A 72,089-nucleotide genomic window follows, 5' to 3' on the forward strand; every position below is an offset into this window, starting at 1 on the left:
GGTCCTTTGTTTCTTGTTTTTGAAAACTATTTTTTTTAACAGAAAAATTTTAAAATTTGTTTAGATAAATATTTTTTATTTAATTGCTTTCATTTTTTGTTTGTAAAAACAAAAAAGAAATAACTTCAAGTTGTTCTGTTTTATTTTTATTGTTTTTAAAATATATTATATTTGATTATTAAAAAGTATAGTTACTTTTTTATTATTAATTATCATTATTAACTACCTATAACCATCACTATCTATCTATTTTTAATTCTAAAATTATTTCTAATTAACATAACCAAATGAATTTTTATTTTATTTTGTTTTGAAAAACAATTTTAAAAATGATATTACAAAATAGTTTTTTAAAATAAAAAATGATAATAGAAACTAAACAGGCCCTAGGCATCCCTCAGCTAATATTTCAAGGACAAAATTATCTTTATTTTGACTACAAGTAGTTTGGGAATTTTATAGAAATTTTTGGAGAAATCAAGATTTATTACTAATTTTAACCAACTTCCTTAATCCATGTAATTTGGTTAAAAATGTGGTATAAATAGAATTGGAGGGGAGTAATTTATAGTAGAAGTTGAACCACACAAGTAAACACTCTAATCTTATTTATAAATTATTTTTAATATGTTTAATCAAAATCATAATAAACAACTTTTTAAAAATTTAATAAGGTTCCACTTACATGCTTTACAAATATAACAAAAAAAGTTATTTTCTTTTTATCTTATAAATAAGAGCAAAAAGAGAGAATACATATGGGCGGCATTACATTGTAGGCAAGGGGGCAAATGCGCCCCTTGAGCTTGGAAAAAATTACAAAAAAAAATTTATATATTTTAATATTTTATATCACTTGATTCAAATATTTTACACCTCTTAATCTAATTTTAAAGATTTTAAATTCAAAAAATTTTTAATTATTTTTTAATTATTAATTTTAAAAATGTTGCAACTTAGCCAAAGTTTCTGACACTATCACTGAGCATATATATATATATATATATATATTCATAATAGGAGGATTTTCCCGAGAATGCCTCCATTTCTATTGGTTTCGAGAAGGATTGGCTATTTCTATACCAACCAGAATCCTCATTAATTCTTACCATGGAATTAAATAAAAGTTGAAGCAGCCAAACAAACACGCTTATTGATAACATCTTTTTTTCTTTTTTTTTCAGATACTATGAGTAATGGCAGTTGAAAAGAGAGACCTTTTACAACAACTGGGTCTCTTAATCTCTTTGCAATCACTCACTCCGTCTCTATATATAAAATATTTTAAATTAAATTATATAAATTAATAAAAATTAGTTATTTAATTAAAAACATAACAACATTTTAATTTTCTCCCTAATTATTATATATAAAAAATGAATCTTTTTAATAAGAGTATTTATATTTTTTCTTTTCAACTTAATAAAAATATAATAGTCTATTTATTAAAAAATATGTTAACAATCTCTTATATTTAAGGATGAAAAAAATTTTAAAAAATTTTTTATATATAAAGACGGAGAGAATACTTTACTATGTACATTGCACTTGGAGAGCCAAAGAAAAAAAATCTAGATGGAAAAGATTTAGAAGGCGCAAGGAATGCAATTAATACGAGTCAGACTTTAAAATTTAAGGTATTGAAAAATTATTCATACGAGCTGATTATTCAATCCAGCGCACCACATTTTTAATATTCGCATTTACACGTTTTTGACAGGAATGCAATTAGAAATTAATCAACGGCAATGAAAAGTTATTAAATAAGCAAAATAACAGATAGGTCCCAAGGAATTAATTAATTCAAATTAAGTCTTAAGTACCAAACTCTAAAAATTTACAAGTTCGGCTTTTAATTTTACAACTTTATTGTGACGAATTTACAATTTATTTTTTTTTTAATTTTAATATGGTAGAAGAATAAACAAGTTTTTTCCCTGTTAATATTTAGAACACAAGTTGCAAATTCATCACCATAAAATTGTAAAATTGAGAGACAAACTTGCAATTTCATGGAGTTTAACACTTAAGATTTAACTTGAATTAATTAGTTTCCTAAGACCTATCTGTCATTCTTCCTATTAAATACTTTGAAAATTGAGAATGTCTGCCATTTATATATAATCTGACAAAATAAATTAATCATCAACATTAATATTAATATCATCTGGTTGACAATAAAAAAAATAATATTAATATCATCACTATATGATAAAAGGTTGTAGGAAGCTAAATATTTTACCATAGGTCATGAATATTTGTTATTTGTGCAGGTTCGCTTTAGATTTACTCCATAATCTAATTTTTCTTATAATTTAAAAGTATTTCTTGAGGAAGAAAAACTTCTCTCCGTGTAATGGACGGGATCGGGGAAAATCAAGTTTAGAAAAGATTACGAGGTGGCTATAATACAATTCATGTGGCTTTGAATACTTTTTTTTTTTTTGGAATTAAGTATGGATTTTACTTTCGGTGATCTAATTTTTCTTATAATTCAAATATATTTATTGTGGGAGAAAAACTTCTCACCGTTCAGTGGACGGGAGGAACAAAATTATCAAGCTGTTGATTACAAGGTGCCCAGGCCCCAGAATGCAATTAATATGTGGGTTTTGATTTGACTTTGATATTTATGGAGATGAATTATGATAAAAAAATTATCAAACAATTTGAGAGCGTCCTGTCACTGAGGTTCAACTAAAAGAATGAAAATGTCTAACTCAAATGAATTAAATTCGTTATCTTTCCATTCAATGCATACTTCATTTCTAATTATAAGATTTAATTTTGAAATTCATAATTACTAAGAAAGTAGTTAAAATTTAGGATTTTAGACTATTTTTCCTCCAAATTTTTTTTATAAAATGCTGGGCATCATGTATAAATAGAGCAATTTTTCCTTAAAACCATTTTTTAATTTGGAGGAGCAAAAAACTCCTTCTACCAAGAAGTTGTCTTTTTTTTTGTTGTTGGCCAAAGTCTACCAAGAAGTTGTCTATTTCACCATTTTCTGCCTATATGTATTTCGTGTGGGCCTCATTACTATCCAACATGACTTAATATTATAGTGTTAAATTATTAATTTACCCCTAAAATTTTTTTTAAGAGTGTTAGACATCCTGAAATCTTCTTAAAATAAATTTTAATAAATATATATTTTAATAAAATCTTGTTAAAATATTAATGATATTTAACTAGGACAATATTGCTCCATTTTTAATTAATATATTTTTAGCCTAATTGAAAAGTTCAAATCTTCTATAGATGTCTTGAAGTTTTATCATTCTCTCTCTTTGTTTTGTTCCATCCATTCTTTTTCTTACTCTTCATACCTGTGGCATGTTTTTTCTGCTATTTCTTATGTATCTATACGGATTCAATAATTTGCTTTATTTTTAGCATAGTCAGAAAGCATTGGCGTTGTTGGGTTTTGGGTATGGAGTATTGCGCCCCTTCTAAAATTTCTAAACATGCCAGAAGAGTAATTTAAGTCCTCAAAAGAGTAGCGTGTCAAACTATTGTGAATTCTCTATATCCTTTACTACAATTTCTTTGAAGTGCCAAAGCGATTTTAGAGATTAGAGTATGGGGAAGTGTGTGAAACACAAAGTTTGCATTACTATGTAATAATTACAATGGGGTGTTCCAATGATAGGAGGAACAAGCAAAGTAACTAGTCTAGGAGATCTAGACTAAGAAATCAGGGTCCCACTAGGCAAGATTGAAGTTGAAGCTGGGCAAGTTGAGTTTGCACAAAGCAAGTTTTGTCTTGAATGTTGAAGAAGAGCCTCAGTTATGCACTCGTTATTCTTTTATAGAAAAGGCAACAAGTGTGCTCCTTTTAATTTGAATTTTACTTTTCAGGAGAAACAATAACTATTTACATTAATCTAAACATCGTGGGTCTGCCTTATTGGGAGACTGGTAGGGTAAGTGCTCCAAGTTCCTCACTAAGTGGGGGTGTTGCCTTATGACTTGGTCACTATTCTAATAAAATGCAACGTTTCACTAAACTCCTTCAAAGTCCAACCTTAAATGGATCGTGGCATGGCTTCTTATGAATTGGGCCTTAATTGATTGATTCCCAAGCCTATTGCTCCATTTTGGCCTAAACACAAAGTTTTGATCTTTTCTTCCTTCACGTAATTTTGAAGGAAGACTTGTAATTTACATATTATCTTAATTTACAAATCACCAACAAATTTTTAAAATTTAAAAGATAATTTATGAATTTTATATGAATATTTATAAATAACAATATTTAAATTATTAAATAATAAAATATTTAATATTTTAATAAGATTTTATTGAAATAAATATTTATTAAATTTTATTTTAATAAGATTTTAAGATATCTAGCGTTTCTAAAAAAAATTTATGGGCAAATCAGCTCTTTAATTCTATAATAATAAGCCATGCATGTCAAACAGTAATGAGGCCCGCTTGTAATAAACATAGGTAGATAATGGTGAAATAAATGGCTTCTTGATGGAATGGTGTTTTGCTCATCAAAAAATTATTTTAAGAAAAAATTATCACATTTATTAGTATAGGTGTTTAGTGCTTTTCCGAGAAAAATTTAGAGGAAAAAATGGTCTTTAATCTTAATTTTTTTTATATTTGCTTTTTTTTTCTAACATTGCCCTTAATTAAATATAAGGAATTTTTTTCAAAAGCTCTTTTTATTATGGTTTAATCATTTACTAAGAACATATTTAGAAACATCTTCTAATTCTTCCTAGAATTGTGAAAATGATATCTTATTTTAAAAAAGACATTTTACCCTTTAAAATAATATTAATTAATATTAATATATTAACTATATTATTCTAAGTCACTTTTCATCGTTTTACTCTCTAAAATTTTTCATTTCTATTTCTTGAAAAAAAAAGATGGATAAAGTATATTTTTAGTGCTCTAACATTATCTACGATTTTAATTTGATCCTTAAATTTTATGAAGTACCTTTTGAGTCCTTTAACTTTGATATAATTAGTTTTAAATGATTATTTTTGTGAATATTTAAAATTTTAATGTAAAAATTTTTTATGATGAACTAATGATATTAGGGTTAAATGAGTGAAAAGGCATTTATAAATTAAAATTAAAGGATCAAAATGAAACCCTATATAAAATTAATAGTCTTTGTTTTTAGCTTAGCTTGTCACAACGTATGTGCCGTTCAAATTAATCTCCTCAAGGGAACAAAACAAAAATATAAAAAAAATTATAAAATTTTTTATCCAAAATAAAATAAGAAAAATGAAAATAAGGTCTAAATAAAATAAGTATACAATATTGTCTAAAAATAAAAAAAAATATCAGGGGGATTGTTAAAAGAAAAAGGAAACAGAAACATCTAAAAAATATTTTTCTTATCATTTCTAAAAGGACTCTTTGACTAATTTTTTCTTCCCTCCAATGAATTTTTTTTTTCTGTTTTGGATTTCGATTGTTTGTTTTGTTCATTCAATTAGAACATCAAATAGTAGATTATTTAGATTATAAAATAAATAAAAAATAAATTAATTAATAATTAATAAATATTTAGATTATTTAGATTATATTTCACCAAAAAAGTACTTTTATTTTATTAACAAGAGAAAAGAAAAACAAACGACTAACTACTAGTAGAGACAAACTCAAGCAGCAGGTCAGAATGGTCTTCCACTACCCACAAGCAAGTTCGGTGGCGAATTCAGAATCACCAACTCCGACGAAAAGGTACGTGCTTCATTGGCCAGAGCATCCGCTGCCATGTTGGTTTCACGGTCGCACAAGATCGTTGCAGCATCCCAATCACGTTCAAACAAGCATCTAATCTTATGAAGCACTGATGCTTCAAAAAAGTAAATGTATCCATATTTTATATTTCTGGATAAAATACTTATAAGATACTTCTGTATATGCATCGTTGTATGATGCCATATGGTGTTGAATACTCGTATCACTTCTAATCTCATTTAGGACAGCAACGTCGTCCCAGTTCACGACCACCAGGTCCTGATCTTGGATAGCATCCACCACCTCCTGGCAATCACTTTCCACCATGATGTTCCTCATACCCCATTCCCAAGCCAGTTTCAAAGCCTAGAGAATCCCCAAAGCTTCAGCAGTAAACGCAGATCCACGTAGGAATTTCCACTGATGATTTCGAGCAAGACCCCCACATGCACCTATGCCAGACCTTGTACAAAAAGATCCATCGATGTTAAACTTCACTGTCTCCCCATTCGGTGGCAGCCATCTCAGCTTCCTCGACTCTCTGATATTAGGCTCAATCAGATTCGGTATACTCCAGCTTAGATATGCTCGTCACTCTTTATCTGGCTACTCTTAAAGATCCTCTCGTTTCTTCCCAACCAAATGTTTCTGCAAAGTACAGTAAACCAGATCCTCCATTCATACTCAACTACAGACTTAGAACACCCCATGTTCCACCTAACCATGCCATAACGTCGTCCGTAGTAAAAAATCTCCGTTTCCATTCAAGTACGACCAAATTAAGCCATACCTGTTAAGGTTGCAAAAACAGTCACGTAACACATGCAGGGTGGTTTCTTGCCCTTCACGACACACTTCGCATTCGCCAGACTCATGCATACCACGTTTCATTAGTGCTACGTTAGTTAATATTTTATCATTTGCATAGAGCCATAGAAGAACTCTACATCGCTGAGGTACCTTCAGTTTTCCAGAGATGATGCCAGCCAGAAGCTCCCATTCCCAGAAGCCTCCCCTCCACTCTGGTGTAAATAAGCTGATTTAAGTGAGAACCGACCATCAGAGGACCATCGCCATATCGGAGTGTCCGTGCGAACACCATGGGTCTTAACAGTAATGCAAGCGATGACATCTCGAATTCCGGGTGGCAAGAAACAACCAAACTTATGCCAATCCCAACTCCCGTCTTGTGTAACACAATCCGCTACCTTCTAGTCCACCACCTCACATGGAAGCTCAGCAATTACAACATTTGTTAGTTTACCAACTTGGGGAATCCACGTGTCCCTCCAAGAGGCAGCATATAGAACTCGTAATCCGAAGGACCTATACGTGCAATCTCTCTGTTCAAGCTCCTTTGCCACTCTGTATGGTCAACCATGGCCCCGCAGTCAAGGCAAACTCGAAATCTTCCTTATTCTGAAACTGCGAAAATAAAATATCCAGACCCAAACTCTAGCGTCTCCACCTCTCCACGACTGCCACACATCTTTTGGAGTTTGGTTCCCAAGTAGTCTTCCCTGACTATGTGATCTAAGAGCCGCACCGTGAGGATTTTCCACCATTTCTTCGCCAGTCTCTATGTGAACTCTGGTAGTACGATAATATTCTGTCCCTGTTCCGTTGTTTCAATCTTAATACGGCTCTTCCATCCTTCCCCACTCTACCAATCATCCTCTTCCTCACCCTCATCACTCTCCGAGTCACCTCTGTTGATGAAGGCTGCTCATACGACTTTTTTTGGCATAAAGGTTCACACGCAGAAGACTTGTCCTTCATCCACTCCTCCTCGTGGGAAAAGAGCATGGCTATCAGTAAGCTTGCCCTCTCCTGTACGTACCTTTTTACGACTACGTTCCAATGGGTCCGCTTCCTCCGTCGAGGGCACCACCATGCTCTCACCCCTTCCCCCTCACTCGTTATTTCCTGTTCTCTTTTTTTCACCAAAAAATAGCTAATAATATACTTTACCCAATGAAAAGATAGTTTCCAGCGTTATATTTCTTTTTTCGGCAAAAAAAAAAAACAAAAGTTATATATTTCTTTTAGAAAAAAATTAAGCATATAAATTATATTTAATTAATTTTATTAACAGTACTAATTTTAAATAAAAAATCATCTTTTAGAATTAGACTAGAATAAATTCTTTGAACTTGAAGAACTAAAAATTTCATGAAGTTTATCTTAAAAAAAAAGAGAGATATATAAGACTTTACAGTTTATAAAGATAATAAAATAAAAAATGTTTACACAAAAGTTATGAATCTCAACCCTAGAGAATCTAAAAGAATTTCATCAGACTTGTTTCTAAATTTTAAATTTTAAATTTGTGAGTGGTCTCAGCAGAATAAATTACAAGTTCCTCTTCATCATTTGCTTTGTCATCCAACTTTCTAAATTGTTTGATTTATCAATGTTAGAATAACGAAATATAAGACTAGAGGCAGGGGCAGAACCATTCTTAATAATTAGGGGGCCTAATTTTTTTTAAAAAAATAGATTATTAATTTTAAAGTTTTAACATTTATCATACTGACTGGTAAAAAAAGCATTTATCATACTAAGTTTATATAATATACTTATGCTCTCCCCAGTCCCTTATATTATAAGGTGCCTTCCAAAAATAAAATTGATCTAAATTATAAGATACCCAGTCTAAATATCAAATGATGCTCCATTATTTTATCCCTAACTATAACTTTAATAGCTTTTTGTAACTTGAACAAAGTATGGGTTTCTCTTTAATTAATAAATGAATAATTAAAATATTAAAGTATTCTTTAGAAATAAAATAATCTAATAATTTTTTTTCTTCGTCTGCTTGAAAAATATTGAGAAGTATACATAAAGAACCAAAGTGTGTGCGCGCGCGCGCCTGTGATACATGGTAGATTATTTTGATTAGGTGGGGCCGAGTTGATTTTGGAGGAGGAAATCAAATCAATGAATTACTCTCTAAAGTATTTTTTTTTTAAACTTTTTTTAACCTTAAATATAAAGGATATAACAATTTTTTAAATAATTAAATAATTTTATTTTTGTTTTGAAAAAAATTAAATTATTAATTATATATTTTTTCTATCATTATCATGATATTATTAGGAATAAAATTGAAAAAATTATTATATTTTTATATTAGTTTAACTGAATAATTAATATTTATTAATATGTAAGATTTAATTAAAAATATTTTATATATAAAGATAAAAAAAGTACTTTGGAGTGAGAGTCTGAGCCATGAGGGTATATACTATTACGGTGTCGTATTGGGTGGAGACATTCGATGACCACATAAGCCAACTGGCTCAACTTCTTTTATATTTAAGCTGCCGTAACATGATTCAAAGGCTTATTTTCATGATAATATCTGTATGTAGAGTTTGTATCTACTCGCATTGCTTTAACCAGAAATTTTTTCATGAATTATTACCAGAATATTTGCCCAATCCTTAATGCAAGACTTCTTCCTCGTGATTCGTTGGTCAACATCGCACTCGCCAATCACCCATTACGACGGCGGAGTCAAGCCGGAGGTCCGGCCGGGTTCCATCCGAGAACTTACTATTGTTACACTCTGTCATAGTGCACAGGGATACCCACTCGGGGCTCCGATTATCCTTGCGGGTCATTTGAACCTATCAGATTTTTCTAGTAACACAGACCACTGTGCGATGTCTCTGGAATTCCTCACTGTTCATCCGCACTGTTATAGATATCTCTGGAGCTTCCCATTGTTCACAATCATTTCAGCTGCATCTAATTTCTCTGAATAAATATCGCGTCAATTTAGCAGCGTCTAATTTCAAGCAAGCGTATTAATCGGCGCGATCCTCGGCGACGGTGAGCTAAAGCGGAGCTTCTTCCATGGCGGAGACATCGGAAAAGCAAGTGATGGTGGTGGCGATCGACGAGAGCGAGCACAGCTCCTACGCTCTCAAATGGACTCTGGATCATTTCTTCAAGCCTGTACCCAATCCTCTGTTTAAGCTTGTTCTTGTTCATGCCAAACCTTATGCGACCTCCAAACTCGGCATCACTGGGCCCGGTAGTGATTCTTTTGCCGTCGATTCTAATTTTCTTTTCGTTGCTTCTGTCTGATTTTCTGAGAAAACTGTAAATGCAATATTGTTGCCAGGAATGGCTGAAGTTTTGCCCATTGTTGATTCGGATTTGAAAAGGACGGCCGCCAGAGTTGTTGAAAAAGCTAAAGAGATTTGCCGCAAGAAATCGGTAATTAATAATAACAGCTTCAAAAATTCCTTCCTTTAAATGTCTCTAACCAGCCATGAAAGCTCTGTGCTGATCTTATTACACACACACACTCTCTCTCTCTCTCTCTTTTAAAAGCTCTGTGTTGATCTCATTTCGACGTTGCTGATCAGTCATGTGTGATCACAATCGGTTCTTCATTTTTTTTTTCTAGTCACTGGACAATTTCATTGTGATTTTAAAGATTTAATTCATTCTATATATGAATGATTTATAGATGTGTTTGTGAATGTATCAGCAGGTAACTGATGTAGAAGTGGCAGTAATAGAAGGTGACCCAAGAAATGTGATTTGCGAAGCCGTGGACAAACATCATGCTTCCATATTGGTTGTTGGAAGTCATGGTTATGGAGCTATAAAAAGGTTCACTTCCATTTCCTTTAATTTTAATTTGACACTAGCTAGAACTCAAGAATTAAGACTGATTATTGCTTCTTCTTCTTCTTCTTCTTTTTTTGTTTCAAAATATTTGTTATTTATGATTACGCTATGCATACAAAAATTTTTTTCTAAAAAATTATATTTCTTCTGCCATTTGGGTTTTAATGGAACCATGACCACATTTTTCCTGCCATGTTTTTCCTTTAAAAAACTGCTACAATAATGGCTGTACTTAAAAAGGCTGAACTATAATCGCATCAAAACTATAAAAATTAAATTATAATAAATTAAAATTTAAAAATTAAATTACAAGTAATAAAACTATAAGATTAAATAATTAATTTTTTTTAAGTTTTCACCATTATTTTGAATTTTTGGTAAAGTCTAGCGAAAGCTGCTTCTTGTGTTGGTGGTATTCTACTGGCATTTTATGTATTTTTATTTTATATTTTTGTTTAAAGATATTTTGGCTATAATTGTTATGCAAACATCATGAAGGTTGAAAGACAGTTAACATGAAAATCATTTTGAGGCTGTGATTTTGCAGGGCGGTGTTAGGAAGTGTAAGTGACTATTGTGCTCATCACGCTCACTGTACTGTGATGATCGTGAAGAAGCCTAAAAACAAACACTGATAATCTTTCTTTGCCTGCCTTTAAATGCTTCTCATTTGTACATATAAAGTGACAATACTTTTCGCAAAAAACGAATCCAATGTAACGCATGTTAGTATGTTACATTCTAGTGTTAGAGTATACTGTTGTGTTGTTAACTAAATAATTATTGTCTAAGCATATTCTTCTTTTTATTCAATAATAATAATAATAATAATAATAATAATAATAATACGTTATCTTGAAATTTAACTGAATTAAGCTTGACGTTCTTCTACAATAATTATATTTGCATCTGTTAAAATTTATATATGGTAATTATCCATGTCAAGTTAAATTATCTAGAAGTCTCATTTCCTCGCATGGTACATATAGGATTGATTGGCATGATATTATATAGTATGATACTATATACACAAAACCAAAAAGAAATTAAAAACTTTTTCTTATATATTTATTTGATTGAGTCAAATTCAAACATCTTCAAATTTAATTGAAGACAATTCTTTTAAAGGTATTTCCTATATTTATGCAAACTCAAACTTCAAATTTTATATTTAAGTTATTATAGCCCATTTCATTAGGATAAATGCCTGTTGGTGAATCCAGATATTTTCAGCCATTGACTTATATAAGAAAATGCTGAAAGAAAGTATAATATTGTCATCAGAAAATATGCCATCCGAAACCAGAAAGGCAAATGTTGGCTTACCTTGCGTGTGATGGGCTAGAGAGAAAGTGGGTTGGGTTGGGCTAACTATTTTTTTGTTGGGTCAAGACATTATCTTGAACTCAGTCAATCAAGGGTGGGCTGCTAAGTGCTGACCTACTTAGCCCTTCATAATTTTATTTTTTTAAAAATTAATAAAAGTTCATCAAAATAAACTCTTACATTAAATCCAATTGTTCAAGATGTAGCATGATTAAATTTAAGGGAAAAAACTTTCAAGAAACAAATCCACATAAAATAATATACATACATATATATATATCGCAAAAATTTAAAGTGCAATCCGTATATCCCATACGTTCATATATAATATAATAAGAAAGTATAACATTCATATGGTTTCATGTATGGTATAGTATCACTCGCTTCACATTTTGTGGGAAGCTAAGAGTGAAATTGATAGCAAATACTTTAATATCATTAGTCTATATTCTCATAGAGTTTGAGATAAATTTCATAGGGTATATTTATTTCATAAATTATGTACTATTGAATATATAACAAAAAAAAGAAAGGATTATAGGGGAAAAAATATCTGTATTAGGATTTGTACCGATATTTTTAGTTTTTTGTGAGAATTATTTTGTATATATTTTTCTGTTAATTAATCTGAACTCGAGTATATTAAATCTCTAATATTATTTAGGGTAAGACTTAATACCTACTATTATATATTTGATATATTTTTATTTGAATTTAATCAAAACAGATATATTTTAAAGTGTTAAAAATATATTAATAACTAAAATTTATTATAAAATAAATAATATATGAAAAAAAATTAAACGTCATAATTTAATTTTCTATTATATTGATTCCATTTTTCAAGAATTTGTGTTGTTGACCTTGGCAAAAAGGACAAGAAAATAAAAACAATTTGTGTAATTTATTTTAACAAATTTAAAATTCAGGGTTTGTGGGTCCTAACGATGAATTAGCCTGATGTGATGCTTGCATTGCAATCATCGTCCAAATAAATAAACGGCGATGAGCAACGGAGCGTAGACCCGGAAAGAAGGCCCGGATCCAAACCCATAAAAAATGAGCAATCATTCCCGTACGATGCTGAATCAGCGAATCCATCTTCCTACCAAGTTTTCAATTCGTCAAAACTACTTGGGGCTTCAAATTTGTAAGTAAACGTATGCCGAAACCAGTTTATTGACTTGAAACTCCACTCAATTTCGAAATTGGAGGAGGAGGAGGAGGAGGAAGAAGAAGAAGGAAACCACTATGGCGGGACATACTCACAAGGGATCCTTACTGCAATTCGCACCTATGCAGAGCTTGGTCGATGAAGGCTTTTGGCACAGATTGTCTTCTTTAAAGCTCAACAAGCTTGGCATTGATGATTCTCCAATTCCAATTAACGGTTCTTCGCTTTCCTTGCCCTCTTTACTTCTTAACCTTTTATTGAACTCAGACTACGTAGTTTCGGGTTTTTTTAATTACTTACCGAAAAAGGACAAATTAAGGACACTGGACCTGTCTGATAACTGTGTTTTCGTTTTATATTTTCAATTCTAATTTCAAAGTCTAACCTTTTGTATTTTTTTTTTTTAAATTTTATCTCTTCATGAGATTTCCAAACTAGCGTTGGATAAGGATTTATGCAATTTTTTCTTTTTCTTTTTTTAAGGAAATACAGATTCTTTTTGTCAAGTTTAACGCTGCAATTTTCACTGTGGGAACAAAGTTTGCCAGCACAATGTAATTTTGATCTTATAGTGTTGTTGTCTTATTGCAGGATTCTACGCGCCTTGCTCACATTCTCAGGTATCAAATCACTTAACTCTTCTAGCTGAGTCCTTACCTTCCGAATCAAGTGAGTCATTATTGGCCCCAGATACTACCAGTGGCAACAGGAATAGGTGCTCTGTTCCAGGTATACTTTACAATACTAATACTTGGGAAAGTTTCCATGCACTTGACAAACAAGGCCTCTTGAAGCAAGAAGCAAGAAAGGTAATTATTTATAAAGATATCTTTGAATGAGATGACTGAGAAATGAATAATTTCCTATGGGTTAGAGGTATTGATAAAACGAATACCAAGCCTTTACATAACAATTTAAGCTTTTGAGATGAAATAGTTCTTGGCATGGCATCAAACACTTTTTAAACCAATTGGTCTATGTGTTTCAGCCTAAACGGCTTTTGCTTGAGTGGCTCCTGGATATTAATTAATTTGCATGGAGAACGTGTTAAAGACATCAAAATCTTCTATCGAAAAAAAAAAAATCAAAAATCTTGAGCCCTTACATAACAACTCAAGTTTATAGGATTTAGTGGTTCTTGACCTGATAAAATTAAATACTCACGTAAGCTTATTCTTTTTGGGGCAAAAAAAAAAGATCTGGGAGGACATTCAAACTGGAAAAGCTGTGGAGGACTCTGCAGTACTGTCACGATTCCTTCTTATTTCTTTTGCTGACTTGAAAAAATGGACCTTCCACTACTGGTTTGCATTTCCTGCTCTTATGCTTGATCCTCCTGCAACTGTCAACTTTCTAAATCCAGCTTCTCAGTGGTTGAGCAAAGAAGAGGTGCTTTTGCTTTTTATATTGTTAATCGCATGTATGATTAGATGACCGCTCTTAAGTTACTGTTGGACTTGTTTCATTATAAAATGACAGGTAGAATCCCTCTCTGCAGCTTGTAATGAGTGGCGTAACTCAAGGTCAACAGCAGGTACATAAGCTACCATCTGGCTGATTTGTTGTAAATATTTATAATTTGTTGCTTCCCTTAAGCTTTTGAAGATTTACCTAATTATAATAGTATGTGGCAGATGTTCCATTCTTTTTTATCACCATAGATCCAAACTCTTGTGCTACTGTCAAGCACCTAAAGGATTGGGAGACTTCCCAGAGTGATGCTTACAAGGTCTTAATTCTTAAATTACAATAATTTATTATTGTCTTTATGGAATTGCTTTGTTCTGGTGAAGCAATTTCTCTGGATGTGAAATTATAGATGCATTTTGACTGAAAGTTACTTCGTTCTTTCCACAGACCCTCTTTGGTTTTTATGACCCATGTCATCTTCCAAATAACCCTGGCTGGCCTCTACGCAACTTCTTAGCACTTCTTTCTGCAAAGTGGAATCTTAAGAGAGTTAAGTTTTTCTGCTACAGAGAGAACCGTGGTTTTGCAGATATGGACTTGTCCCTTGTTGGTGAAGCATTGATTAAAGATTCCCAAGGTAGAGCTACTGAAATTATTTGACGGACTTGATCTCTAGCTGTTTATTTGTTTATTTATTTTAATTTAGTATGCTATCTTTCTAACTTAAAAGGAATATATGTATAGGGGGGAGTGATATTCTGCCTAATGCAGTTGGATGGGAACTTAACAAAGGGAAAAAAATACCAAGACGTATTAGCCTCTCTCAATCTTTGGATCCAACCAGGTACCTCATTTGTATTGTTTTCTCTGTTCTTTGTTGTGTTCTTGTTTTACTTGTGTCATTTCTTCTACTTTTTTATTTTCATACTTGTATCTTTACAGGTTGGCAATATCTGCTGCAGATTTGAATTTAAAGCTTATGAGATGGCGTGCTTTGCCTTCATTAAACTTGAGTTCCTTATCTTCTCTCAAGTGTCTTCTTCTTGGAGCAGGTACACTTGGATGCCAGGTTGCTCGCATGCTTATGGTGAGTATAGTAACATTTTTGGTTTTATTGTTTTCTCTTCTTCTCGAGGTGTTAAGCTTGTGAATGTTGCAGGCATGGGGTGTCAGAAAAATTACACTACTAGACAATGGGAGGGTGGCTATGTCTAACCCATTGAGGCAATCCCTGTATAATTTGGATGATTGTCTTAATGGTGGTGAATTCAAAGCTACAGCGGCTGTTAGAAGTCTTCAACGGATCTTTCCAGCAGTGGTAATTGGTTGGGCCCTGAAGCTTCCTTGATGCTTGACCCAAGCATTTTTTTTTTTTCTTCTCATATTGGCATGCTTTTTGGTTTTTCCAGGAAGCTGAAGGTGTTGTAATGGCAATACCAATGCCTGGGCATCCAGTACCTTCCCAGGAAGAGGATAGTGTAGTTGAAGATTGTAGACGCCTGTCTGATTTGATCGGTGCACATGATGCAGTTTTCTTATTGACGGATACTAGGGAAAGTCGATGGCTTCCATCACTTCTCTGTGCTAATACTAACAAGGTTAGTCAATTTAATCTTTTAGATGATATGCGTGTCATTGTCTTGCTCCGCATCTCTGTGTCACATTTAATTAACATTTTGAGCTGAAGCATATATCTTTTCCTCCTTAGCTTGATATATTTAATTAGCATGCCTTACGTGGATACTGTTTATCTATTTGCAGATTGCAATTACTGCAGCTCTAGGGTTTGATAGTTTCTTGGTCATGCGCCATGGAGCTGGCCCTCTCAGCCAAGACCCTGACCTAAGTACCGAAACTGCAAATTCTTTATGTGATGATGTGCATAAGCTTAATGTAAACAATGCAACAGGGAAGGGAAGATTGGGCTGTTATTTCTGCAACGATGTTGTTGCACCAACTGATGTAATTTTCCTGCATCATTATTATATATTTGAATACACACGCACATTTTATGAAGTTCTAAATATATGTTATGGCCTTTCTGCAGTCAACCTCAAACCGCACTTTGGATCAGCAGTGCACGGTGACTCGTCCAGGGCTTGCTCCTATCGCTTCATCCCTTGCAGTTGAACTTTTAGTAGGGGTTTTACATCACCCTCAAGGGTAATGCGGCGAATAGTAATTTTATTATTTTCCATGCAAAGATTTTTAAGGAATTATGACAGAGATCCTTAGCAGAAACTTTCATCTGCTTTCCTTCATATATCTCCCTGAAACTCACACCTTGGCTACATTTTCTCAGGATATATGCAGAAGGTGAAATTAACTCCAGTGTCAGTGGAACTACGGAGCAACCTCTTGGTATTTTACCACATCAGATTCGGGGTTCCCTTGCTCAATTTTCTCAAATGACTCTTGTTGGTTACTCATCCTCCAGTTGTACAGCTTGTTGCCAGACCGTAAGTTTGGTGGTGATTAGAACTCATGATAACACATCTGCAAATTTTTAGTGTATGCCTCAAATATCATCATTGCCTCCTGCAATGCCCCTGGATAGTAATAAGCTTGATAGTGTGCTGGGAAGAACTTTGTCATGCTACTACTCAGATGTCATCAAACTACTTTTACTTGAAATTTCCTTGGTTTACAATAATTTGAATGTTTAAACCTTGGACCTCCTCCTAGCAACTCACGCCTCTCATCATTGGATCATACCAAGTGTCTTACTTCTGCTTAATATTTAATTATAGAAACTTTCTCAAATCCCTTCTAGATTTGATGGGTCAATGTAAGCAACATAGACAACCAAGGGCGAACATTATAAATTCCAAGATTTCTGGGGTCAAAACAAAAATTGGGAAGATTGATAATTTTAATGAAAATATGTTTGTTGCTATATATAATCCTTCCCTTCCAGCCAATTATTTACATAAATGTATTTCTTGTGTTGAAATTCTTGTGGCATATGCTTGACGAATGTCAAGTTGCCTTCGTTTGTTTTTTTTTTTTTTTCCCCAAGTGCTGATTTTATCCCAAATGCTACGGCATTGTTTATGGGATGTATATTTCAAGACTAAACTAGTTAACACAAATATTTTTTCAGTTTTCTAATCTCTTGTTAGCATGAAGCATAGACAGTTCAAAAAATATCTATTTTGTATTTAACATGATATAGGTTTTTTAAATTTTCATGCATATATTTGCCCATATTAGTGTTCATGCTTTCTAGCTTGATTGTTATGAAATTACAACTGTACTTTAGAAAGCTATCTCATGGAAAGTAACACCAAAATAATGACTGCGGGTTGTCCCATCCCATGTCTGTTATTTCTTTTCTTCCCCCTAACCCTTTCCTGATGCATTGTATACATTCTCCAAAGATTTGATTTGCAGTGAGGATTATATCTGATGATATATTGTTCTGGATATGATGCCTCTGAAAGAATAGAAGAGTGATTAACTTTTTCATGATACATGCATGATCCACTGGGAATTTCCAGATTTCTTATCCTTTTTTTGGTTGGTGAAATTACCACTGTTCAGGTTGTATCTGAATATCGGAACAGAGGAATGGAGTTCATACTTGAAGCAATTAATCATCCTACCTATCTAGAGGATCTCACTGGACTAACAGATTTGATGAAATCAGCTACCTCATTCTCATTGGACTGGGACAAAGAGATGGACGACGACGACGATGATGACTGTGTTGAAATTTAACAATCAGCTAGACTTCTGTATTATTTTTGCTGATAAACATTGCCAATTTGCACAAAAAGCTAATTTAAATAACTCATCCTCCTCTTACCAGCTGCATTGGCTACAGTACCTTTTGAATTGTACAAAACTAATTTTCATGTAATTTAAATTATTTGATAATTTTCGCTAATGACGCAATTATATATATATATATATATATCCCATTTCGTTGCTGAAGAATTGTGCTCCGCCATGTTCTGCATGGCATGCTTTTACCGTGTAATTTTTGCCATCTTATTAACATTGACTCGCAGTTTGTTAATGTGAGACTTAAAAAATAGGGAAAATCACATTCAAGAATTATTTAAACTGACAAAGACTAATAATAAGTCTTATTCAAAAAAAAAATTGCATTTTCATTTTAATAATAATCTATTCTTAAAATTTCTTTGAGAAAGCATTTGAATGTGATTCTTTCTTGAAAAATTTAGGTTAGTTCTTTTATTTTTTTCCGGCCTAGGAGTGTTTATTTATTGAGTTTGATTTCATATCCAACAAAATATAATCAGATCATTCTGATCGATTTTGCAAAAAGGAATACTTTGTCAGTTTCTTTGGTTTGATTCATGAAGTGATTTAATTATTTTTCATACATTGTGTTTGACAGTGTATGTGTTCTTTAGTTCTTATCCAAATTTAAGATATTCAAAAATTCAATCTCAAAAATATATTGGTAAAAAAGAATCCCCGGCACATTATATTATCATGGGCTCAACGTATAGCTCAATCATTATAAAAAAAAATTCTTCCCATTGGCTCACTTTTAGTTGAATTAAACTTATTTAAATTGTATGCCAAACTCGGTTAAATTCCTCATGTATACCAAAAAATAACCTAGTTAAATTGCCAATCGGTCTGAGTAAACTGATTTTAAGCTACAAACATTGGACCTAATTTTTTATAAAAAAAAAAATTTTAGGTGAGTTGGATCTTAATGATCTACTAACACCATGACATAATTCTAGATTCAAAGAATATTTACAGATATACTTATAAGTTGCTCTCTAATATGATTCTTATATTGATAGTAGGATTTAGATCCAACAGTACCTTAAGATTTGGGTTTAGTGATTGTGCTTAATACAAGCACTGAGTATTTATAAAATTTAAATCGTTAAAATTTAAATTAATGATTATAAATTTATGTTTTACTTGAGATTAATAAGTAAGTGAGTTTATCTAAACCATTGATTTAAATTTCAATGATTCAGATGATACAGGCACTCAATATTTATATCAATTACAGTCACTAAATTCAAATTCCAGTACCTCATAGGTCATGAGTCAAATAATTACCAAACGGATTAGTCTTTATTAGCATATTTGACTTAATTTGTATTTGCGGTTTGACTTTGAATACTTTGTTTTTAAGGTATGATTTGGTTTCTAACATTCATGAGGATTTGAAAAGCTAAACGTATATTTGAAAACATTAGCCAAATCCATTGCGAACAACACTCTGATGAAAGCATTTTCACGCTACACTTTCATCCCATAATTTTTTTTTTCAAAAAACAACTTTTAACTTTTAAAAAATTGTCAAAAAAAAAAACATTTTTTTCAAAAGTTAAAAGCTAGTTTTCCAAATAAAGGATTCACACTGCTATGCACTAGAGTTCTAGAAACCTATTTGCTTGTCAATAATTAACACACCCACATACACACAGAGCTCGATCATATCAAGGTATTGCAAATTTAAAGTATTGAAAATTAAATTAGTTATTGAATTAGTTAAAATAAATCATGGATCAGGGGTCCACCAAGTTTAAATCGGGTCCTAAAAAATAATATACTTTAAATAAAAAAATTAATCCAAAAAATATTCTTCCTTTATAATAATAATAATAAATAATATAATATAGATATTTCTTAGCCTAATCAAGGCACAAGGTTCAACTTCAAGCCAAAAAAAAAAAAAAAGGCACACGATTCAAGTAAACAATACCAAAGCAGGTAAAAGATTAATTTGTATTACAGGCAACCTATCAACATTTGCTCTTTCAGTTTTCCTCCTTTTACCTAATAAGTAACCACTCTCTCCCCAATATTTTTGACTTGCTCCTTTTACCCGAGAACTATCCACTCTCCCTCCCTTTCTTTTTCTCTTTCTTCATCATTCACTCTTATTTAATCAAATAATTTAAGTTATTTTAGTGAAATATATTATCATTAAATATATTTAATATAAAAAATATAATATGATGTCAAAGTCATTCGGTCAAGGACAAAAAACAAAAAAATAGAGAAAAATAAAAAGAATAAAAGAATAAAAGACCAAAAACAAGAAGAGATTAAAAAAAAAGAGAGAAGAAGAAGAAAAAGAAGAAAAAATTGAATATACCTGAGGCCTCTAAAACTAAAAAATGTACAAGTCCAGGCAAGAAGAAGAAGAAGAAAAAAAAAGGAGAAAAAAATAGAAGAGGAATATTAGAACATAAAAAGAAATCTCACATCCAAAGATTAAAAGTTAGACTATAAATATATAAGTTTAGTAAGTATATGGCTTAAACTATTTTGATAAAATATATTATTTTTAAGTATATATACTTAATATAAGAAATATAATACGGTCTTCCATCCCTCGCATCTCATTCTCTTTTCTTTCTTTAGACGCCCCTTCTCCTCTTCCCTCCTCCATCTTAAAATCTTAGATGCACTCACTGGTAAGGGAGAACACCGAGAATGGACGAGAACTCTTAAAAGTGAGAACCCACTGGTAAGGGATGTTGATGAGAGGAGATGACGTCGAGACTCGAGAGCTTTGAAACAATGATAAATGAAATTGATGAAGCAAATCGCAGAGGAAGAGAAGCCATTTAGGGTTTCTGTCTAAAAAATTTTATTTTTTTTTATTTCTTAACCTAGAAAAATACAACCTGCCTAACTCATGCGGACAAGTTAATTTGAGTTAGCCTCGAGTTACCAAGGCTAAATCAAGTTAATGTGTGCCACGTCAAAATGTAAAACTAAACAAGACACATGGCCGGGTCATTAATTCACCAGTCTAGTCTAATTTTAAAAAAATATAAAACAAAACAAAACAAAACAAAAGCACCAGCACCCATGCAAACAGAAGGAGTTGGGCCTTTGTCATGCACAGGGACACTGGCTCCAAATCCCTTTAAAACAAGCATGCATGCATATACCAACAAAGTTTAGCCTAATTATAAAGAAAAAATTAGTCTAGTTGATAAGGACTTTACTCACAATTCAAGGGATAATGAATTCAAATCTGCTACCGATGTGAGCATCAGATTGGTTGGTCATCTATACTTACTTTTGTAAGTACTCTATATTTGGAAGCATGCTCAATTTCTAATAAGCCCTCAGAAACTGATTCACTTACATTTTTTATTACAGAAAAAAAGAGACGCACACATACATACAAATAAAATAGGTTAGGTCAATCAATTTAAATTGGTATGAGAAGTAGAGGCTTTCATTATTCAAGTAAGTAGTTCGACTGGAGGTTCAAATTCCAGCACTTTTATACGTAACAATTTAGTTAAAAAGATTCATTTTGTGTTACGTTAATTGAGTACAATAATAGTTTTTTTCCTTTTAACCTGAATAAGGATAATCATTAATCGAAGAAGCAAAGCCAAGCCACGAGCCAGTGGCAAACGCATACAAAAGCAAGAAGAGATAAACTAATAAACAAAGCCTATTTCCTCGCAATCCTGGCCCATTGAAACATCAGATTGCTGGGTTGTTGAAACTTAAAGTTAACTTATAGTCAAATAATTATATTAAAAAATAGGTTGGGCCCTCTTGTGAGACAGTGAGAGATTCTCTTATTTTCAAGTAATAATTAATGAGTATTTTAAAGTTTTAAATTATTTTACAAACAACATTATAAGCTCTAAACTTTTAAAATGCATAAAAATTTTTATTAACTTTTAAATTTTGAGTACCTGAAACCTCATCATTAAGTTAGAAAAAATAATAATTACTTTTATAGTTATGAGGTTTAGTCACAAGCTGATTAACATTCATCTTAACTCTTAAAAATAAAGGTCATTTTTCAACTTAATGATAAGATTTTAGGTGCTTGAAATTTATAAGTTTAAGAAAATTTTTGTACATTTTAAGAGTTTAAAATTTAAAATACTATTCATGTAATAATTTAAAATTTAAGATGTTCATTAACTTAAAAATAGTTTATAAATAAGATTTGGAGGAATAATAGGTAAAGAAAATTATTCAGTTATAATGGAAAATACAATCAATTCAACAAATGAATAATGAGTAATAGATAAAGTTCAAAAAGTGGTAACGTGCGTTTGAAGAAAGTATAAAGGAATCGGGAATCATCTCAAGAAGTGCGTCTTGATCGCACGAAAGAACAGCCACAAATCGGTGCAATAAAAGCATGTAACACTAACCACCAAGCCCTTGCTTAGGATTTTTTTTTTTTTTTTGCCAGAAAAGGATTCTTCATTTAAGGAAAAAAAAAAATCGCCAAGAAAGGCCAAGGCCATAAAATCCAGACAAAATTACACAATATTAAATAGAGAGAATGGCAATGGGGGCTACCAAAGAGGAAAAAAAAATAAAGCAATAATAGCTCTAGACAATTAAAAGTTTATTTATATATAATTAAAGATTTATCGATTGATTTGTACATAAATAAATTTTTATTTGTTCAAAACTCTCATTTCTTTTTTTTCTTCTCTTGAAACCCTCACCACCATTCTCTCTATTAAATATTGGTGGTCGAGCTTTGTCATTTCTTAAAATATTATTCAGTTTAATTCAAATTAGTCTAATCTTCTAATAAATCTTTCAGTTAAAGTGAAGAAGTAGATTTAAGATATACATTAGATAGATCCCCCCACACACACGTGCACTTTTTTTTTTAACAATTTGTATTCCATGATTATATAAGAATGATGAAACTTTTTATATATTAAATTTGTTTTAATTATCGTTCTAATTCTTAAATTTTAATATTTATCGATTAAGTCTCTAAATTTTTATAACTCTAGTGATGTTGTTGCACCTTTAAATCAAAAGAACTGATGGTGTAAGATTTTTGAAATTTTAGAAACTTGATTGATAAAGATTAAATTTTAAGTACTAAATTGATAACAGAAACAAATTTGAAAGATTAAAAATATTATTATTCCTAATTGTATATTATATTATGTTTTTGTCAGCACCATAATGTCGTAATTTACCCACAACCGTTAAATTATTAATAAATATAAAATTTGAGAAAATAATTTCATTAAACTTTGTTAACAAATAAAGACTGAATTTTATAAAAACAAAAATAGCATGTGATTTTTTGGTATAATTATATAATATTTAGTATTATTATATCATATTTGAATATTGTTAAGTTGAAATTAAAAAAATATCGTAATAAAATCTTTTAACTTTTATCTTCAAGATTTGAACTCCTAAGTCCTAACATTATTTAAGGAGATATCAAATCTCTCACTTGATTCAACCATTATTAATACCACATAATTTATTCTATGTTTAGATTCTAGTTTTTTTTTTGCAAACAAAAAGAAATTTAGAAAATAAAATAATAAATAAAGACCTTATAAAAATATTAATATCAAATTAAGATTTTTAAATATTAATATTTTCAAATTTTAGTACTTCTTTTACCATGTTTCAATATTAAAATTCTTAATATTATATTAATATTCTTATAAGGTCATTACTTTTCATTCTTTCAATTTAGAAAGTGAATTTTTGCCTTAATTAATGTTTGGCTACTTTTTATATTTGTTCATTTTATAAAATATAGTAAAAGGGTACCAATGGGTGCTTGGCCACAATGGTTGGGGCTTGATCAGCATTACTTGGGATAGTGTGTTCAATCCTTGGGGAGTGCAACAGTGATAAAAAAACATCCCCGTACCTTTCCATAGATGCCTATACCACCATAAGGTCTCTCTAAAGCAGGGTTCAGATTAGTCTAGAGGTGGAGCGGGTAAAAAACTTAGATTCCCTCTTAAGATGTTGGATGATATAGTTTAATTTCAACATGTATAAAAAAAATAGTAAAAGAATAGGATATATGTACTTAACCTTAAATACTTAATATATTTATATTTAATTAAATATTGATTAGTTAATCTTAAATATGATAATTAAATTAATAACAATAATTGATTATAAAATAAATATTTTTTAAAAAATTTATATATCTTGATTTAATTAAAAAATATATTAAATATATATAATCTAGAGTATATAAGTTTTCTCTAATAGAAAATGCACATGGAAAGCCATTTTGTAAACACACATTAAAGTAATTTTTGACAAACTTCAATTCTGCTTGACAAATGTCCATTTTCAATCTTTAAACCAAACACATAATTGACCCTAAATTCATAATAATCATCATGTTGCTCCAATAATGGTTAGGATTGTGTTTTTGTTTGGTATTGTCAAATCATATTTTACAATTTACGGTGATCTTTATTTTTCAGAAAACAAGATTAGGTAGGAATTGACAACCTGATAGAAATAAGAACACTCAAAATCAAACAAACAAACACAACCCACAAGTCTCCAACGGAACACAGAAAACAATGCTACTTTCTAATCACTGTGTGATCCATGAACTTTAAAAACAAAATATAAAAAGCCATAAAAATATCCTTCGAATTTTTGTCTTTCACTCACGTGATGGACTATATTTGTCTTTGAATGCAACCACGTTATTCCATTATTGAACCTTCACGAGTTTGAATCTAGTCTTGTGTAAACAAAGATTCCAAAAATATAATTATGGTTTTTAAGAAATAAATTTATCCATAATTCTTTATGTACTTAATCATTTTCATTTTTCAATGTAAATATACCTAATAGACATATTTGCATTTGTTTGTTTAAGATTAAAAAATAATTTATTTTTAAATAATTTAAATACTTTATAAAAAAGATTTATATTTGGGCAAGACTTATACTTAACTATATATATTTAATATATTTTTATCCAATCAAAACACTTAGTATATTAAAATATTAATAAAAAAATTTTGTTATAAAATACATAATTTGCAAAAGATTAACATATCTTAATTTAGTTGGAAACAAGCACTATGTGTATATAAGGCTAAATATATAAGTTTTTTTCTTTATATTTTGTAGAGATTTTATAAAAAGCAAAAATTATTTTAAGTTTTGTGATAATAATAATAAAGTAATTATTGATTATTTATTTTTTAAATTTTATGATATCTTCTTAATTTTTGTTTCCTTAAAATAATTTATCATTTAATCATAATAAAATTTGATGATATCTTGAATAACTCACATTATTGTATCATATTATTTTCAAAAGTTACTTTGAAATTACCCAAAATAACTTCTTAAAATAATCATAAATATATTTTTTCATTGGCCCAAAAAATAAATATTTTTTTACATTCTGATGAAACTATAATTAATTTTTTAAAATATAAAAATTCAAAAAATATATTTTATTTTAAAAAATAAGTATTTTTTAATAAAATAAGTTGAAACAAACAAGCTCTCATCACTGAAAGTTAAGTGCCCTTTAAAAAATTTAACATGATATATTTTAATAATAAAATCTAATAAGACTATATTAAATACGAAATGTCCAACAATAAACAAAAAAAATAGAAAATAAGGAATAATCAAACTTTCTTAACCGCTTTAATTTGACCATATGACCTCTGATTTTTTCTTAAAAAAAAAAAACACTAAAGTATCAACCACCAGTTTTTGTCTTTCAATCTCGTGATGGACTACAAACAGAGATAAGTAAATAACAGTATTTCTTCAAAATCAATATCAATCATCCTATCAACATCAACATATATAATTAATTTAATAGTTATTACGGCCTACCATAGTATTTATAAACTACAAATTATATATCTTAATCATAAGATTCTATGCAATATATGAGACTGTGTCTATTTTCTAATTAAAATTGAAGATAAATGGATAAAATGGCAATTTGATCCTTACACTATAAGCCCATAAATATATAGGATTTTAAACTCATTTTTTTTATGCATTTTAATCTCTAAACATTTAAAATTGTGGCAATAGTGTTAAGGTTGACTATTAGTTGACTAGAAATTATAGAAAAAGACTTCAAAATTACAAAAAAATAGTGCAAAATAATTACAGAAAATAATGAAAAAAAATATACACAATGATCCAAGATAAATCCATTATAAATTCTTTTTTTTAATAAAATTTTTGGTGACTTGGTCAAGAGCTTCATCAAGGCTAATGCATACTTATGAGCTCCAAAAATGTTCACATATATACTCCTTCCATTTAAAAATGTGAGATTTTTTTAATCAAATCTCACTCTCCAATAAAGTAGTCATCTATTTTTAAATTAATCATATAGTTTTATATTTATCTCTATTAAATACCCTATAATAAATATAAAGTTATTATTAATAAGGATACTTTTAAAAAAAAGATAATGATTATGTTTTGAAAAACTAAAAATACTTTACATTTTTTAACATCCAACTTCTTAAAAAATACTTTATATTTTTAAATGGAGGGAGTACTTACATATCATTCCAAATAAGATTATTACATCAACAATAAAATTATAACTTACATTTTTCAGCAAATTATAGTGTTTTGTGAAAAAAGTTTACAAAAAAGAATAAAAAATTACAAAAAATGACACAAGATAAATCCATTATATATATACACTTGTAAATAAAAATTTTGATGAGTTGGTCAAAATCAGATTCACATGCGTGCTTCTAAACTCAAAAAAGTTCACAATAGAATTACATGTCACCCGAAATTGTAGAATTATAAGTCGCATTTTTAGTAAGTTAGTGTTTTGTGACGCCTTCTTTAGCTTCACAAGCCTGGGTCTGCAAGTGAGAAGATGCCAAAAAGATCGATGTTTGTACAAAAGAATGTGTCGTAATATTTTAATGATAAAGAATGTGCACGTGTCGTGGCCTTAGTGAGTGTTTTACGCTTGTGTTCCAGATAAAGTGCGAACAACTGTGATTGGTTGAAAATGTAAACCAAATGGACCCATTCATGTCGTAAGGATATCATATTCGTTAATCAAAATAAAGTTATCAATTATCAGATAATTATTTTTAAGTGCCATGCTATTTACATTTTGTTTAATTACAATAGTTTAAATTAATGCCCAAAAAAAAAAGAAATAGTTTAAACTAAATATCATGATAACATAAAAGTATATAATAAGTTATAAATTCCTTGATACGGCCCCTTGTCCTAAATGTAAGGCACTGCCTTACCTGATCAAAATAAACGTAGTTAATTAAAATATTAAAATGATTTAAGAATGAAATAACTTTTCAAATTACTCCTATTTAAAAGCATGATTTTTTAACTGGTTGTGGAGTTGGATATGCAGCAATAAATAAATTCTCAAGAGAGGTGTGCCCTCCAAAAAGGTGCCCGCAGGCTACAAACTGGATTAGCTTGAATAAAAAATTTAAGATAGAGTGAAAGCAAAAAAAAATTAATTAATTACATAATTCTTGCAGCTCAAATTTATATATTTAGATTATGTCTTTTAAATATTTTTATACATATAAAATTTTCATAAAAAGTATTAACATATATAATGAATCAAATTATAATGATTTGATATAGTAACACAAAATAAATTACAAGGACCTAATTTAAAATTGAATAAAATTATAAGGACCTATGAAAAAATTAATTCTTCCAATAACTAATAATCCTCTTTTAGTGGCGGTGCAGTCGGTGTTGGTTGGGGAAATATACCCCATATCTCGTTGCCATAACTCCCCATTTTACTTAATTAATAATAATTAATGAAAATTAATTCATTAGTGGAAAGTCCATTTGCAGTCTCGTGTGTACCTTTTCCATATCCCACTTGTGATCATAAAGCATCATTGAGGGTATGACTCCACTATGGAACCAAGCTTCTCACGGCCACACAAAATTGAATTGACTTTGATGATGAAATATACAATTTTATATATTATATATAGAATAATGCATCAATACTTAAAAAAAGTAAATGTCTTCCCTATGAGGTGTATAATTATAACAAGGGTAAAATCAAACTAACTTTTAAATTATAGGTTCAGTAACATCTAATATTCTAAACTCATTTTTTTTACAATATTTTTCTTTAACTTTTAAAAAATGATATAATCTGACCATTGTCATTCATAAAAGTTAACTTTTAACTAGAAAGTGATGGAAAAAATCTTCAAAAATGACAAAAAAGAACAAAAATATTATAGATAAGGACCCAAAAATTATAGAAAATATCCAAAAAAATTTTATCAGTCATTTTCTATCATTTTTTTAGTCAACTAATAGTTAAAATTAATTTTTATTAATGAAAGGGCTAAATTATATATTTTTCAAAAGTTAAAAGAGATATTATATAAAAAATGAATTTAAGGTCCAGAGGCTTCAACATTACGTATAATTTAGTAGTCAATTTATAACATTATACTTGTACACACACATCCATACATACGAGTTTGTATCTATTTGTGTTACTTAAATTTTGGTAATAATTTAGTGCTTTTACCACTTACATTAATTTTAATTAATTGTTATAAATATTTTATTGATGCACATACTTTGTTTTAGTATTTGCATTATATTTTTAATTAGTTGACTCATCACCTAACACTTATCATATAAACTAAACATAAAATGTCAAGTTAATCAATTTTAATTTATTTAATTAACTGATTCAATATTTTGAAATAATATATTAAGATGTAAACAAAAGACAAAGCGCATTATTTTGCCAAATATTGATCAATACAATTAATGGCTGAATTCGAAGCACGATAACGGATGACGTGAAAATATAGAAAATATATAGTTTACCCCCCCACCAAAAAAATTAATCTCATATATATATATATATATATATATAACACATGTAATGGAAATCCACCGAACTTGTATCACAACTTGGTTTGTGTATGTCAGCTTAAGGAGTTTCTTCTTCGTGTCAAAATTGGTGGTTGCCTAATTAATTAAATTCTATATTGAATATAAGGCAGTTTTCCTGGAAAATCTTTGTCAATTAGGTAATTTCTTCTTTAGCAGCATTCATATGTACATGAACTTTGTGTTGACATTTCATTATTAGTTAGGTTGTGATTGAATAAAATTAAATATCTTGAAAGGATGGGGGCTGGGAACGCAATTTTTTATACTCCTCTTGGTCCTATTTATAGAACGCTTTTTAAAAATAATTTTTAATTTAAAATATATGATACTTTATAATAGTTAAATTACTTTTATCAATTTTACCTTTTCTTTATTAGTGTGAAGGTATTTAATAAATCTGTATCATTATTTAAAGCACAATGATAAAAATAAAAATACATATTATTTTTTTATTTTATAAGAAAATTAATTTTTTTAATATACTTGAAATTATTAAAAATGTCTTATAATAATGATTGAAAAGAATATATAGATATTAAATTCTTTGACAAAAATATTTCTTTTTTGCTACAAAATTGTAAAATATTTAAATTTATGTAATTTATAAATTCACAGTGGTCACCCATAAAAATTGGCTAACAAACACTTGATAATTTGTTTTTTATAGACTATAAGTGAAAAAAAGCCATCAGCTTCAGTCTTATATTAAATAAAGGAGTTAAAGCGTAAATCCACTCTAAAAAGCAAAACTTGAGTTAAAGAGGACTCGATTGATATTTTTTAAGTTTTTAATGGCACATTATTACCCTTAAATTTTTTTAAAACAGGATAATTTTACTCTAGTCTAAAGAAAGCACCAAACTATGTTGATCTCGTAAGATGGGCTCGCAAATTAGCGCTGCATATATTATAATTTTTTTTTTCAGAATCTAAAAAAATTCTTAAAATTCATTAAATTTATAGGGAGCAATTTTTAAAAGGATTATTTAATTTTTAATATAAGATACTTGATGTAGTATTTAATGCATTTTTCAAATATTAATCTTATTTAATCTCATTAACTGTGAAAGAGAATGTAATGAAAATTTTAAATTTTTTATTTAAAAAGGAATAAAATTGAAAGTCTATTATATTTTATGATAAAATTAATAACTTGATCATTTCTTATTGGTTTTGGTGAGGTTACTAGAGCAGACTAGATGCTTTATAATAAGGAATATATAAAGTACTTTTCAATAAATTGAAACTCAAACTAAACCGATCAATTCAACTAGTAACCTACTAAATTGATTAGTTAGTCAATTAGGTTTATGATTTAACTCAAGGTTGTGTCAACCAGAAATAAACTGGTCAACCCAAGAGTGGCTATGTCTACCCTAGTTATAACCCAATGGTGACTCATCAAGCCGATCCATTTATTTAAAAAAATTATTTATTTTTTTATTTTTATTGGAATTTTACTAAATTTGCTAAATTTTTGTTGGGATTATGCTCACATGTATAAAATTTTTTTCTCTTTATTGAATTTTTATTTGGTTATTTGAACAAAACCAATAATATTTATTTAAATATTCATTTTTCATATTCAAATATGAATGAATATTATATATATATGTATATTATTTTAATTAAGAAAGATTTGACTCTGATTGAATCACTAACTCTTGACTTATTATCTTGATCGATCTAATCATTGGTCTGGTATTCAATACCTTGGTACCTTCTTAGTTTCGTCACCAATATTTATTGAGGGATAAAAGAAAAATCATAATAAAAATTGAATTATGTGATTCCAAGGGACGGACATGGACAACCACCGCGGATCACAGTCACGGCGACAAATGACCTTCCCTCGCCGGCGGTTTCTAAACAGTAATTAATATATTATTTTTAAGAATATTTTAAAAGGTAGAAAGTGGAATTACGTATCTATCATATTAAAAGAAAAATAAAACTAATATATAAAAAATCATATTTTTCATACGCTTTCATTCAAAGAAAATAGATTCATATATGTAGGATGAAAATGTTAAAAAAGTAAATGCTCAATATTTCATTTGAAAGAAAAAGACTATAATACAGTATAAATATTAATAAAATGACGTTTTAATAAACTTTTAAAATATATTATCAATAAAAGATATCTAGCCTGTATTTATGTGTGTTACTGGGGGTTAATAATGAGAATCTACTGGGTAGAGCATGAATGGAAAGGTGGAAGAAATTTTTTATTTTTTATTATTTTATTGTAAAAATAAGATAAATTACAGAGACCAAAAAAGTCATTTAACACAATTGAAACATTAGCAGTTCCCTCAGTTTTATCCCTCTTCGAAAACTCAAAATAAAACGCAAGGTAGCAATTGAATAGATATAAGTCAATGCATATGATTGCATTAATTGAACAATTTGATTGCTGGTTCCTCTTGGTCTCCCTACATGAAGTCAATTTTTTTTTTTTAATGAACAAAAGTTTATGAGTTGGATCTCGGATGCTTACTAAGATACTAGATTCAAAGAGTGCTTATAATAATACTTACATATCATGTGTTTTTGTTTTTTTTTTTAAGACAAGGTCACGTTAAGAACCGTGCAAAAGGCATAAGAATCAAGTCATATCAAAATTCAAGATGATTCTATATCTTATAAGAGGATCAATAAAAACAATAATATCATAATTGTCTTAAGGAGATTGGTGAGCAAGCATATCAGTGCATTTGTTAGCTTCTCTAAAAATGTGGTTAAAAGTAACTATCTAATTTTTTATTGCAAACTTCTTGATTTTCTTAATATTATTCACTAGAGGATGACTATTAGAAAAGTTTTGCTGAATCAATGAAAGGGCTTCAAAGGAATCAATGTGTATATTAATTTTTGTGAGTTTCGCATCTCAACAAATCTGAAGACTTTCTAGAATGCCTAGTAGTTCAGTCACAATACTAGGGTGATAGTCAAGGTTCTTTGAGAATCCCAAAATTTAATTTCCCTTTTTATCGTGGATGACTCCACCATAAGCAACTACCCTGCTAGAACTTACTGAACCATCAATATTAAGTCTAACCCACCTTGTTTCTAGAAGACTCCAATTAGCTTTAGATTTAAGATTGCCCTATAACTAGTTCGTGATCCTAAAAAATAATTAGTTAAAACTTTAATTTCTTAAATTTTTTACATATTTTCAAATTATACCCTCATTAAATGCTTTCTTTGTATAAATATTTGATAATGATAATTGAAATTTCAATGCATCATTTTTTAATAAGGGTTATAATAAATGAAGTAGAGGTATAGTTAAAAAAATAATTATAAAAATTACCCAATGTCCTGTATTTTTGATCAAACAAAATTTTTAAAAAATGTTTTATAATATAGTCTAAAGAGAGAGCATGGGCCAAATCTTTAGGATCTAAACCAATTTTTGCCATGTTATACGTGGAGCGATTTTTTTTTTCGATCAAGATACATGGAGCGATTTTAACCGAATGGAAGATTGATTGGAGCTGTTATTTTCATCTCTAAAGCTTCAACCAAATTGAAGATCGAAATTAGATTAGAGGTCACACAAGTAAAAAAAATAGTAACATGCTAATTAAGTGCATTTTTTAAGGTAAAGAGTATCAAATTTCATTCAAAAAAATTCTAATTAATCATGTTAATAGCTTAATATAATAATATTAATTAAATACAAACACATTCATACAACTAACAAGACAAATTTTTTCGAGCACTGTGTAGATTAAAAAAAAAGTGAATCATTCTTTTTTCATAGCTTATCAATAACGTAACTTCATATACTTATGATATTTTATATTAATGCTATACACTTTTAGAGATTCGAGAGAGTTTGCATCGGATTTTTCTCGTTCTAAATCAAAATTTAGCTGCTTATACTCCACAGAAAGTATATATTATTTTTAAATATAGGGCATTGGATAACTTGTATATTTATTTTTTTAACTATAGCTTTACTTCATTTATTATTATTTTTAAATCATGCATTGACATTTTAATTACTATTATCAAGCATTTTATATAAGATATTTAATGAGGATAAAAATGTAAAGATGTGAACATTTTTTAAAAATTTAAGATTTCAACTAATTAATATTATTCATAAATTATGAATTAATTAACTATAATTTATATGATGGTCTAGAGAGAGTATGAGATAGGTAGGAATAAATAAGCAATGCTTCGTTGTAATTAAATGCAAAAGAAAACTAATGGCTTAAATGAAAACCCATATCTTTAAGGGATCCTTGTAATTAATGAACAATTGACCAGTTGGTGGTGTGTGCCCCTTGCCCTTAAATGAAGGGAATTGGCCAAAACCCAATCAAACACATTAACATATTACTCCACATGAGAAATATCAGATCAGAAGCCAAGTACGCTGATTCAAATCAGATTTTGTGAGCAATTAATTAAGAATTGTATAGAAAGGAAGATTCATGGATCACATCCACCTCACGTGCTATGCAGATCTCCGTTACATCCCAAACCTACTCAAGTTTAATGCTTCCATGCATATGTAATATCTCTTAGGTACGTAATACACACACAAAAAAGCTATTGTAACATTTGTTAAATTAGTAAGGATGAGATTCATGCATTATAAAGTATGAGTCTTGCTATTACGTACTGTGAGGATTTTGTTAAGGAAAAATCGTAATTAAGGACTGACAAGAATCAATAATAACCATTCAGAATTATAAAATGTTGAAATTGAATTTCATGATCATGTCCTTTTTTGTGGTTTGAAAATATGTTTTGTCTAAAACACTCACATGTCTGAATGAAACACATGCATTTAGTCACTTAAGGCCTGTCTGAAATTATTTTTATTTTGTTGTTCTGAAAATTAATGTTTTGTAAATTATGTTTCGAGAACAAAATAATAATAAAAATAGGTATTTTTTTTATTTTTCTTTATTCTCCAGAACAATAATGTTTTTGTTTTTCTATTATTTAGAACAATATTTTGTTTGTTTGTTCTTTAAAACACCTTTTAAAAAGGCATTACCAAACAATTTTTTTTAAAAAAATAGAAAATTATTTTCAAAAGAGGTTGTCAAACAAGTTGCAATAATTAAAAGTTAGAAATAAAAATTTAAATTTTAGTTTGGCACGTTATATTTTACTAATTTTTTAAATCATTCAAATTAAGAAAATGCTTGCTCCTACGTATGAAGTCTCTTGAGTGCAGCATACTTGCTACTTTCATTTCTACTGGGGAAACAATAAAATAAAATATCCTTCTAAGTAAGTGGTGCATGTGTAAGAAGCGTATTTGACGATCAATGACAAATTAGATTGGATTGAAGAAAATATATTTTGTTTAATATAAATAAAAATATGAAATATTTATTATAATAATGGTATTATTATTGAATAATATATTGTTTCTAAAAATATGATCGTTAGTTTCTTATTCATACTATTATCTTTTTATTTTGTATGATAAAATCTTATCGCCTAATGCTGAGTCTATGCTGTTCAAAATTATTGCCTAAGGAAATAAATTTTAATTTGAAAGAATAACATTTTTTTGATGAAAAAATAAGATAAATATATATCCTCCAAAAAGTTTTTGGAATATTATTTAGATAAATTTTCATTTAGATGGTTTCATAATTTAGAAATAATATTATATTCCGGCGTACCAAAAGTTTGAACCCTACAATGTGGACCCTACCTATTAAAGATTAACGAATGATATTAGTTGAAACGGATGAGTAGGTCCCATTCTTTCATAATTATTTTCCGATTGGGCGGAGCACATGAACTTCCTATGTTTCGATATATTTCCTCCCTCCTTATATATAATTTTTTTAAAACATTTTTCATTCTTAAATATAAAAAGTTATCAGTTTATGTTTTAATAAATAAAATATTATACTTTTAGTACATTAAAAAGGAAAAAAAAAGTAAGTACTCATTAATTTACTTTAAAAAATATTTATTTTTTTTACAATAATTGGGGATAAAATTAAAATATTATTTTTAACTAAATAATTAATTTTTATTGATTTATGTGATTTAATTGAAAATATCTTATATACAGGGAATTAGGGATAGAGAGAGTATAATAAAAAATTATATCATATATTTTAAAAAACTAATTAATTATAATAATTATGCCTGAAAATAAAAAAGTTGGGCTAAAATATCATGTGTTAATCAATATAAAAATGTATTAATTATTTTTTTATTAATGTACATTATGAGGGATAATTTACAAAATATGTAATAAATACTTATTGAGATATATAATTTTGTGTAAAAAAATTAAAAGTGGTAATTTCCTTAATAGATAAAAATGAAGGGAGTACACACCAGATATATCCAACAATAAGTGTAAGACAGTTCTCTCGATTTACATTTAAACATTAGTTCTTCATACTGTAAGTGATTAAATTTTTCTTCTATATTCAATCCATGCTTATCCCAAATATATCATTATATCATAATTCTTCCCCTGCCATAATTTTAAGACCATATCAATGTCCAATAATAAAATACAAGTTTCAATCTCTCTTAATGATAAGTAATTTATTACTAGTTATTACTGGGTGTGTTTGTGTTTGTTTAATTTAAAAAAAAAAAAAAAAAACTCCGTTGATGGTAAGCCGTCATTCGAAATAATAGTGGAAAAGAGAAACAATTTTAGGTATCTCCCGGTTAGTTGATATTCACTCAAGATCTCATGTGATCATTAGAAATAAATAAAATAAAATAAAATAAAAAAATAAGATAAAAATAAATTAAATCTCCCTTTTCCTTATAATAAGTATGATAAAACTTATTAATATATACTATAAATATAAGAATTATCACACCCTCTAAAAATCTCATGAATCATAATTCCCAACTAATTAAATTACTCATCCTCTTTATAAATGCTTTCCTTTATCCCTTTTAATAATCTTATTTTCATTTTTCAATTCATTTTATTTTATTCCTTTTTAATAACAAAATGAACCTAAATTTTTAAACAATTCTGGGTTATATTGAATACAAAATTTATGCAAATCTCAGAAACAGAAATCTGTCAGATGAGCTATTAAATTATTAAGAAAATTAACTGTTAATTTAGGGAGATCAACAACTGTCTTTCCTTATCATTTCCCAATCTCTAGGCCTAATTTAGATTTTCTAGGAAAATTATGTATAAGGAACACAACTTTATAAAATTTAAAATTAGAGACTTATACAATTCAAATTACTAAGAAGGTTTTAGAGGCTTGCGATTTGTATTTTCTTAAGGCTTTACCAACAGTGGCTTTTTTCTTTTTTTCATTGCAAGAAATTAAAACTTTTCGTACAAGAATTTTGTACTATAAATAAATTATTGTACGAACTATTGCTTTCAATAAAAGAATATCAATAACTATCAGCAATGAAAAAATTATTGCATGTAATGCTGTATACAAATAGAGAAAAAAATAAAAATTTACATAAAGGAAAAAAAATGAGGGACTTTTAAATTTAAATTTAAGCAAGTTTAATTCGCAGTTACATAAAGGAGTATCATCCAAATGATCTTAGATTTATCAAAATAAATTTAAAAACAGTTTAAAATATAAAATATTTAGCAAATTGCGCTAATGTAAATAATTCGTCAAACTCTTTGTAATATGAAAAATAGTAAATATAAATATATGGCTGTAAATACTCATAAAAAATATACGGTTGTAAATCCAGGGGACTACAAAATTCAAATTCAATTTTTTAAAGTATGTTGACTAATTTAAATGTTAAAAGAAAAGTAATTATCATCATCTTCTTCAATCTTTTTAAATAAGGGCATTTTGATCTACCCATGATAAACCACTATTTAAGCATTTTGACTATAGTTTAAATGGTTAAAGTATAATATTGAAAGTCGATCAATCTAACAAATTGAATTAGTAAACTATTAAATCTGTATTTTAATTTATTCAATAAAATTCTTCAATCATAATTAATATAATCATAATTCACTTACAAATTTAATTATTAATCTTTAAATATATATTTTGATCGGTTCAATAACTAATCTTATTTATAATATGTCGTTAAAATCATGCTTTAAAACGGTTTAAGTCATTCATTATAAATTCTGCAAAATCATGCTCCTAAATATAATTTTTCGTGTTTATTATATATATATATATATATATATTCAGTATTTTAAATAATGATCTGAAATATACTGTGCCTCCACGTGTGCTCTGAGCTTTCCCTGTTTCTGGAATTCCCATAGCGCCTTCCAATGATCTCTCTTGTATTTGTCTAAAATAGAACAAATTATAAATAGGAGAACAAACCCAAAGGGTTCAATTCAAAAAGATTCATCAATCTCTCTCTTTCTATCTCACTCACAAGCCAAACATGGTTTCTTCTCCTTCTTCTTCATCCTTTTGGACTGCATCTTCCATAAACCTTCAATTCTTCACCCGAATCAAACGTTTTCTTCAATCCAAATCTTCTCGGAAACGCAGCCACAAGTCCGATCAATTTCGCGTATCAAAATTGAAATCAGAAATCAGCGATCAGAAGAATGAGAAGCCGCAGGTTGAAAAGATTGAAATGATCAAAGTTACGCAGAAACAGAGTGAGAGTATAGAAGAGGAGGAGAAGGAGGAGGAGGAGGAAGTGGAGTGTGAGATTTTGTTGCAGAGGTCTGTGAAGAAGCTCCACTTTGGTGATTGGGACGAGAAGGAGATTGCAGCCAAAGACATTGAAACTCTGGCGAAACGCGATGTCAAGGCTCGCAAGTTGATCATGGAGCTTGGCGTCGTGCCGGTGCTCGTCTCTATGGTGGCTTCCGACGTATCCAGCCGCCGGAGTTCCGCCGTCATGGCGTTGATTCAGCTCGCAGATGGAAGCTTCACGTAAGTTTTACAGTTCTCAACGTTCTCAGGCCCCTAATCAAAAACAAATTATTTCTTCACATTACATAATTAAATTTGAAACCTACAACTGACTATTTTCGTTGTTTCAAGAAATTAACCAATTTTTTGCCAAAAGAAAAAAAGAAATTCCCAATTGGATTAATCTTAATTAGATGGTTTGTAACTTCGCACTGTTCATGAATCATAATTCATTTGAATTTTGGTATTGTGTACAAATGGGAAAATTTTGAGTTTAATTTAAATTTGATCTTGTGGTTGATTTTGTTCATTATTCCTATTTAGATTAGATATTTAGAAGGTGCCGCCGTTTGGACTGATTCTTCGTTTGAAATCATTAGTTGAACAGATTTCGAATAACGCAATAAGTGGGCGGGCGGTGAAATGAATAGTTGAGGTTGTTACGTGGAACTTAGAAATTCTTAGAATTTAGTAGCTAGCGTTTATATTATCAATTTAAATATTCTATCATTAATTTAATCATATTTAATTTTAAAAATAATTAATGCAAAATAAAATAATTTAATTTAATTACATCTCTTAATTAAATTTTATGTTAGGACCTAACTGATGAATAAGATATATGGAGCAATCGATAGAATTGTATTTGTATGAGTCAATCTCCACTACAAGGTGCACGAATGCTTGTTACATGTTGTCTTCTCATGCTTTTTTTTTTTTGTCACTTTCTTCTCAACTTGTTTTTGTGAATAATATTCAAAAGTGCATATTTAATTTTCTAATTTTATATAACATTTGAGTTTAATTTTTTTAAATTTTATAAAGTATTTTTAGTTATATAATTCTAACACCATTAATTTTAATAATATATGCATCAATTATCGTTATTTCAAAAATTAAATTTAATGTGTTAACATTTAAAAATATTTTATTAATATTTAAATTTTAGTATCAATATTTTTTGTTAATAAAACAAATAATATTATAGTTAGAGACTAAAAATATATTTTATAAAATTTAGAAACTAAAACAAAATCTTGTGTAAAATTAGAAGAGTGTATTTTTACTTAAATAATTGAACATTAACATTTTTTAATAGTACCAGGTTACAGTAAATATACAATTACAAAGTAATGGCAGTGAGCTTCGGCTGGTATATGGTTCAGATGGCATCTTTCAAAATTTTATTAAAGCTAAATTATACACATTTTTCTTAAATTTTGAACCAGGTGCAAATTACCCTGTTGACTATTTTTTTTTTTTTTGGAAAAAACATACCCTCCTAAATTTTCAAGTTTGTGTAAATAAACCCTTATTATCAGTTGTTTTATAATTTATTTTGTTATTTCACTAACGAAACACAATGTGTCATTGATCATATTCCTTTAAGCATTATTTTTGTGTGTGCATATATAACCCTCTAAACATGAGTTCAAAGTAGATAACTATTCACACAAGTCATCATGTGTAGAAAAACCCTTGTCATATCATATTCTTTTGTGAATAATGGCCAAATTAGTTGCATCAATATAATGGTTTGGGAAGATTTATTGTTAAATTGTAGAGGCCAACGATGTAAACCGAAGTTGAAGGGGTTATTAAAATATAACCAAAAAAAAAAAAAACAGTATTGGCTCTTTCAACTTAGCTGGGCTGACTTGTGCTCATGGATTTTATCTGCTTTATTGCTGTTTCAATGGATAAGGATTCTGTTTATGCTTCGTTAATCTCTTTAAACATGCTACTATATCTTAATCAACAATCATCAATAATACTCCAATAACTTATTCTCATCACCATCTTTCATGGATTAAGCTCCCACTAAAATTCAAACTCCGATCCCCAAAATCTTAAGTACGATGTTGCTTGTTGAACCAGAAGAAGATGAATTCCAAAGTAATCTTCTATAGGCTGAAATGTTGTAGAAGTGATCAACGTAATTAAATTTCCAATGATGGCACTAAATCTGAGAATATACATTTTGCCACTATTTTCGGATCACATTAATTTGCTCAAAATCCCACTGTCACTCCAGTACTGTGTCAGTAGTATTTAGTTGGAAGAATAAGCATGTTTATAATTAAATCTCCAAAATTTATATGCTACTACCTGACTGCCAGCTATGGTAACAATAAAAATATTTTCGAGGCAATATTTTGCCCTAGATTTAATTAATCACATGTTATAAAATATAGGTCAGTTGGTAAGATTCCTATATAATCTTAGATTTATATTGTCAAGTCCAATTTGTCGACCTGATCTTTCCAACATTGATACTGATTTCAGATTCTGATTGACTTCTCTCACCGTTAAATGGTTTATTCAAAATATACGTGATAACAAAACGAAAAGGAAAATCATTTATCTATAAGGAAGTTGAATCTGCCTAAAAAACCTGTCCTTATTTATATACAAATTCAACCTAGTGGGAAGCTTATTGAATAATTTGAGTCAATACATTATATTGATATTTGTTTTGAACCTAACTTTGACTTAGTTGAAACATGTTTTTAGTTTCTTTACCAAAGAGTTTGTTCTTTCTTTAGGAACAAGGCCATGGTAGTGGAGGCAGGAATATTGTCCAAGTTACCTAAGAGGATTGACCTTGTAGACGAATCGACAAGAAGTCAAATTTCAGAGTTGCTTCTGTCATTATCATCTTTAGCAACCACACAGTACCCTTTTTCATCACTGGACTTACTCCCATTTCTCAGAGACATTCTTCAGTCAAACTCAAGCTTTGATACCAAACAGTCATGTCTAGGAGCCATATTCAATCTCTCAGCTATTTTAGAGAATGCAGGGCCTTTAGTTTCTAGTGGGTTTATTCCCATACTTCTAGAACTTTCATCAGAAAAACAACTTTCAGAGAGAGCACTGGCCTCACTTGGGAACTTAATTGTGACATTGATGGGGAAGAAAGCAATAGAAGAGAGCTCAATGGTACCAGAGAGCTTGATTGAGATCTTGTCATGGGAAGATAAGCCAAAATGTCAAGAGATTTCAACTTATATTCTGATGATTCTCGCTCATCAAAGCTCATCACAGAGACAGAAGATGGCCAAGGCAGGGATTGTTCATGTGCTTCTTGAAGTGGTTTTATTGGGAAGCACTTTGGCTCAGAAGAGAGCTTCAAAACTGTTGCAATGGTTTAAGGATGAAAGGCAAGTGAGAATGGGCCCACATTCTGGCCCACAAACATCAAGAACAACCTTTTCTATGGGTTCACCTCTGAATCAAATGGAGGCAAGGGAAGGGAAGAGAATGATGAAGAGTTTGGTCAAGGAAAGTTTACATAGGAATATGGAAATAATTACTGAGAGAGCAAATATTGCGGCTGGAGAATCTTCTCTAAGTTCAATTCTTTAATAATCAGTACAAGTTCCAAGAGTTTGCCTTACTGATTGAGCTTTCTTTTCCTCCCTTTTCTTTTTAGACTTTTTTTGGACTTTTCAATCTCATTAGTTCTAGAATGATGACATCATTTAGTAGGAAAGAAAATGCAAATGATGGCCTTAGGTGGAAATCTCACCAACTTGTGTATCTTGACCAGTATCAATGAAAAGTCTTCAGACATAAAAACTTGTGTAGCTTTAGGAGTTCAATTTGTAGCATAATAATACACCGGTCTGAAACTCAACTTGAATAATTTAGACATTGCCCTGAGTTGGGCTCACTCTAATTCCTAGGCCTGAAGAGTCCAACATTGCATGAGTTGTTTTCTTAATTTCTTTCTGGGTTGTCTTTTCAAAATAATAATAATAATAATCATCTTAATTTCTCTGGAATCTATTTGCAATCCAATCCATTAATGACCTAAATTCAGTTTTCTGACTTCTAGGAGTACCTAAAGAGCACCATTCATAAGATGATATGCAATAAAAATTCTCAATACTGACACTCCCAAGATATAAAAGATAATAAATGAGTCATGCATCACAGTTTGTCAAAGCAACAACCACAAGTCTGCTTTAAGTATCTAGAATAATAGCGTTCATGCTTTAAGAATAACCACAATACTAGATCTTGAATTGGGCATCTCAGCCAAGTTAGCCATCTTCCAACGCTATCTTAATATATTATTATTGTTCAGTTTTGCAGAAGATATGCATGAATGGACAGAACAAAAGAAACAGCTGCATCTATCCAAGGAACTGGTATTTTGCAGAAAAGTTCAACCTAAACATCAATCATTTTATCGAGTTAATGATCAATATTCTCTAATGCAGGATATAAGGTGGCAATCTAACTAAGATCACTGCATCTAAATAATTCAGATTTCAGATACAAATTTATTATCAGAAAAGGGAAATTTTCTTGTCTCATCAGAAAAAAAGGATTATTAACTCAATTCTAGCCTCATGACATGTTTTTCATCATAGACATTACTAAGTCAATAGACACCAAAACAATCCTAGAAGACACGACTCTAGATTCATATTGGCCATCATGGTTATAAACACAAATTGAATCAGACAGACTGGTTAGACAAGTGAGCCAGTGAACTATATATTTTGGTTAGGTCCTGACCAGCCCAAGAATTAAGCTATTGAAAACTGATGGAAAAAAAAAAAAAAACCCAGTAAAAACTGGTCTTTTATTTTTTATATGATTATATTTACATAAAATACAACTATATTAAATTAATTATGATCAATTGGACCATAGTTCAACTACAATCAGACAAATAAACTTTTAACCAACGTCTCCAACAATTCAACAACTGATTTGGTTCTCAAAACATTACTATCCACAGTGCCTCTGGTAATCCCTATTAGCATAATGGTTAGCAGTTACCACAACAACTGCATCAAATCAAAAAATAAGGAAAAAATATCATACCACCTGTTGAGGGTAAACTGTGAAGATTAATCAGAATTCAACAAAAATAGTACATCTCGGGGCACAGCTGTACCTCCAACCACTATAAATGAAGCAGATAAACATGAATGAAGTATCAAATGGCTTAACCACTAACAACATTAAGATCGCTCCACTATAATAGGGGAAAGGAGGGAAATATAATTGTTGAGTCTTAAACCTTTATTCTGTAGTAGTACCCTCTGATGTAGAATCTTAAGTAAAGGAATGTACCGACACTTTTCAAATATGATTCCTCAGTTTTAACACAGAGCAGACCCTTTGTGATAGACAAATGAGTTTAAAATGGATTATGTAAAGATAAAATGTAGGTGCAAATGTAAACAATGAGATAATGTAGAATAGAAACACAAGAGTAAAGACCAATGATTACAAGTCGAATAGAACAATAATAAGGAAGATCGTGCACGCACAACTAATTGCCTAAAACGACTGACTTAGTCATTTCAGTAAGGGTGATTGGTGGCAATCGGCTTTGGAACAACTAACAAGCAATTAACAAGATCTGGTCATAAGAAAGGATAATTTTCTTGAGATATAGAGATTACAAAAGCCAATAGTTCAACGGGGGCTCGGAATTTAAATAAGTTCATGGGAATTAAAGCTTTTACCTAATGAAATAGAATAAACTTAAGCACGTTTGCCACTATTTGGATTAGACTTTGGGCAAAGGACCTTCCGTCCCTTGGCACGTCGGCGCTTAAGTACTGCTCTTCCACTTGTAGTCCTCATCCGTCTGCGAAAACCATGAGTCCGTGCCAGTGATTTGCGTGATCTGTTCCTCTTGGTCATACAAAGAGCAGCTTTGCCTGCCCTAACAACTAGCCTGCCACCATTTCCCCTTCTATTACCAACATCAGGTTTAAAATCCAGACCCAGTGATATGCCTGAAAATTGAAAATCAGCTCCGAGTAAAGTCAACCCTAATCTGAAGAGAGCTCTTCGTTATATATTTCTTGAAATCACAAATAACTAAGAATGCCAAAAGGTCAGAAAATAACAAAATCAAACAAAATTCTACGTATCATACATAACAACACAGGCTCCTTCTCATTCATATTTGTTAGTTAGCTGAGAGAGGCGTAAACCAAATGTGAAAAAGTAATGACTAATTAACTGATTAAGCATGACAAGAGCAGAAAACCAGAACATCAATCACGTTTCTGTGAAGTATTCACTGTTAATAGAGTAAAACCATAACACACTTTGTCATTCTCCTGTTCCTCGTTGACATCTACCTCAGAGATAAAATAGGAATTATTCAGTTAGCAATTTAGCAGTGTAAAAATAGAGTAAAACAAGGGTTCAGAGAATGTTTAAATCAGTTGTGTTCACTTCTTTCGTCAAACCACCTCTATCATCTCTCACTGCCCTCTATTCTCACAGAACTATGTCTAAAAAATAATTACTAATGTTTTTTCGCATATGAGAACCTGCTCAATTCATTTTTTTTTTAATTTCCACCTATTAACACAGCAAGCCCCTCCGAAATTGCTATAAAGATTTGAAATTTCAATTGAACCGAACTGAGAGAAAAATTAAAGCACAAGTCACAGTAGGCTTCGGAAACAATTACATTAAGAGGAAAAGAAACACGATTATGCATAATTACCGGAAACAGAAGAGGGGAAAGAGAGAGACGGAGAAGAGCAGAGGAAGGAGCAGTGAAGTAGCGAAGAACGATAGGCAGAGGAATTGTGGGAAACATTCAAGGACAGCGACCTGTGTCTGGAAGAACCAGTAAGGAATGTGAGGGAAGCTGAAGGACTTCGAGCACTCATGCCTCCACGGGTTACCGAAGGAGACAGCGTTAACGCCATTGTCGAAGAAGCCATTATCTTGTTCTGCCTTTGGCCTGTCTCGCTCCTCTCTGTTATCCCAACGTCTTGTCCTCAAGAGTGTGTGTGTGTGTGTTTTTTTTTTTTTTACTTTTTTTTGGTAATGTAATTGTAAGTGTAATTTATTTAATGACAAATTTTTTAAAAAAATTAATAATAAATTTTTTTAATAAAAAATTAATCTTAAATTTTTTTAAAATTATATAAATAATGATTTAATTCTTCAAAATGTTATGATGTTACTAAAATTTTTAGAAACCTCTATATTAATAAATTTTAATAGACTTATTATTTTTAATAAAAAATAAAATAATATTTTTAATTTAAAATTTATTAATATAAAAGTTCTTAAAATTTTTAATAAAATTATAGTATTTTGAAAAAATAAATTGTCATTTATATAATTTAAAAACATTTTATCATCATTTTTTTAATTGACCATAATTTTTTTAATTTTTTTAAAATGTAATCCCTTTACGTTTATCCTAGTTTAATTCATGAATTGAAATTAAACTATAATAAATTCTACATGAAATACGCATGGTATTCGAATTTTAAAGGGACACAATTTTTAGGATTAGAGTACAGGATTTATTTATCCATCAGCCATTTCAGTCCTAACCAAATATAAGCTCATTTTCGCGTGAATCTCTTGAATTAAAAAGCTTAGTTAAAGGTAGTCAATAATTATAACCTTTTCAAAAATCATACTTTTTTAAATTTTCAATTATTCAATTTTATTGAAAAATATGAGATGATGGGCAGACTCTTATTTTCCAACCTACTATTATTATCAAAAGTTATTCTACGAAATATCAAATTAGTAAAAATTAACCATTGTAATGAAATTTAATGTTTAAATATATTTTTTAACAAGTTTCCACAAACTAAAAATTATTTGAAATGTAATCAAGGTCAGTTTTCATCATTGGAAAGTAATTGAAAACTGTTTAAACATTAAAAGTAACTTTTGGAAAGTAATCCAAATCAGCTTATGAAAAATGGATCATTTTCAAAACATTGCAAATAAACTTTCTGAATTAAAACAATTACTCAAACAGCTTGAAAGTTCCTAAAAAAAATTTTTGATCTCTCAAAAGTTGTAAGCAAATATATATGTCTTTGTTAGTTCATATTTCAGATTTTCATCCTGATGTAAATCCTACTCCTTTCAACAAAAGATAAACTCATCATTGGCAATTCAACTAAACATTAGATCAGAAGTCTAAAAAAAGAGAAACAAATTTTAGATCAAGGAATGAGAAATATCTCCAAAATGTGCCAGTAGATCAGACCAAAAGGAAATCCTGATTAACCTCAAATATTCAAATCAAAACATCTAACACTAGGCAAAATTATCAAGTTCACTTCAAAACTGATCAATAAACTGTATACAGAGATGATGATCCAGGTTTATTAAAAAACTACTATATATGCAAGTTCTTCATCATCACCATCTTTGATCTTGTGATATTTGATGGAATCTTGGTTGGAGCCATACACCTTTCAATTCCCTACGTAGCATAGATTCCTTGTACTGATCGTCCTCAAGAACTTCATGCGGAATCACACGATCATTAGCATCACCTCTAAGAATCATAGCCCCACATATTGATATAGAACAAGGATCTTCAATTCCAAGAAGCTTCTTCATCTTATCAGACATTGAAGAGAAAGATTCCTTCTTGGCCCAATTCTTATCCACCCAGTAGTCCAATTTTTCAGCAGTATCTATCTTTGGGTTTCTAGTTGGGCTAAGCATATAATTCAACCATTTCATCGTATCATATTCAAATGACACTAATGCTCTTGATGATTCAGCCAAGAAGTGAAAAGCTCTTTTATAAAGTGCACTACTTTTTATCCTATCAAGAAATGCGATTGGGCATATATGCTCATGAAAGGTCCATTCAGATTCACCACGATGAAGCCTACAAAGTTTCAGTGTTTCTTTATCCTTGCGCTTGATGGCTACTACAGTACAATCTGGATTCGTAGGGTAAGATGAAAATGCTGCAAAAAGGTGGTCTGATTCTGATTCTGATTGTTCTGAGGTTAATGGACATCGAGGGATTTCAATTCTTGCCCTAGAAAATGGGCAAAAGAAGAAGAGTGAATCGTCATTCTTGCAGTACAGAAGAAGCCATCCAACGAAAGAAGCGAGACATGTCGATTCAGCCATCTCAGGAATCTCAATCTTGTAGATTCTATCGTTGTTGGTTAATAAGGAACATTGAGCAGCTTCACCGTATAACAAGAACCAAGGTTTGGGTATTGAGGATTCGATTTCGGCTGAAGCATGTGAAGAAGATGATCTCCAGTAATGACAGACACCACGAAAACTGAGAAGATCAATTAGCCCTAATTGTTCTGAGATTGTCGAGGCAAGATCGGAATGCAGATCGGACCAGTTCTTTTTTTCCTCCATTTTCATTCGGTTAAAAATTATAGCTTTCTGTAACCAATACAAAAAGATAGCTTTCTTGAAGAAACTTCATCCAAGAACAGAAATTTTGGAACTGTACATAAGAAATCTATAACTAGTTGTCAAGTAAAACATGAACTGTTATCTGACTTTGAATCAAATGCTACGTCGGTTCTTGAAAATGCATGCTTTAATATAACTATATTTAATAACAATATAAAAGAACTACTCAGCAACACAACAAACTAGAAACGTCACGATCGCGATGTGTGAAAGAGAAAAGACTGATGAAGAAGAAAGGAGGGCTTTGGCGTACCGTTTTGATCCTTGCAGAGGCATAAGGAATTGGAACCGACGAGGGATAAGTTTTGTATATAAAGTAAATCACCTGGCGATAAATTTGAGAAGAGTATCGATTATGTCGTCGAATTTGTTAAGAATAATCATCAATTTATCAAGCAATAAATACTCTAATGAATTATAAGTTACAATATCTTTTTTGCCAACCCAATAAATTACAATATTTGTTCAAACAGGGTTCATTAATTAGATTTTTTTGGCCAAGGGCTTTAGATTCAAATATATAAATTTAATAGATACCTAAGGCGTACGTGTTTGCTTTCAGTTTTTAAAAACAAAAGAGTAAAAAAATAAAAAATAAAACTTGTTTAGGTAATTAGTGTTTTAGATTCAAAACTGTTTTCACTTTTTGTACGTTCTCAAAAATTTAAAAAAAAAAAAGAAAAGAAACATCTTTAAACTGATTTTTTTAAGCATAATATATTTTTTTATACAATTAAGAGCTACCCAATGAAGAGAAGGGTATACCTGGCAATGGCCCAGCAGATATAATTGACACGCGAAATCTCAAAAAGTCAGCTTACTTGAAAACAGAATTTGCAGTGCAGAACGTGCATGGTATTGATGCAGGTAATTTGGATAATTTGGAATGCAAGGAATGATGAAGGTAACGCTTGTGTAAGGAAAATCTCTTGACAAAAACTTTATGCCCACATGTGTTGGAACATTTGAAAAGAAAGGTGCAAAAATTGACATTGGAAGAAGACACCCGAGATAGAGACATTACTTTTACCAGCATCCAAGATGATTTTAGAGATCAATATCTTCAAAATAAAATTAACTTCCTAACTTAGAAGGGTGATAAAGCAACACCTATATGGTCTGCTCCTAAAGAAGGTTGGGTTAGATTGGATACTGATGACTCTATCAACATTCATGGTGCAGCTAAATGCAAGGGTCTTATCCAAAACAACCAAGGAAATTAAATCAAAGGTTACTCCAAATACCTTGGTTATTACCCAAGTACAGCAGCCGAACTCATAAGCATCTTGGAAGGTTTAAACATTTGTTGGGCTGAGAAGTTTGAGAAAGTTAATATCTACACTGACTCTACAAAAGCTTTCTCGCTAATCCACAATAAATTCTCTACTATCCACCCACTCAATACTATCATCAATAGAATTAGAGACCTCACTATATGTGAGATTGGACAATCACGTTCGACCACATTTTCAGGAAGGCAAACAAATGTGCCGATTAGTTATCTCATCAAACTTACACCGACAATTTATGTATTCGTATCTTTGATATCTTGCCGCTTGGTTGTTGTAATATCTTGTACGTTGATATGACTCATTTTGTCAATTAGCACGGTTTACCCATGGCCTTCAATTCAAAAAAAAACGTGATATTGAAAAATAAAAGGTGTTTGAGTTTTTTTGTTTTTTTTTTTTGTTTTTTTACAAAACCATGGTTTAAGCTTTTATAATCGATATTTTGCTTATCCAAACACGCACTTAACAATTAGGCCACGTTCATTCAATTAACATTTCCCCTAACCCCATATACTTCCAGGCCATTTTCATAAGGTTTAGCTTTACACTCAAAATACACAGCAAATTCATTCCCTCATCCGCGTCGGTTTCAGTCGAGTGAGGCAGAGACATCGCCTTCCGCCATTTTTGCAAGTAAGTTTTAACTTTTAAGCTTATTTTGGGAATCAAAGTCATCACTCCCTTTCACAAAACTCTTTCCATGAATATTTTCTAAAGTGAAAAACTTATAACTCATTAATGTATTTATTTTCAATGAAATCTAGACATGTGGACCTTTTATGGATTATTTATTATATAATTAGATCTTGTTATTAATTTAATTAACACTTTAAGATCTACTTATCATGATCTAATAGCAGGATTCTTTCAGAGAATAGGGCAAATTTAAGAATTAGGTTTTGTATCAAGCATTGGGTTTTAAAAATTGAATACTATAAGATTGTAGAGATAAAATAGTATTTGAGTTCTATCGATTCAGATTTACCCCGTTGATGGATTTGAGGATTTAAAATTACAGTTTTAATTTGAAAATTTATTATTTGTAATAGATATGTACAGATTTAATTCAAATTAAATGATTGATTCAGGTTTGTTTGAGGTACTACTGAACTTATAATGGTTTAGTTTTGTTTAAACTTGAAATCAGGAGTTAGAATTTTGAATAAAGCAACAAGTGTTTAAAGTTTCAAAGTAATTGGATTTATTTTGGATTTCCATTGAATAGTCGAGATTCTTACTGAGAATTTTTTTTGGCATAGTTGTAATATTGAAACTTGCAGTCCTTTTAATAGTTGAAGAAGTGATTAGAGAATAAATAAAAGGTTATGAGATAATTGAAATTATGAAATTCTTTAGACAAGCTCAAATTGAAATTCTAATATATATATATATATATATAGGGCTAAAATACAAATCTACTCTTAATATGAATGTGCAAATGGTATCCTAAAATATTTAAAGCCACAATATTATTTTGATATTTTTTAAAATGGTAAAATTTTGACCTGAAGAGCAAATAGTGTTAACTTTATCGAGTGGGTCACACAGTACATCCAACTTTTTTTTTTATTGGGTTAAAGGGAAAAAATATTTTAGAACCTTTTTCACAAAAGGTGCCTTGTATCCCAAACTTTTGATTGGAGTGATATTATTTAAAAACTTTAAAAAATGATGCAATATTATTCCATCATTAAATCTATGAAATTTTGACAGTTAAAAATAAGTTTGATCAAGGATATTTTTCACTTTCACTCCTTCTTCTACATTTTGTCCCCGCCTTTTGCATTTTGGTCTTCAATTAGCACCTGAAATAGTGTCAAGAACAAAGCATTGATCCACAACATCGAAACCCCTCCTCTTTAGCCATTGAAATTGACAGCATCTTGGTGAGAACAATTCCCACTCCGCAAAAGCTTGCTCAATCCCACTTATGGGTCTTCAACCATAATCATCCTCAAGATAGATTGATCTTGACCATGTGACTCATTCAAGATGCTCTTCCAGTCCTCCATTCCAAATTTCCAATCCCACATCTTTCCAGTGCTACTGGCAGCAAAATGGCATCTAACGCCGTGTGAGGATGTGGGTTGTCGCCAAAGACCTTTGCTGTGCCCGCTGAGTCCGAAAAATGATGACGACAAAGAAGAAGGAGGAGGAGGGAAGAAAAGGGAAGTGAAGACAAAAACGAAGGAGGCAGAGACAAAAATGTAGAAGGAGGAGTGAGAGTAAAAATACTGTTGGTCAAATTTATTTATAACTAGAGCCGTCAATTAGGGCCGAGCCCGTAGGGCCGGCCCTTTTAGGCCTGAAAAAATTGAGGACCGGGCTTCTATTTTACCTTTAAAAAGGTACGGGCTCGGCCCTTTTAGGCCCGAAAAAATTGAGTACCGGGCTTCTATTTTACCTTTAAAAAGGTAAATCGGGCCTAAAAGGGTGGCCTTTTAGGCCCGAAAATAAAAAGGCCGGCCCTTTTAGGCCCGTTTATAATTTTTTTTTAAATTATAATATAAAAAAATAAAAGATTAAATACATAACTCAAAGAAATGAATATATTAAATGCATTCATCCATCCATCATTTATTTATTAAGATTTAGTTGATAATATTAACTAAGTTTAATTTTTATTGGTATTCACTTTGATGTTACTATTTAATATTAGACCTAAATATTTTAGTTTTCTTTATTGTTGTGGTGTAAATTGATTTAAATTTATTTTCTTAAACTTAATTTTATGAATAATAACTTTTTTTATGATTATAAATATATTTTTTATAATTTTTAATTAAAAAAATAATTTTAAAAAAATAGGGCCGAGACCCTGAGGGCCAGCCCTTTAGCCCAGAGGGCTAGGGCCGAGCCTTAAAAAATGGAACCCTGACATGCAATTGGACTTATTAGGGCCAGCCCGTTTAGGCCTTGGCCCTTCAAGGGCCGGCCCTTTAGGGTCGGACTGGCCCTAATTGACAGCTCTATTTATAACAGTCAACATTTTATAGATTTAATGATGAGGTGATATTGTAAAAGTTTCATAGCAATATTATTTCAATTAAAAGTTTAGGATATCAAGTTGTAGGATATTTATGTCCCCATGTCATCTTAATTTCCTTCCCCAACCTTGCTCCCTTCTTCTTCACGGCTTGTAGGAAAAAAAATGATGAAGCCTCGATGATGCATCCTCACTTTCAAGTGTAAATATAACAAACAAACCCAAATTACACAAATATAAAAATCGCCAAAGCTTTATATGCGTGCCAGTTAAAATGTAAATGCAAGACACCCATTTTCATCTTCATCCCTTGGCATTCCCTGAACTGATGAATATGGCTTTAGCTTGGCCGGTTACTAGAATCAACGACCATATCTACAAAGATACAAAATCAAAGCACCCTTATTTCACTGCAAATCGACAACCCAGATCTATAATCAATAATCAACAAACCAGAAAAAGGCTTTAGCTTTGCAAGTTACTAGAATATGTCTTTACCTTGGCCTAACCATCTACTTTTTTGCTCTAGCACCAACTTTGTTATCGTCTCCAATCTCACCGGATCTTGCTCCGTTGAAATATGGCCGATTTCTTCGACTCCAAATTTGTGCTCGTCGTTTCCCACAATCGTGTCATCTTGCCTTCCCACAGCCAACTCCATCGTGACACCTCTTCTTCAGCTACGCCAGATCTGATATTCTTCCTCCTCCAACAAAGTTAGAGAGGGAGAGGATAACCTCTCCACCATTTCATCGGCGATGTCAAAGATTGGAGTGATTTGGGTATAAAATTGGGGAGTGGGAAAAGAAAGCAGAGAACACGAATGGGAATGGGAAATGACACGTTTTTGTTTTTTATTTTTTAAATTTCTAAAATATTTGCCATGTGGCATATAACAATCAAACTTATGGTCCAAAAATCAATATGTTAGTCCAGAGTGAAATTGTATCCTTTTGAAAAAAAAATTAAGGTAATATAACATCTTTAAAATGCTTTAGAATACCAATTGTGCATTCGAAAAAATTTCAAGAGCATATTTATACTTTAACCTAAAAAATTATTATGAAAAGAAGAATTAACATTAAGATGAATTCTGAGAATTTAGAGTTGGTTTAATTTAACTTTTTTAGCTTTGTTTTAATTAATTGTGATATGAACTATGTAAATTTGCAATTTATAAGGGGTATTTGACATTTGAGAGCACTCAATGGTTGGTATTGTTTAGCTAAGGGGGGAGAGGTAATAATGGTTTATTCTTTTTAAAACAACAGGAAAAAAATGCCTTAAAACTTTTTTTTAAGGGTGTTTGATATTTTAAATCTTTTTTAAAAGCAATGTTATCATAAAACTTTTTAAAATAGTGCAATGTTGTCTTCTTATAAATATTGGGCTAGTTGACTATTTAAATGGAACTTTAACCATAGAATTGATTTCCACCTGGCTTTACCCTTTGCTGACTAGGCTTTAACCATTGCTCCACTGTGTCATTGTCTCCTTCCTCCTCATTCTCCTTCTTCTTCTTCGTCTTCTCGAGACAAACTGGCCAAACTCTTATAAACTAAACTAACCAAATAGCCGAAGTCAGCCCTAGAAGATCCCATAAACTCCAATCCAACCCAAACTAACCAAATAGAAGAATGGGAAACGATGGCTCGAGCCTGGCTTTCTTCTTTCCCTAAGGCTAAAGAAGTCACCATAGCCGAGGTCGAAGCCTGGATTGACTCCAACCATGATTCCTTACCTTAGGGCCTCAAAACTAATTTTGCTCAATTTCTTCAACGAGAGAAGGAGGGGCAAAGGTAAGAGAGGAGGCAGCGAGGAGGGAAGGGGATTTAAGGGTGGAGGGAATGAGGGACAAGATTTAGGGCTTTGACATATTCACTGAAAGGCTTCTGGGGAATGAACTTTGGAGCATTAGAAATTTGAATCACGGCTTTAGAGGAGGCCAAGGGTTTGAGCCATCTGATCCATGAGTAAAGCTTCACTTGCTCCCAAACTCCCAAACCCTCTATCGAAAACGTTGCTGGTTCATGGGTTCTATTATGGGTGACCATGCTGTTATGGGTCAGTGTAGGTTCATGGGTCACTAGAGACGAGAGTTCAAAGTAGAAATTAAACTCGTTGGTTCATAGATCGACTGTAGTGATCCCAGAGAGGTAGAGACTCTTTTGGTCCTCTGTTTCTTTGTGAAAGTTTTTTGTCTAACATTTTTTATGTTAAATCAAGAGCCCATTTGTGAGCTAACAAGTAAGGGCAGAGAGGTAGATTCCAAGACCAAGGTTGGCACGGCTTGGAGTCATTCTTATCTCAATTAGAAGCCATGACACCCTCTTTCCTACCTTAACTAACACTATAAGTAGATCACTGAACAGACCCACACCCAGAAGCAATGACTCATTGAGGAGGTCTCCCGTGCTCTGCTATCCTTTCTTTAATGTCCTCTCTGTCTACCTTACAAAACGATCTTGCCAACGTTCCATATCTAGTCCACGAGTTCGACACCATTCTAGATCTAGTCCACGAGTGTGACGATGTTCCATATCTGATTCATGAGTTTGGACTGCAGTTGCTATGCTTTTTTTCTTATGGTTCTTTAATTTTGATTTTTGATAAAATTTTGTGATTTCTAAGATTGTTGTTGGTAAAAGATTAGATTCTAAAAGCTTGTTGCTATGGCTTTTGAGATAGTCTGATAAATGCATTCACATAGAAGATTGGATTCTCTCTCTATTTGTTGCAAATGGTATAGTCAAAGAAGAAGGATGCTGCAAATGGTTTGGTCAAGGATGCTGTAGATGAAATTCTAGGATAAGGTTTCATAGTTTATTATTATTATTAATGAACTATCCAACTCAACACACCATGTATACATTGGTTGGTTAAACAAAATTATTTAACAATCAACATCCATCATATTTAATGGCAAGGCAAAATTACACCTATTTTGAAAAGTTTTAAGGCAATATTGCTTTAAGAGAAAGTTTAGGATACCAAGCTTTTTTAGAGAAAAAAGTTTCAGACATTTTTGCCCTTTTGTAACTAATTATCCTCGTACAATCATCATTTTAATTTTAATCTTCAAATAACAAGATTAATCAAAGTATTACAAATTAAACCACACACAAATAAACAAATAGCATTGTCATTTTGCAAGTTTCACCATTCATATGTTGATTTAATCAAAGAACTCAAAATGCATTCTATTTTGCAATTCAGGGCCCACAAATTAAGACAGACTCTGTATTAGAACTACATATGAAATCATCATAATTGATTCAAAACAACCCCTGTCCACAACAATGTAAACTTTTAAGGCATAACATAAAAATGAATTTGATGAAGAATTAATGAAGAGAAAAATGCCTCTTAGAGAGAGGGTATGAGAGTAAATTGAAAGCAAGTGTTTTACGCTATGAGATGAATGACTTTATCCAAAGGATCGATCTTTTGCCTTTTGGACAACCCCTCTCCTTTTTATGAAGGGACTTGACTTTCCTCCTCTGCCCCTTCCCTTCTCCGCCTCTACACTACATTGTACAAATTTAATATTTTAATTTTTAATTTTATTTTATATTTATAAAAAAATTATAATTAATAAATCTGATTACTAGAATGAACAATACAAATCTAATATAGATAATCCAAATTTAATATTAAATTTGTTTTATAATTTTTATAAATTATCTATCTATATATACTTTGGATAGTGTAAATTTAATATTAAATTTGGACCACCCACATTAAAGCTGGATAGTATAAACTGATGAGTAAATTTATTAAATTTTTTATAATTTTTTATTTTAATAAATGTAAAATAAAATTAAAAATAAAAACATTAAATTTGAACCAGATTTTTCTCAGGTACAGTAGAGGGGCAAGGGAAACAACCAAAGGAGGTAAGCCAAGTCCTATGTGAAGCCCCTGAGTCTTATTGTCTGTTGGTACAGAGGCCCTGAGTCTCACGTGTGTTAATGACACTTACAAAAATGAATTGGGCTGCTAACCAAAAAATCAAATTGGGCTGCTTTCATATACATTGTAGGCCTAATATTTTTCGTTACCATCTCAAATATTGTCTGTTCTTCCGTCTCTGCTCGTGTAAATAAATGTAATGTACTTTTGTCCCCTAAAATGAAAAGGATAAGAATGTTAAGCAAAACTTATATTATAATTAAAAATTTCTTTTTTCATATTTTTAAGTAACTATCCAACAAATGAGGATGTAAATGTAAACCAGTATCATTTCATACCTTCACTTTTTAATGGGTTAAAGTATAATTTTATTTAGAAACAACTCTCACTCCTCTCTCCTCCAATCTAAATGAGGAGGTGAAGGAAGCTTCGCTTCGTTTTGCTTGGTATAAAGGCATGGCAGCACAGAGAAAAAGGGCCGAGGATGTGGAGTGTGGTGAGAACTGTTTTGCAAGTGTTCTTACCACTGCCACATGTGCTAAATAAATGGGACTCACTTACTTCATTTAACAAACACTACAAAAAAATTGACTTTTGGCGGCGACTTTCGCCGCTAAAAGTTTTTAGTGGCGACTTTTCGCCATTAAAAATCGTCGCTATAACAACCGTCACCAATAATTTTTGGCGGCGATAAATGTCACTGTCAAAAGTCTTTTTGCCGCTAAAAGTCTTTTTGACAGCAACAAATGTCGCTGCCAAAAAAACTTTTAGCGGCGACAACCAAAACTTTTTTTAAAAAAATAATAATTTATTTTATGCCACATCACTTTGTCACGTGTCCATTAAGTAATGCTACGTTACCTACTATATATGCAACAGATTATGCCACGTCACTTGCCAACAGATAATGCCACATCACCTAGCCATCTCATGCCATGTCACATGACACATGTGCACTTCCTCAAGCCACCTCATGTGTCACACCACCATCTCATGCCACGTCACCTGCCACGTGTATGCCCCATCAAGCTACCTCATGTGCCACGCCATCATCTCATACCACATCACCTGTCACATGTGTGCTTTCTCAAACAACTTCACGCGCCATATCATCACCACGTGCCATGTCACATATTTATTGTGAAATATGACAAAACCAAGATTTGAACCCTTGACCTCTCCCTCCTCTAAGCCTTAAGCCTTCCTTCTTTGTCAGTTAAACTGAAATGTACCTACAATTATTATATACGAAATTAAATATATATTATGTAACTGCATACACATATATCAAATAATATATGATTAAAAAGATATACATATATTATATTTTATTTTCAATTATTAATATGACAAAATAATTTATATGAATATTTAAATTATAATTTTAATAAAATATTATTTTTTACCAATAAATATTATTTTTTAGGAAAATGAACTTAAAATAAACAATTTTAAATATTAAAATAATATTCTTATATACATTGTAATAAATTTTTAAATTATATTTTTATTTTTTAAATCAAAATTATTAAGTATATAATTTATTTATAAATATGTATTATATTATTTTATGTTAAATGTCTTTTACTTTTTTCTTCTCCATATTTTTCTCAAAAATTGATAAACTAAATGATTAAATTTTTATCTTCTCTCAAAATAGCTAAATATTTCCCTCTCTTTTAATAACAATATATTTTATAGATAATTTTTCAATATCTTAAAAAATTATTTTAATAAAAAATTAATTTTAACCACATAAATTTTGTTAATGGTCATTTTGAATAATTTTAAAAATGAATACTAATAACTTTTGCAATATATGATAATTACAAGAATCTCTGTGTGATCAATCTAGTTAACATCTAATCATCTTCAATCTTATAGAAAGGTGGATTTGAGTAGTTATTCATATTATTCTTAGTAATAATTAGTTATAAAATGTTATTATAGCAATGAAAACCCAAATATATTAGGAGCAATTACATGAAATCCTTATCCAAAAGTCATTAGAGCTGAGTAGAAGAAGTAAATACCATATGTATATCAAGCTATAAGCATAAAGTACGCAATATGCTAAATAGTCTATAATATCCAAGGTACGTAAAACCGAACTGATCATTAAATCGATCATGACACTGGGTCACGGGTTAGTGATTCAATCGGGGTTGAACCGGTGGTAAACAGGTCATGATTAAAATAATATAATTTAAATAAAAAGATATTAATTATAAAAACATTCAACCAAATCCAACTACTCAAAAGTCTAGCAATAATAAAATATTATATTTTTGAATTTAGCATGCTCTGCCTCTAATTTTTCATTTTTTGACTTCAATTTTACTTTTTTTTATTATCTTATTTTCAAACTCAGAGCTTTGAAAAATTAAAAATGAAAAAAAATCAAAAACGACGTCATTTTGGGGGGGAAAAGTCTGAAAAAATAATAACTCGGTTAACCCAGTCAACCCAACGGGTTATCTGGGTTATACCAGGTTGACCGGGTTACACCAATTCACTCCCTCACTAGGTTAAGAGTAAACCCAGACCGGATAAGGGACCAGGTCATCGGTTTTCGGGTTGACCTGGCCGGTCCGGTCCGGTTTTTAATACCATGATAATATCATTAGTATCTTACGATGTTTGTACAACTTTAACTTCCTAATGCCATTTATATATTTGATTGTAAGTAATAATTTATGTATAACTTAACTTAATTATAATTGAAGTAATAACCCATTAAGATTTAAATTTATCATATTAAAATACTAGCTTAATAACATAATTCTTAAAAAAAATATGAGCTATGTATATCTAAAAAATGATTATGAATAATATAAAATTAAAAAAATTCAATAATTAAACTTAGCACACTTTAACTATTATTTTTTTTATTTCACATTCCTATATATAATGTATTTCTAATTCTATACATAAAATAAGAAATTTAATTTCATAAATATATTTTGAATAATTTTATTTAATTATTTTTAATTTTTAAATTATTTTTTATAAAAATACTTTTGGCGGCGACAAAAGTAAATTATATTAATTATTTTTTAATTTTTAAATTATTTTCTATAAAAATGCTTTTGGTGGTGACAAATGTCGCCGCCAAAAGTAAATTATATTAATTATTTTTAATTTTTAATTTATTTTTTATAAAAATATTTTTTGTTGCGAAAAAATGTCACCACCAAAAGTAAATTTTTAGTTTGGTGGCAATTTTTAGTGGCGATAAATTACTGCCGCCAAAAGTTCACTTCTAAAAATTGTTAAAAATCATATTTTTTGTAGTGAAACATTTTTGGATTTTAAACGATGGGACAATATCGCTTCAGTTTTAATTAGTTTAAGAGTAATATTATTTCTTCATTAATAATTTAAAAACAAAATTGCACTTTAACCTTTTTTTACTATTAGTATCTTGCACATTTATTAAATAATTAACCCTTTACTTGAATAAGATTAAGATAAAATGACACCAGAAAAGGTCATTAAACGTCAACCATATATGTCAATCTGACAGCCTCTTGGATTGGATTCCTTTTTTTATTTTTTATTTTAAAAAGCGTTGAATGATTGAATTAACTAACAAATCTCTAGAAATCACACAATTAATCCAAAACTTACGTGATATTTAAGCAAGCTAATATGACAAATGTCAAACGTGGACACTTCCATTAACTTTGACTTTTCTTCTTTCCTTTTTCTCTCTATCTTCATCTCCTCTCTTCATTATCTCTTGCCCTCAATCAATTTTTGATAGGAGCTATCTAACCAGTTGATGAATGTGTGTGCATTGTATTGAATGTGTGTGCATTGTATTTATGTAATATTAAAAAAGAAAAATTAATTATTTAGTTATTATAATTTTGAATATATTGTAATTCAATCTTAATAGTTTTAACTTGATTGTAACTTAGTCTCTAAACTTTACTTCTTGCAAATTAGTCCCTATAATTTTAATTATTTAAATATTAAGCCCTATATTTTAAAAAATAAAATTATAAAGATTAAAAATATTTTAAACTTTTAATACTTATGAGGATTAAAAGGGTTTAGTAATTTAAAATACTAGTCATAAATTTTAACATAATTTTAATCTTTATAATTTATTTTTTAAGACATAAGGACTATTATTTAAATGATTAAAAATATAAAAATTAAGTTGTAAGAGTCAAAATTTAAAAAATGAATTAAAACCAAAAAAAATTTTAAGAAATGAATTATAATGAGTCAAAATTTAAAGATTAAATTAAAACTAAATCAAAACTATAAAGACTAAATAATTAATTTTTTCTATTAAAAAAGAAGAAGGAAAGATACATCATGAGAACTACCCTATTAAAAAAGAAGAAAGAAAGATACATCATGAGAACTACCCCACATTATGAGCTAGAACTAGTAATTCAAAAACACCAGGTTTATTCCTACAAGACTGAATTTATGCCTGGCTTATTTGACATAATTATAATAAAATCCATATAATTAAGCATAGCCCTAACAAATTTATACTTAAAAAAAGTGTTATTTAAAAAGTGAAGTCATCATGCTCACTCTTTTAAAAAAAAAAACAAGTGTTATTTAATATATTTTTCATTTATTTCTAACTTTCAAAAAATATTTTTGATCGATTTTAATTTTATTAATTAATATATTCTATGAAAATATTTATACTTTTAAAAAAATGAAAAGTAAATTTATATTGCATCCATTAATTCATTCATTTTCTCTTATTATTTCTTCTTTCATTTTTCTGTCTTCTTCCTCTCATAACTCGCTATCCACTCACTTCTCACTGCCATCTTAAAAGAAAACATGTGTAGGTATTTATGTCAGCTCGAATTCAATAAGCTTGGTATTATTTTTTTTTTTAGCCCATTCGAACTAGTTCAAAAAGCTCTATTATTATTAAAAAAAAAAGCAATTTTCTCAAACTCAATCCTAGCATTTTTTTCAGATTTATTCAATATAAGTTGCCTGGTTTGAGCGGAATCACCAATTCTACAATGACCCCAACTTTACTTAAATCTAGACTGGTGATAACATCATATTCCAATATTTTTTTTAAAAGAAACGAAATATTATTTTGTTATTTTAATATATAAATAATCATTTAAAAAAAATTAAGTTCTCGACCATATCATATATATGATAAATTTTAATTTCAATTTGGCATATAACGCACATTTCGCCTGAGTTCATTCTTAGACTGAATAAGTTCGATCAAAATATTATATTTGTTTATTTAAACAAACCAATCTTAAAATTTTTGAAATCCAACCATTTCACGCTGCGTGAGTGTGAGTGACACGCGCGCACGCTTGACCTGGACTAGTATATTTTAACTTGAAATTTTATATGCTAAAAAGGCGAGTAGAATTATAATTTAATTATACTGTTAAGATCGTTTAATGTCATATAAAAAACAAAACTCAGAACAATTTTATATGAAGAATAATAAAAAAATCAATAAAAGAACGAAACCTTAATTCGACTAAGCTAATTTACTCCCTTCCTTACTAGGCACTGAAAAAGAAACATGGCAAGTTGTGGTGCGATGCATGTGGGCCGGCATCAATCAAAATCAAAATAACTAATATAAGTGATGGGGAATTCATGGTGATGAAATTGAGTTTGTGATTGTTCGTGGCTAAACAATAAATAATCAGAACTTAATAGATAATAAAAAGGTTCCTAGCTCTTTTGTTACAGTTTACGTGGATGTAAAAAAATACAAAATTTTAGTAAAACAAGTGTATGATTTTTATTAAAATGTGAAAAGATTATAAACTAAAAACTAAAAAAGGTTAACGAATATAAAATTTGCGAGTCTTTAATGGAGTGTTGACTGATTTTTTCTATATTTTCTTCTTCTATTTATAGTGTCAGAGTAGCAATAGCCTTTTCTTTGAAACCTAGCACATTTTGCCTAAGAATCAGGGATCTTACAAAACTCATGACACAATTTTTATTCCATAATTTTCATTTTGATAACCAGCTTGTTTCATTGAAATACTTGGACGTAGATTTTGGCATTACTTAAAATCATGTTTTCATGCCAATGGTCTAATATTTGCAACTAATAGGATTTCGGCATGTTTACTTATTGTAGCTTTTATTGAGTCTCAGAGTTGACCTCTTTCGTTTATATTGAGCCTAACACTTCAAGTACTTAGCCCAACTAGTCTTGTCATCTATTTGAGCAACGTTTTATGTTTAGCCCAAACGATAATATACATACACACTCACACGCAGACACATAGCAAAATAAATTAGGTGAATTAAGTCTAAGAAGTTCACATAAGTCAAGGCATACATTCAAGCTCAACAAATATCCATAGATATACTTATAGATCGCATACTATTAAGATCTTTATATTGATAGCAAGATCTAAATCCATAATCTTGTAGTTTATCGGTTAAATCTTCACCAACTAAAACTATGTATATACACACACATATATTAATGTAATGATTGAGATGGAGAAAGATGAACGAATAGGATAAGGATGTTGCCACTAGGTATAATGCTTTTCAAGTGCAAGAAGATAGAATGCTTTTCAAGTGGCTCATACATGGTTGTTATCATTCCAGCTGCTTCAATAATGTAGCCCACTAATGAAATGCGTTCAAGTGGTTTCTCTCTTTTCATAATGAGAAAAATCATGGTTTTATGGGCAATTTAATTAATCATTTTTGACATTTTGTGTCCCTTCAATGCATGAGACTGATTCTTGTTTGTCAAAAAATGATTGATAAAGATCAAATTATACTCTGGAATATTAAAAAAATCAAAATTATAGTAAACATATATATACCCATTCAACGGGAGAAAGTTCAAATATATAATTTAATAAATGGATAGTTTTTTTTTTTGTTTAAAATAAAATGATAGAGGTGTCAAACAAAAGTCATTGGTAAAATTAACAAGGTTAGGTATAGTAAAAGAATTTAATATCTCACAACATGATGAATCAAAATTTAAATTATTGATAGAAGATGTGCCTACATTTAATACCTGACTGTGTCTTGAACATGATATTGCCCCTAATAAGATGATACTTATGAGCAACTTTATTTTTATAAAAAAAGTCATTCATAATTATGTAAATGTTTTATATCTTTTTTTTTTGCCAACTAAATATTTTATCACTGCTTAAAACTATTTTCAAGTCTTACTATCAATATGAGGACTTTATATGACTCTATCCTTCCCAATTTATAAAACACTTAGCTTTTAGACAAAATTTTACAAATCAATAAAGCTAATTAAATACATTTATAACCTTATTTTTTCAAAACAAAAATACCTTTCATTAAATATAACCTTAAATCTACATCTAATCATTTAGTAGAGAGAAAGAAATTTAATATTGAAAAAAGCGTATTTAATATAACATTAATTTTTTTAAAGTATTTTATATTTTAATATATCAAGTCTCATTTAAAAATATTTTATAATTTAAAATTAATGAAGTAGTAGGTTTGTAGAGATGAAACACACATCAGAAATGAAATACAACAATCACGAGACAAATTATGTCATACATCTTAAACAAAAATAATTCTAAATAAATAAAGATTCATCTAGTACAACAACTTTTGTCAGTAGTTTCACCCATGACCACTACATCAGGATTATCATTATAAATATTATATATGTTGATGCAATAAATATAGGCATAAAAAATGTTAAATGAAAAATATTGAAATATGCAATGTTGGCAAAAACAAAAATGCAATGCGAGTTGTTAAAATATCCAAGCTAAGTATGAATAGACTTGAAATGACATGCAAAATTTTCGCATCAAAATTCAATAATTAATATATAATGAAATGAAAATTTCATAAATTTAAATATTAAAATTTTAAATTAAGATGTTGCATCCTCCCTTCTCATTACCAATTTGCTCTCCCCTTTTCAAGCTTCAACATTTCTTATTCTGATAAGTGGTATTAAGGTCAGGTTTCATGACATCTATTAAAATAAAAAACAATGTTTAAAACTTGTAATTGCAGGCATATTTGATTAATAATACCAAAATGTGCACAGAATTTTGACAAAAATAAGTTTAATCATGACTAGATAGCCTTAAAATACAACCTGAATCATGGATCATGGAAATGATATGTCGTGGCAACTCAATATTTTTGTATAATTGGATTTTGTTAAACAACAAATGATTGTTTTTATAGTTATGAACTGATTCACCTGATCGATAGGGTTAATTATTGAATTATTGGTCTTTTTTTTTTGGACCGAGAAATCATATTTGTCTTTAATTAGAAAGGAAACAACATCCATCATTCATGTTATCATCATCACATAATTTGTGAAATATACCAAGTTGTTCACCTCTGAACATGAAACTTGTTTTAATCATTGTAGAATCGCTAAAAGATGCTGTTACATTTAATACTTAACTGTATTTTAAATAAGATTGTCTTTGTTAAGATTGATAAATGTATACAATAAAAAAGTAATTTATACTTGAATATTATCCAATCTCAAATAAATGTAACTCTTATCATGTAATTTTTTCTATAAATCAAAATATCTACTCTTATCCATTTTGAGTTATTTTTTAATATAAATTCTACATAGTTGTTTAAAATTCTTCTATTTTTAAGAATATGAATCATCATTAGCACTTCAATCCAGTCAACGTAAAATATTCATTTAATATTTTTAATATAAATTCAACTTAATATAAAATATGAACAATAAAATTTATGGAAAATTATATATTTTTCATAAGTTATAAATAATTATATTTTAAATGTTAGAAAGATATATAATTCTAATATCTTAGCACTTTTTAAGTATGTTTCCTGTGCACCGTATAGTTCTTGAATAGTAGGAGTTAATCTTTTATTTCGTATATTTTACTAAAATTTATTTTCTTTCTCTTTCTGAATGAAAGGGTCAAAAGTTCAACACTTAAGGTGAAAGACGAGTTTTATAAGTCGAATCTTGTTAACAATTAAAAAATGGAATAATCAAGTCTTCAAAATTTTTATGTTTAATATAACATTCTAATTCACTATTTAATATCAAATATAAATTTAGGCAAAATATATAAAATATCTGTGAACTTTGACTGTGTTGCGTATATTATCACCCCGACCTTTAGATATTTTAAGACCCTTAAGTTTTACATTTTAACCATCAGCTTTCTGCCATTAAATTTAGTGGCTTATAACATCTATTTTTTTTTAACAAAAAAATTGAATATGTCTTAATCAGTCTAATAAATGACATTTGGCATTTGACATGAAATTTAAATTATTTTATTAATATTTAAAAAATACCTAGGACCATTTTGTCACAATAAAATAGGACTTTTAAGGAAATTACAAAATGGCTCTATACATTTTTAAATCTTAATAAAATAATTTAAATGATTAAAATTTCTTGGCAATGCCAAATGTTATTTTTTAGAGTGATATGACATATTACTTAATTTTAAAAGAAGATGAGATGACTTAAATCATTAAATTTGACGACAGAAAAGTCGATAGTTAAAACATAAAATTTCAAGGTTTTGATTTTAAATATTTAAAGAGGGGGTAATGTAACTTATCTGAAGTTCAAGTATGTTTTATATACTTTAACCAAATAAATTTTTAAGTAATACTATCATTCAAATATTATTTTTTTGCTAGAATAGTATTATTAAATTCAATATTCATGAATTTTGAATATTCATGCACTTTTTCTAATGATATGACTTACATCTAGAAGACTAGAACTTTTGCACTAAACACCAAAAATCTTATCTAGCTAATAAATACTCCAGCTAATGCTTTGTATAAATCATTTTAACTATCTTGCACGTACTTAGTTAAACGCTAGTTATTAATGCTTTAAAGTTATCATAGTTTAATAAGTTTTTAATTTCAGTTGGCCGAAGAAAATTAGTTTTAATTTCATTATTACTCATATTATTTGCAAACTCCAACGTTATACTTCTTTCATTTAAAAATATAAGTTTTTTGGAGTAAAGTTTTTTTTCATTTTATAACCTCTCTTTGAAAATTCAAATTTATTAATATTTTTTATATTATACTCTTATTTAATCCAACAACTTCAAAGTAGCATAAAGCATTTATCAAATTGGACAATGAAGTCAATATTTTTATATTAATGCATTTCTTAATTTTTATTCAAATACCTTAAAAGCAAGGTTTTATGACCTAGGCAATTGGATTAGTTCAACTGCCACTTGGATATAAAAGTGACTTAGTTTGACTCGTTAATTAATTTTAAAAATTGGCTCACTTTAGATCATTTTGAACTAAGTGTGTGGTATTAACAGAACTAAAATTAACTAAAAACGGTTTGATCATTTTTTTTACTCTCATTTTAGTAATAATTTCTCGATTTAACTTAAAAATATTAATGTCAACTTACTTATGAGTTATTATTGTGATTTTGAGTGTATGGTTTGCTTATTTGTTTTAAAAGAATAAATAAGGTAAATATACATACATACATACATACATACATACATACATACATATATGAGAAAATGGAAAAAATTAAAACTTAACATGTTATGAGCATATAAATGAGATAATATTGTCAATAATTTTTATCCTTTATTTATATATGAGTATGTAAATATTAATTTTTATTTTATTATTATGTCACCCATTAATTATCGGTCTAATTAGTTAAATCATTAGAACCGTGATCCATTGACTTTTTTAGCTCGTTGTCAAGTCCACTTTTTAAAATGCTGCTTAAAATATGTATATTTTGAAGCTACGAGGATATTAATTCGTACACTCTCTTGCTATCCTTATTAATTAAGGACATAAATAATAAAAATATGTGACATGATTTATAATTGAGACTAAACATATTTTCTAGAAGGTGAACTCTATTTAGGAGAAAATAAATGTGTCTGGTTGATAAATTAACATAATAATAGTCCCTTTATCTTTTGTACTCATTTGCCAAATTTACAGAGACCGAGAATTTGTGTCTAAATTTGTTCTTCCTTTCAAATCTACCACTAACATAATGGTTAAATAATTTATTGGGAAATTCGGGGGAAGTCATTGATGAGGGGTATATTTGAAAAAGATATTGTCACTTTATAGACTCATGAAAAAAAGTACAATAAAAATGGATAAGGACCGTAAAAACTAAGTACTAAGAAAGGGAATTGAATGAATAACAGGAATACTCCTTCATTCAAAAATATAAATTATTATTAATTAAATTAAACATTTTAATAAGTTAATTAATTATTTTTAAACTGACATTATTTTTTTATATTTATTATTATTTAATACATCATCTCACATCTTAAAAATGAAGGTTTAAGTGATTTATTTATTAGATATATTTTTATGAAAAAGAAATCTCATTAAGTACACATTGTAAAACTATAAGAACTCGTTTCATTGATAGAAAGGAAAAAGAATGAAATAAATTAAAAAAATAAATACAAAAATAAAATGATCAAATGTGGAGAGGAAATAGTTGAACAATGTTTATGAGAAAAAAAAATAATTTAATTCATGAAAATGTATATGATTTATGAGATTTTGTGGAAGGTGAGATAATTTTTACATGTATAATATATGATAATATTGATGTGTATCATGCACCGTGAGGGAAATATTGATTTAGTTTATTATTCTTGTTTTATTTTTTTAATTTATTTCATTTAAATCCTTTATAATAATCAAATGAACATAAATGACTTACATTTTTTAAGAAATGCAGTCGGTTTTTAATTTTTTTGTTATTTTTTATTAAAAGCAATCATATGTAAAATATTATTTAGCACTAAATATAAATATATCATCTAATAAAATTTTAAATTTTAGTTTATTACGTTGTAGGGAAACAGTGGCTTCTCGCTAAACTCAATCCTTAGATATTTTTCGCCCTTTTTGTTAATGGTTGGTTTTGCGCCACGGAACTAGGCAGCGCTGGAAAGGGGAGAGGCTGAAGACAAGATGGGGAGGTAGGCCCCACTGTGGACACGGCAAAGCAAAGGTTTATAAGTTGGGTAAGGAGCCATCTAAAGGAAGCTTCCAGCTTTCGTAAAGGTGATAATTTGAATGGACGAAGGTTTATTTAGATTGATCTCAATTTAAATTTAATTTATTTAAATTAAATTTTAAATATTTTATTTTTAAAAAATTTATATAATTAAGTTTAGCCTTCATTTTTTTGGCTAGATTTAAATTAGCTTGTGGGACTTGATCAAAATTATTAACTCTATATATATATAAAATTAAAAATTTTTGCAGTTAAGCTTATTTAAATAGGACTTAAAGCATTCTATCTATTAAAAAAATTTATATAACCAAACTCAATCTTAATTTTTTTAAGTAATTCGGATTAATTTAAATTGCTGACTTTAAAGCTTTTGGGCTTAATGGCTCAGCCTTGTTTGTCGCTTTCTTCACAAGTCTGGTTGACCGGTGGCTCACGGCAGTGCTGCATGTAAAGCTAGCTTTGGGTGATGTTATTTTTTTAACAGTCAAACTTATTCAAGCTCTTGTGAACTTAAAAAAAAAGAAAAGAAAATTCTAACAATTCAAAAACCCAAAAACCCAAGTTATTAAAACCGGCTGGATTTGTTTATATGAATTTTTTGTATGTTGGAGTTTACTAAAAGCAAGAGTGATACACAAGCCAGTGAGTCAGAAGTTCATCCTCAAACCCAAACGAGAGGAGGAGGAGGATGATGATGATGATGATGATATTGGACACTGACAATATAGCTTAACTAACCTTTCTTTGTCTTCAACACACACTACTTTGTGATGATTTAACTTTTACTTTATTCATTTAAAAATATAAGATATTTTTTAAAAATTTAAATGTTTAAAAATTTAAAATATTTCATTTTAATCTTTTAATATATAATCATTATCTTTTTTTTAAATTACTCTTATTAATAATGACTTTATATTTAGTGTAGAGTGTTTAATAGAAGTAAATATAAAAAGATATGATTAGTTGAAAAATAAAAAATTACTTTATTGAAGAGTGAGATTTGATTAAAAATATTTTATATTTTTTAATAGAGAGTATGATATTATTATTATTTTTTGGGTCTTGTTGACACTTCAAATCTATATTAAGTGACACAATACGACACGAAACACTGAATTTGACTGTAAGGATTGGGTTTGTAATAATCTGGGAATGAATCAAGTACGCTGACTTCATTTTCACTTAAACAACTTGACCATCACAAGAAGTTAACAACATTTAAGGGCAAGAAATTGACATTTGATGTTTATAGAAAAATACACAACATAAATGCCATAATCAATTCGTTTTTTTTCCCCCTGAAAATAGAAGAAGCCTGAAGTTAAACTCTTAAGTTAGCTCTAGAGTTGTGCAAAAATCTCATGGTCTTGTTTGGTCCGGTCCGACCTATGAAAATCCAGTCCTGTCCAGTCTTGTAAAATGCTGGTCCTATAGGACCAAAAAAACCAAAAAGACAAGACTAATTTTTCGGGTAAGACCAGACTAGAGACCAAGCATCTGGACTAAGTGGTCCGGTTTGGTCCTATATAATTATTTTAATATAATTAAAATTAATTTATAAATTATTAATTAATAAGCCTTAGAAAAAAAAAGTCTTAATCCTACCTTGCACTTTGCACTTTGATCGAAAAAAAAAACCTCAACACAATACTCAACAGCACTTAACATCTCAGCCACTCACTCAACTTTGCTCTCATTCTCAATTTCTTTAGTGCGCCAAAGCCCTAGCCCCTGCCTTGCACTTTGCACTCTGATCTTGATCTGTTCGAACTTTGAAGGAACATGTCTGTGGGCTGATTTTTATTACTTTTGTTCTTGCTGATTTTTTTTCTCTGGTCTATTTTTGATCTTTCCTCTGATTTTTTATTGAAGTTATGTATTTAAATCATTTGGAGTTTGGACTGTAACTAAAATATTATTTTCTTAGTGTTAGAAATTATTATGGATTTATTATGATTATAAGTATTTTTATTATCTTAATTGAATTTGTTAAGTTGAAATAGATTATTGGTCATCATAGAGAAAAAAAAGAAAAAAAAAGGTCAAGTGAGTATTGAACTAACAGGACCAGTCTCCCAGTCCTATGGACCAAGTCCAGTCTTGTTAATCTCTGAGTTTTCACAGAATCAGAACGGACTACGAGTTACCTAACTCAGTCTTTTTCATGAAAAGGACCAGACTTCGAGTTAGGCTAAAGTCCAGTCCCGTCCAATCTTTTGTGCAGCCCTAGTTAAGTCTAGGATTAGATCTTTCCATTTAAATAGGATGTACATAAAGAATTACTTAATTACAAATGACATATATATTAATGGATTAATAGTTATTTTTGTCCTTTAACTTTACCTGAAGGGTCATTAAAGACCATAAATTTAACTATGGGTCAATTTTATCCTTTAACTTTAAATATTCTCTTATTTATAATTCTAACGTTAAAAACATTTAATGTCTGTTAGTTATTAATGGATCTCACTATTTTTTAATATTTTTTATTGGGTTAAAGGTTATTTTTACCCATAACCTTTTATTCAAAGGGTCATTGAATACCATCAACTCAAATATTTTATAATAAAAAATATTAAAAATGTAATGGGGGTCACTAATGGTCAACTAACAGTAAAAAATGATAAGGTGATAAGGAAAAAAAATTTAAAATTAAGAGATAAAATTTACCTATAGTTGAGTTTATAATCCTCAATAACCTTTCGGATAAAATTGATGGGTAAAAATGACCCTTAACCTTGCATTAATTAAATCTTTACATGTTTTGACTGGGTTTGAATTCATTTTTTTGTTATATATATATATATATATATATATATGCACACACTATTTATTTTAGATTGTGCACAAACGCCCTGTTATTGTAAACAATCTCACTTAAGATACGATTGAATATTATATGAAGATATATTTTTTAATGAAAATTCAAATATTATTTACCACATAACAAAACCAGCTTCTTTTACTAGATGCAAGTTACCCAACCCAATTAGTTATGATAGCCTTACAAGTACTTCACGACTATTTGATATGTTTATTTGATAGGACTCAAATTTGAGACCCCCATATATAAGTTGATTTAATTCTCCCAATTAACTAGTTGAACTAATCATCCTTGATGATTAATTATAAATTATGTTATTACAATCAATCAATCACCTTAAACTAGCGATTTTATCCATCCAATACGAAAGTATATATAAAAAAGGCATCATTATTATTCCTATGTAAAGTGTAAACTCTGCAAAACCCTGAACAGTATGAAGAAATCCTTAGGCATACCTGAGTTTTTAATTCTATGTCATTTTATTAGTTTGACCTAATGCACCATTGTTGAGTACTCATGCAGAACTGTTACTCATTGAAGATTGATGAGTAGGTTGATTAGTTTATTTAGCTGATTTCATTCATCATCATAATATCGCATGCCATTAATTACGTACGTAGATGTCTGATCAAATCAGAGAAAATTATATTCTTTAATTATGATACCATAATAATTAAATACACACCCATATATAACTCTGTTATTTTTAATGAGATAAAATTACTTATTTTACATTTACTAATTAATAAAAATATTTTAACTGCTAATTTATGCTTTGAATTTTTCCCATCTTTTCACTTTTACTTTTAATTAATTCTCATCACTTTTTTAACTTTATTTCAATGTGAACCAAGTCTTTTTTTCAATTCACTCAGGGCATTATAGGGAATAAATATTAATTACTTTTAAAATTTGTACATTATCTTATATATCTTACCCTCCAAAATTTTATTTTATAATTAAAAAAGGAGGGAGTATGTTTTAATCAATTCCTCATTGATTTATATACATGAAGAGTCCCCTTAGTTTGAAATTTGAAAATGCTAGATTTTGGAGGTTCTAGTAAACTTTAATTTTTTTAAAAAAAATCATAATTATATATATGCAAAAACATTATCACACCATTTATGCCCCCTTTGTAAACTAAAACATATAATAGTAATTTAAATTTTATATTATAGGGACAAAATCAAGCATGTGAAAATAAGGTACGAATGAATCCAGGCCCGTGATATTCAGACCGACACAGAACAGAACGTCGCAGGACCTTTCCAATCGGGAGAATTTCAATAAAGGATAGTTTATGAGATATATCTACAAATCAGGACCACAACATTTTGCAATTTCACAATAGGACCAAGGAATTTATTTGATATTATGTTTTCATTATTAACTAGATTTTCTGCACATGCGGATGCATAGAACAATTGAAACGAAATTGTCTAGGTACATTAAAAATATAGGCAATAATTTATTTTATTCTCATGCAAATTATTTTAGAATTTATTATTAGATACATATTAAAAATATAAAAATAATTTCATAATATTCCAAATGCATTGTAGAACATCCAATGGATCATTGAACCAAGATACATAGCCATAAAATTATATTAATATGTTATTATAAAAAATTTTATTATAAAATATTTTTTAAAAAATATTACTAAATAGTGACAATAAAACATGTTTTAATTTTACTTTAAAATACTCCTATATATAATAAAATTAATATAGCTTTAAATATACATATTTAATCATTTCAATTCTATTGAGGTAATGTTAAAAAATTATCATTAATAAAATTTTATTTTTATTAAATTATTTTATATTTTAAAATAATAAAATATTTTTAAAGTTGTCTCATAATTTAAAAGTAGTGGTTAGTTGCATATGGAAATTCCCTCATCTTTCCTGATTTCTGAATATTATTTTTTTTATTTTATTTTTTTCCCTTCAAGGACCGACTTCTTCCATTCCAATATGCTCAAACAGTTTCCAATTTCCAACCACAATACAAAACAATCCC

The 72,089-nt window shown here is 29.5% G+C and overlaps 5 protein-coding genes across 8 annotated transcripts; 3 read left to right on the forward strand and 2 right to left on the reverse strand.

Annotated features, from left to right (window-relative positions):
- The first annotated feature begins 9,325 nt into the window (after positions 1–9,325).
- LOC129287251 (universal stress protein PHOS32-like) lies at positions 9,326–11,118 on the forward strand. Of its 2 annotated transcripts, none has more exons than XM_054923448.1 (4): positions 9,326–9,769; positions 9,860–9,954; positions 10,232–10,356; positions 10,922–11,118. In XM_054923448.1, exons 1-4 carry the CDS (start codon positions 9,589–9,591, stop codon positions 11,007–11,009), a joined length of 489 nt encoding a protein of 162 aa, XP_054779423.1. In that variant the 5' UTR covers positions 9,326–9,588; the 3' UTR covers positions 11,010–11,118. The 2 variants fall into 2 exon arrangements, with proteins under 2 accessions (XP_054779423.1, XP_054779424.1); XM_054923449.1 differs by having other exon boundaries at positions 9,335–9,769; positions 10,235–10,356.
- Positions 11,119–12,783: 1,665 nt separating this feature from the next.
- LOC129285273 (ubiquitin-like modifier-activating enzyme atg7) lies at positions 12,784–18,173 on the forward strand. The gene is made up of 14 exons (XM_054920872.1): positions 12,784–13,090; positions 13,466–13,683; positions 14,072–14,263; positions 14,354–14,408; positions 14,509–14,603; positions 14,732–14,921; positions 15,029–15,128; positions 15,227–15,371; positions 15,444–15,602; positions 15,694–15,882; positions 16,046–16,246; positions 16,332–16,447; positions 16,587–16,743; positions 17,828–18,173. The coding sequence occupies exons 1-14, from the start codon at positions 12,952–12,954 to the stop codon at positions 18,002–18,004; spliced, it is 2,133 nt and encodes a 710-aa protein (XP_054776847.1). The 5' UTR covers positions 12,784–12,951; the 3' UTR covers positions 18,005–18,173.
- Positions 18,174–37,235: 19,062 nt separating this feature from the next.
- LOC129286673 (U-box domain-containing protein 12-like) lies at positions 37,236–41,391 on the forward strand. Its single transcript, XM_054922656.1, has 2 exons — positions 37,236–37,830; positions 40,356–41,391. The coding sequence occupies exons 1-2, from the start codon at positions 37,328–37,330 to the stop codon at positions 41,176–41,178; spliced, it is 1,326 nt and encodes a 441-aa protein (XP_054778631.1). The 5' UTR covers positions 37,236–37,327; the 3' UTR covers positions 41,179–41,391.
- Positions 41,392–41,718: 327 nt separating this feature from the next.
- Positions 41,719–44,565, reverse strand: LOC129286674 (50S ribosomal protein L34, chloroplastic-like). 3 transcript variants are annotated; one of them, XR_008587496.1, is made up of 4 exons: positions 44,303–44,565; positions 43,302–43,577; positions 42,652–42,733; positions 41,719–41,988 (listed from the first exon to the last, which is right to left on the reverse strand). XR_008587496.1 is itself a non-coding variant. In XM_054922658.1 (3 exons), exons 1-2 carry the CDS (start codon positions 44,523–44,525, stop codon positions 43,321–43,323), a joined length of 480 nt encoding a protein of 159 aa, XP_054778633.1. In that variant the 5' UTR covers positions 44,526–44,565; the 3' UTR covers positions 41,719–41,988; positions 43,302–43,320. The 3 variants fall into 3 exon arrangements, 2 of the variants coding, with proteins under 2 accessions (XP_054778633.1, XP_054778632.1); XM_054922658.1 differs by lacking the exon at positions 42,652–42,733; XM_054922657.1 differs by lacking the exons at positions 41,719–41,988; positions 42,652–42,733 and having other exon boundaries at positions 43,197–43,577; positions 44,303–44,564.
- Positions 44,566–45,978: 1,413 nt separating this feature from the next.
- LOC129286252 (F-box protein At4g00893-like) lies at positions 45,979–46,956 on the reverse strand. Its single transcript, XM_054922256.1, has one exon. The coding sequence runs from the start codon at positions 46,954–46,956 to the stop codon at positions 45,979–45,981; it is 978 nt and encodes a 325-aa protein (XP_054778231.1).
- Positions 46,957–72,089: the final 25,133 nt, after the last annotated feature.

The sequence above is a fragment of the Prosopis cineraria genome, unplaced genomic scaffold (assembly GCF_029017545.1).
Source record: "Prosopis cineraria cultivar Desert tree isolate PC_DT_omini unplaced genomic scaffold, ASM2901754v1 PC11, whole genome shotgun sequence".
In the NCBI taxonomy this organism is placed as follows: domain Eukaryota; kingdom Viridiplantae; phylum Streptophyta; class Magnoliopsida; order Fabales; family Fabaceae; genus Prosopis; species Prosopis cineraria.

What these genes read in the sequence shown, in the direction of transcription:
- LOC129286674 (XM_054922658.1), bottom strand. Translation starts at nt 44,525, where the DNA reads ATGGCTTCTTCGACAATGGCGTTAACGCTGTCTCCTTCGGTAACCCGT. An exon ending in TTTCCCCTCTTCTGTTTCCG is followed by an intron (nt 43,578 to 44,302) that starts GTAATTATGCAT and finishes TTCAATTTTCAG; the next exon opens with GCATATCACTGGGTCTGGAT.
- LOC129286673 (XM_054922656.1), top strand. Translation starts at nt 37,328, where the DNA reads ATGGTTTCTTCTCCTTCTTCTTCATCCTTTTGGACTGCATCTTCCATA. An exon ending in CTCGCAGATGGAAGCTTCAC is followed by an intron (nt 37,831 to 40,355) that starts GTAAGTTTTACA and finishes TTCTTTCTTTAG; the next exon opens with GAACAAGGCCATGGTAGTGG.
- LOC129285273 (XM_054920872.1), top strand. Translation starts at nt 12,952, where the DNA reads ATGGCGGGACATACTCACAAGGGATCCTTACTGCAATTCGCACCTATG. An exon ending in AGTGGTTGAGCAAAGAAGAG is followed by an intron (nt 14,264 to 14,353) that starts GTGCTTTTGCTT and finishes ATAAAATGACAG; the next exon opens with GTAGAATCCCTCTCTGCAGC. An exon ending in TCTGTGCTAATACTAACAAG is followed by an intron (nt 15,883 to 16,045) that starts GTTAGTCAATTT and finishes ATCTATTTGCAG; the next exon opens with ATTGCAATTACTGCAGCTCT.
- LOC129286252 (XM_054922256.1), bottom strand. Translation starts at nt 46,956, where the DNA reads ATGGAGGAAAAAAAGAACTGGTCCGATCTGCATTCCGATCTTGCCTCG.
- LOC129287251 (XM_054923448.1), top strand. Translation starts at nt 9,589, where the DNA reads ATGGCGGAGACATCGGAAAAGCAAGTGATGGTGGTGGCGATCGACGAG. An exon ending in AGATTTGCCGCAAGAAATCG is followed by an intron (nt 9,955 to 10,231) that starts GTAATTAATAAT and finishes TGAATGTATCAG; the next exon opens with CAGGTAACTGATGTAGAAGT. An exon ending in GGTTATGGAGCTATAAAAAG is followed by an intron (nt 10,357 to 10,921) that starts GTTCACTTCCAT and finishes GTGATTTTGCAG; the next exon opens with GGCGGTGTTAGGAAGTGTAA.